This window comes from Molothrus aeneus, chromosome Z (genome assembly GCF_037042795.1).
Source record: "Molothrus aeneus isolate 106 chromosome Z, BPBGC_Maene_1.0, whole genome shotgun sequence".
In the NCBI taxonomy this organism is placed as follows: Eukaryota; Metazoa; Chordata; class Aves; order Passeriformes; family Icteridae; genus Molothrus; species Molothrus aeneus.
The window spans coordinates 27,465,691-27,522,283 of NC_089680.1; the positions used below are offsets into that span (position 1 = coordinate 27,465,691).

At 37.9% G+C, this 56,593-nt stretch overlaps 1 protein-coding gene across 1 annotated transcript; it reads left to right on the forward strand.

The window, feature by feature from the left end:
- The first annotated feature begins 10,739 nt into the window (after positions 1-10,739).
- BRD10 (bromodomain containing 10) lies at positions 10,740-55,657 on the forward strand. The gene is made up of 8 exons (XM_066569682.1): positions 10,740-11,325; positions 13,599-13,799; positions 16,797-18,226; positions 25,234-25,310; positions 30,658-30,747; positions 42,605-42,720; positions 49,110-49,297; positions 51,458-55,657. The coding sequence occupies exons 1-8, from the start codon at positions 10,775-10,777 to the stop codon at positions 55,066-55,068; spliced, it is 6,264 nt and encodes a 2,087-aa protein (XP_066425779.1). The 5' UTR covers positions 10,740-10,774; the 3' UTR covers positions 55,069-55,657.
- Positions 55,658-56,593: the final 936 nt, after the last annotated feature.

Sequence of the window (56,593 nt, forward strand, 5' to 3'; positions counted from 1 at the left end):
CTGAGGCAGTGTGTACACCCAGCATCGCTGCTGCACCTGCACGGCAGGAGCTGCCTGTTGGGAATGACACATAACTACACCTCCAGGGGTCCATCCGTGGGAATGACACTCTCTGCCATCCTTCCCTTCTCCTCCAGGTGAGTTACATTACCTCTTGGAAAGTATCCCCAGGGTGTCCAAACCAGCACCTTTGCATTGCTATGACACATGAATATGTCTCAGATCTTGTGTAAGGTTACACAACTAGGTAAGAACATCACCCACAGGTCTGCCCTAAGGCTGGATAGTTATGAGTGGCAAGGAGTGTGGGATAGGATGAGCAAGTGCCTAGGGCAGTGGGCATCTCACAGTGTTTTAAGACTTCACCTCTAAAAAAGTGAGGAATGCAGAAAAATTTATTAAAATATTTGGGCAAGATGAGCTGTCACCTGATAATTCCAGAGAGACACAAATCACTGCAATGTGCTGGGGCCTGGTCCAGGCTGACTGAGATCTGTTCAGCAGAGCTCAGTGCCTGCTGCAGGAGGGAAGGTCTCTGGAACTAGAAGCAAAGTGACAGAGTCCAAGGCTGAAACAGAAAACCAAACTGTGCCAGTCTTATCTGAGATTGTATGCAAGGAGAAATACTGGAAGAAGAAGTGTGTGGAAGTGGCTGACAGCTGGTCTGTGAGCTAGGAAGAGTGAGCTAGAAGAAGCTGGTAAGAGTTGTGTTTACCCCTGAAAGGAATTCTGCCAAGGTTGTTGACATGGAAACTAAGAAGAAGAAGATAAACAAAAGAAACCTGCAGTTGAATGTTAGTTGGAAACAGTGGTGTAGACTGCTCTGTAACAATGTGTTGATTTATCGTAACCAATGAAGAAGTATAAACTTTGTTGGGAATGTATAAGGGACAGCATGCTGTTATAATAAAGAGAGAAGCCTTTTGAAATTGTATAGTGTTCTTCTGTGTGTTGTGACTGTCCCAACAGCGACAGAAGTGGACACATTTAATAAGGAATAAAGTAGCTGCCTCTAAGAGGGGTCAGGAAGCAGACTGCTCCAAGCAGGGTCATCACAAGGTAGCTGGGAAGATGGGTAGCTCAGTGGGCCTATGACACGTTGACACGTTGGGCCTTCGAAGAAGAGATGCAATGTACAAATGGGTTTTTGAATGGGGATGGACTTATCATGGACATTATCCAATACCATGCACCATCTCTCCAGCTCTGAAAGTCTACTACAAGAGACGAAGCCCGAAGCTATGGACTAATTTTACTCCATTTTAGAGGGATGACCCATAGACTAAGGGAAAGGTATCTCTGTGTATGTATCAAAAGACAGGGAAGGATGCATTGGGAAGAGTGGAACCTGGACATGACATAAATGATACAGAATAAAGGGTGGATATTGCTCTGGTTTTATTTGGGACAGAGTTAATTTTTGCCCTAGTTGGTATAGGATTGAGTGACAGATTGACGATAAGAATAATGTTGATGACACACTGATGTTTTAGATTTTACTAAGCAGTGTTGACACTAACTGAAGGAATTTGCAGGTCTTCCCACTGCCACAGCTGTGAGGGATCTGGGGCACAATAAGCTGGAGGGGAAACAGGGAAGGGTGGTGGTGGAAAGTGGGCCCACAGCTGTTAGGTTACCTTCCAGATTAAACCACAATAAGGAGAAATGCAATGAAAAATTTATTATGTGGCAAAAATATTTTTATTTGTTTTAATACAGTTGTTCAGATGCTATACTGAGTCAAGCTGACCTTCCATCTTGACCTTTACAGTTTCTTTTAAACTTTATTGTTTTATTGGTCCCATCAGCAATAACAGCACCAACAGTAGAAAAACCTAATGATGATTTTGTGCAGATCCTGATGAAAATTATCAAGTTACCATGTTAGAAGTGAAACAGGGGAGGACACTCATCTGGGCAACTCTGCACACTTCTCTTCTAGGTTGGCCACTGAGAAGCATTTTCCATTCTCTGTCTGTTTCCAACATTGCCTGCCCCGCTCCTACTTCCTGGCACCTATGTCTCCCTTTCTCTTGCTCAATCTCACACTTTCTTTCTCTCTTTCTTTCTTTGCTTGCTTGCTTGCCTTTATTCTCCAAGCTCCACCATTAGAGTTAATGATTTTCATTGATCATGGACCCCCCTTAATAACTTTATGCCTACAGTTGCAACATTAGGTTCAGTCCATTACAGGACAGGCTTTCAAAATTCTCTTCTAATTCAAATTAATATGTCATATTAAATTATCTTGAAAGGTAACAACCTCTAGAAAACAGTGAGAGAGAGAAAAACATCAATGAAGTTATTGAAAAAATATTTTATGTGTAACTATTGGCATGGGAGTAGCGAGAAAAACAGCTGCCTACAACTGGTTTGTGTTTTTTGTCTTTAGAAATTCATCTGCAAAAAGTAAATATTTGCAGAAAAGAGAAGAAAGAAAAGTTTCCTGGTACCACATGCCACTGCATGAATAATTTTGAGCATACGGTAAATACTAGCTATTTTATCAGCCATTTAATTTGCCAACAATTTGCAGGAGATCTAATTCAAAACCTCTCGAGCTGGAAAAACACCTGGAACATAGCCAATAGACTGTACTACACAAAATGATCAGATATGTATAATTTGTACTCCAGGGCATAGACAGATTTACACTGGGGAAAAGATCAATTGCAAGTAGTAATAGTGTGAAGAAAGCCTTTTCTAAACATTTTCAGTGGAGGCGATTGAAAACATTAAAATAGATTGTGTGAGATAGGATGGAGATGTCAGCTCAAAAAAACTTGCTCTAGTTCAGAGTACAGGGTTTCTATTCTAAAGTCCAGAATATATATTAACATTTGAATAAGAAGTTCTTGTTTTTCTTCACACTGAGGTCTTTCTCCCCTAAAGGTATAAAAAACCAACCCAAATATAGTTAGCAGTAATATATTTTCTAACTGACCAAAACTGACATGGTAATTTATTAATGCATTTTCTTGGAAATTGTTGGGTTTTTAGAATATTTTAAGAACATTGTAGAATAAGCATTTGACTTCCAACTTAATCTTGCTTCACATCCTGTTAACATGGCATGCTAAAGACATTTATATGACTAAACAGAGCCCACTGTAACCTATCTATTGCTCCCAGTACTTCCAAACTGTCATTAAATAATTCTGTTTTATGTGCAGTGGAGACATCTACTATTGAAAAGAGTGGGGACTTATTTAAACCTTCATGTGTTTCTGTTTACAGCAGAAGGCTTATGACATAGTAAGGTCTATGCTGACCACTGCTGAAAAATCTACACTTTTTTGGAAGTTTGTTCTTAAAAAGATACACACAAAAGGGAAAAGTGATGTGTATAAATGAAAACTATTTCTGCTCAGTGCTAAATTACTATTTTTTAACATTTCTCTAAGTCTAGAGTTCTTATACCAAATGTTACTGTAAATGTTTTTTACTCATTAAGGGTTAACTATTTTTGGTATTTCTTGCAATAAGAGAAGGATGATGCCTCTTGAACTCAAGATGGCAAAAGAATCTGAAGGAGACTGAGGAGAGAACCTCATTGCAGATACAACTTCCTCACAAGGGGAAGATGAGGGACAGGCACTGATCTCTTCACTGTGACAGGACCAGTAACAAGATCCAAGGGAATGGCCTGAAGTTGTGTCAGGAGAGGTTTAGGTTGGATATCAGGAAAAGGTTCTTCACCCAGAGGGTGGTTGGGCATTGGACAAGGCTCCTCAGGAATGTGGTCACAGCATCAGCCTGACAGAACTCAAGAAGCTTTTGGACAATGCTCTCAGGCACATGATGTGACTCTTGGTATGACAGAGCCAGGAGATGGACTGAATGATCCCTGTGGGTCCCTTCCAACTCAGGATGGTCTATAATTCTAACACCCTGAGGTGCTGTAAGCCAGCAAATAGAAGAAAATATAGGGGCTGTCAGAATATCTTCTTGGACTACAGTGGTTTGTCTTTATTGCATGCAAATATTTTGTGGAGCCTCCGTCCTTGAAGGTACTGAAAACCCAACTGAATGAGACCCTGAGAAAACAGTTCTGTTTTCCCCCACTTTGAGCATGGAGGCATGGAGGCAACAGACACACAGAGATCTGTTTCAACCTCCACTATACTGTGATTCTGTGAAATAAAAATTAAGAAAATATTATGGGGTTTATATTGATTAATTAATTACTCTGACTTTTATAAATCTCTTATTTTGAAACAATTATATTTTCTCTTTGAATGTATAATAAAACCAGATATGTAGAAGAGATGTGGCTGAATGAGACAAAAGACTGTTATATTTTAATCAAATTCTGCTGATAGATTCCTGTAACTTTTGCAACAACACTTCAGAACAAGAGTCGGTGTTTGTACAGACAATCCTTTTAATTTATGCTTTTTGAATATTGCCCAGTCTTTCCAATATTCCTCATTGATGGACAATAGCATATAAGAGTTGTCTTGAGGTGTGCTGTATGTGCAAGGTGTGTCTATATGTAAGGTGACTACGCGTTGCCACAGATTCTTTCACACCATCCACCAGGAACAGTGACATACAACACATACTCTAGAATTGTTGATGTCATGAACATATTTGGAGGAGTTCTCTTTTCCCCTGTCAGAAGTGGACGTTCATATCTGTGTGACTACAGTTTAGCCCTTGTCCTGATTTATCTTCTCTGATACTGTATAAGACAGTCTTTACAGTTAATTTTTATAGAAGAACTGAATGGGCAGTGAATGGAACAGATGTTTAAGTCATCCAAACATTGGCTCTCTGTGCATTTTAATCTCTGCACTAATCATTCTCAAAACCTCTCTTAGATATGAAAATTATATCTGTGTATTTTATCTCCACTCTCCAGCATTGGGAAGAGGAAATAATTGCCATTCCTATAATACCACAAAAATTTTTAAAAAGCCTCAGGTACACAATTAGACACAATAAAGTATAATTGCAAAACCTTTCACATAAATAAATATTAGGTCTGTATGAAGCATTTTTTTTGCCTTTCCTGTGTTGCACAATTACAGACAGCAGAGTGAAAATAAACAGTGTTGGAGATTACTAAATTCCTGCTACTAGTTTTCTAAGGGACTAGGCATATTTCTGAGGCATATGTAGTTGTGTTGTCTGTCTGTCCTCTCCAGCCACTTTTTAATCTGCTGGATAATTTTGACTAAGTTTGGCAAGAGTGTGGAAGGAGGAACCTAGATGAAAAAAATACACATTTTTTAAAGTTCTGTGAACATCAGCAGCTGAGCAGCAGGCGACTGACAAACATTGCTAAATGAAATACTGCAGCCTGATCTCATCAGTTATTCTTCCAGCTTGGCTAAGGACCTAGTTATCAGCCTGTACGTACTGGATGTCCAGACGTCAGGTGTAAATGGCAAAAACAAGGGATCTGAACTCTGGAGTTTATTACTGAACCAAGAGATTAGATGTTTTACCCTACTTGATTATCTGTGAGAATCATTCCCTCGTCACATTTCCAGCTCTCAACCTGTGCCCTTTAAAGGACGGTCTCTGCTGGTCATCTGGCATGATTGGGCAGGAAATCATGTTGATTCCTGCTGTGCCACTTCCTGCAGCAGCCATCTGTGTTAGGCATTAGTGGTCAAAGTCCCTGGGCATCCTACAGCATTCATCTCCATACAGTTCTCATGCCATCTAGAATCAAGAAAGAAACCATTTGAATGTGCTCAATTGCTTTCTTCTTTCTCTAATTCTAAAAAGACATCGTGACAGAAATTTGGATCATATCATTTTATGTTAATTTAAAAAATATTTAGTCATGGTCTTTGTTGGAGAATGGATTTTTTATGCTTGTAACACATCATAAAATTTTAATTCTTCTTGAAGTTGCTGAGAATTACTTATTTTAAGGAGAACTGTACTTTTTCAGTACTACATGGTGCAGAAGCTTGAATGCAAAACAGCTTTCAGCTCTGAGGACTCAAAAAAGGAGGAAAGTCTCTAAAGTGCAGAATTCAAAGACAGTTTCATTTTTTTCTGCCTGTTTGTATTCTAATTGTCAATGATGGTATCTCTGGTGCTAGAAAGTAGCACCGTATCCCTAAAAGGGAGAAAGATGCAATTAAAGGTGGTGGAACATGAGAGAGGATGAAAAAGATAGCAGAATAACTCAACTGAAACATTTCAGAGATTGATTATTTTCTTCACACTTCATATCCCCTGTTTCTTTGCCAAGAATTTTGTGCATCTCATAAGAGGAAACTTCAGGTGGCAGACCTGCAAACGGAAAGCACATTGTTAGCGTTTTCTAGAGTTTGGTGTTCATTTTATTTACCATTACTTTATGTCAGCAGAAGGAACATGTAGCTACTTGAGCATGCAGTTTGAATGGCTCTGGTAGCAATGTTAATCCACTCACTTCACAGAAGAGTTCAAGGACCCTTAATGTGGGCTATATTCTATGTCACCATGGAGGTCATCAGGAGCAGAAACCTGCACTTTGGACCCCTGGCTTTAATGTATGAAATAGAAGAAGCAGAATGAAGGAAAATGGGAGCCACTCAGTCACTATTTATGACACTGCTAGAAGAAGAAGTAAATTATACACTGAGTGAATGTGTATTATATAAAAAAAAGATTTTTTTTCCTGACTTGTGAAGTATAACCTAAAGTTGAAGGTGGAAGGTACTTTTTAATCCCCCTTTACTACGCCTGAAGCAGGGAATGTGATTTCAAGGTACAAGAATTCAGGCCTTCACAGTCAATTTTAGTTATCTTCCTAAGCATTCTAGCATTCTGTCCTGCTGCTACAGAAACCATCCTTCTTTTTTTCATTCTACATCCTCTAACAGGCAGCTCTGACCTGTTAGAAAACAACTCTTCAGTGCCCTAACATGAACATTATAATTCTGCCAGTCTAAACAATTCTTTGAGGTAATATCTTTTACAAAAATGCTATAGATCTCTTATCTATAAGATAGAAAACTACTAGAGGGCCTTTGGATTTAAGAACTTTAGACTAAAATATTCTTTTTGTATATATTTTACACATTTTTTGAGAGTTGTATATAAAACTCTGAAAATGCACATATAAAATCTTGGTAAGTGTTAAAAATGGCCACAAGTAACTCAGGGATTTAAACCAGCTGAGGTTTGCTTAGCTATTCATCATCTTAGTCTATACAGTATTTGTAACTTCTTTGTAGTTTGATAACACTGATTTCAGATTGAAAGCAAATGTAAAGACAAAGTATCTGGTTAGGGCATATGATAAAAACTTATACTCAAATCAAAGTTTAGGAAGAGACTAATTATTTACATCATCATTGCGTCTCTGTAGAAGTCATGGATGCTTTCATGGTCAGGCTGTGATACTCTCTTTACTTTACATCCCTTGAATGTGACCTCCATGACATGCCGATGCTCTGTCACTCAAAATTTACATCAGACGTGGTCATCTCTGACAGTTGTCTCTTTTCCTTTGCTAGATCATCCTATCCTTTGCGAACTGTATATGGAAGATTACTCTTTCCCAAGCATATGTCACATTTCTTTCTCATGGTGTATGCTTATCCACTTGACATTTGCACTGTTCTGTACACACCTAAGACACTGTGGGTAATATTATAATGACAAAATTTCTTGCTGTCTTTGTGGTAATATCAAGGCAGAGGTGCTCACTTGGTGTAATATTCTTTGAAATGATCATGCATATCCAAACTTACATGATTAAAATGTATGCAAATCTCTATCACACCATTTTGCAAAAATTGTATATCCAATTCAGATGTATGGACAGAAACTGTAAGAATATTTATCAGCTCTATTTATTCTTTGAAAACTTTTGAGTTATTTTAAAATTGTTGGGGGGGGGTTGGGAGGGGTTTTGGGTTTTTTTTTTGTTTGTTTATTTGTTTTTTGTCTTTTTGGTTTTTTGTTTTTTGGTTTTGGTTTCTTTTTTTTTTTTTTTTTTTAATGATATGTGAGTCATAGCTCCTATTAACACTGAGTATATAAAACGAAACTCCATTATTACAAGTTTTCCAAAATGTTTGCTTCTGCTTCAGCAGTTCTACCCTGGTACATTGGTCACCTCAGATTTAAGGCAGGAATCACACATGGCATTTATTCAACAGTGCACTCGTGTGGCAAGGCTTCGGAAGTACATAGATAATGTATCACAGAACTTCTTGAATAAAATGTATTTTTCTTATTACATAAGAAAATACAAAAAAGTTCTTATAGATTGATACAATGATGTTTCCCACTCTAATCCTTTTTTAAAAATTATTTTTTAGCCTACTTTGATTGCATACCTAGGAAAAATATCCTCTTTCAAATACTTTGGTGATACAAGTCAGAGCTCCCAATAAAGGATATTATCTTGTTTTGTCATATGCGGGCCATTCTTCACTGAAATTTAATTTCAGAGTGTTGACTCAATATCTTAATTTCTTTCATCACCATAAATTTCAATTTTTGACAGGAGATCTGAATATAGCTGAGATGTTATCACACCAAAATCTCTGAACACATTTTGTGGCCACTCAGCCTATGAATTTTATGCAGAATTATGACTACAAGTTCTTATATTCTTAAAGCAAGGCCACATATATAGCAAGAAGCAAAAATGTCTATTAAGTTCCTGGGTATTGTTGCAGAGAGTATAAATGAGCCAGGACATGAGTGCTGCGAGCCAGATATCCAACAAGCACAAAACTTCTAAAAGAGCTGCAGCCTCATCTAGTTTTATTTAATTTACACTAGAAATTCCCACTGTTACTTGAATGGTTGCTTTCCTCAGTTATGTTTTTCGTACAGTTGATTTAACCTCCGCACATGTTGCTGGAATCCTTCCACCACTTGCCCCTCAGATGATGACTCTCCACTTTCAGCTTGGAGTGGGACTTAGACAAGATGAACACTATTCCTGAGATCAGTTATTAAAGAAAACACAACACAGCATTCCCTCTGTTTTGCAGCAGGACATATTGGTCCTTATGGTCCCAGTACAAGAAAGGGATTCAGACTCTGCGAAGTATCATTTCAAACGCAATTTCTTAGAGTTAACATTATAAGGAAAGTGAGAACGGTTATCTTACAGCATTTCAAATTCCACAAACCATAAGCAGCGCAGCACCAAATGGATCTGTAATGAGGGTGCATCATGAAGACTCTGTGGAAAGGCCATCCCATGACGGTCATTCAAGGTATAAGAGGATTTCCTTTAAAAATCCCAACTTTATTAATCCTTTCTACTGTCAGAGAGAATGTTTGCATAAGGATTTCTGGCTGCAGTTTTAGATAGAGGCAAGTTATAGAGATGCCACTACAGTGTGGGAGCTGCCCATGGCTCTCTAACAGAGTACTGCTTGATTTTATCCTGTAGGCATGCAATACACACAGCAGAACACAGACCTGAAGGCCATCCTGTATGTTGCTACACTTGGGTTAGCTATTGCATGGATCACTAGAGTCTTAACGCACAATGATCCTTCCAAGCAGGCCCACCTTCCTGCAGTGTGGAGGCATTTATTCCTATTAAGGGAACACCATTATGAGCAACGTCTGTCTCTGGAGTGATCTCTGAAGAACAAGAATGCCATTACAGAAGTAGAGGCAGAAGTAGAGAAGTAGAGTCCTGCTCCCTTACATTCATTCTCTTCCCCTCTACTCCCCTCAGCAGGGTGCCCTCAGCTTTTCATACAGTTCGGAATGTGAAGAGGACAAAACCAAAGACACGCACAGAGGTGTGTCTCCAAGAGCTTTGCAGTGCTGTGCAGACCATTACAACTGTGGGGCTCCCTGGGGTCCCTTAGGATCTCTTACAGGGGTGCGCAGGACTGGAGGAAACGTGAGGGCACACGTGAGAGCACTACAAGTGCACCCCAGGCTAGGACAGCGTCGTTAGTAGCAGCCTCCCCTCACAACGCACCAGCTCCTAATGCAAGTCGGGCAGAACCGAGTGTAGAACTGAGTGCTTTTGTGAGCTGCTGCTTCGCTTCGGCGGCTGAACACTTGTGGCACACCTCTGACGGGAGACGACAGACCCGTTAGGTGACAGTTTTCTCTCAGCCGCCGCAGCACGGCAGCAGCACTCGGCGGGGCCGGGGCGCGCCACCGGCGCCGCCGGCGCCGCGGGGAGGTGCCAGGAGCAGCCCCGCCCCGCCCCGCCCCGCCCCTGAGGAGTTCGCTGCGAGGCTCCGCCCCCGCCCACCCGAGGGTGTTCGCTGCGAGGCTCCGCGGCCGCCGCGAGGCCCCGCCCAGCCCCGCGCGCACCAGCGGCCGCCCCGAGTCGCGCCGCCGGCTCCGAGGTGGGCGCCCTCTGATGACGTCACATCCCACCCGGCTCCCGCCACCACCGCAGGCGCACCGCCACCGGCCGGGCGCGCGCATGCGCGCTGGGGTGAGACGCTCCGCGTCCTTTCCCCGTCGGGGGGGGGTACCCGCGCCCCCACCCTATCCTCTGCTCGCGCTGCCGCGCGCGCCGCCCGTTACCCGACGGACGCCGCGCGGGGCCGGCACGCGCCGCCTGCCCGTCGGGAACGCGCGCGCGGCGCGGAGGGAGGTCCCGGCCAGCCCGGCGGGAACGGCGCACGCGGGGTGCGGGATGCGCCGGTGCTGCCGGCGGCGGGGGGGGGAGAAGGGGGCGGGCCCCGAGGGCGAGGGCGCTGTCCCCGGGCGGGCGGGGCCGCGCGCTAGCCCAGTCGGTGCCTCTCCCCCGGCGGCCGCGTCCCGCCCCCCGGGCCGGCGGGGCACTGAGCGGTGTCTGTGTGCGCAGGTGAGCCCGGTGCGGATGCGGCGGCCGAGCGAGGCGCAGCGCCGCGGTCCCCGGCAGGTGCCGGAAAACGAGCCTGGGGCGGGAGACATGGAATCCGACGGAGACCTCCCGGCGGAACGGCCCTCGGCCCCTCAGAGTGGGATGGAGGAGCCTGAGAACGAGGCAGATGATGAGGGAGGGAACACTGCCTTGCAGCAGAGCCTGAATCCCGAGCTGCAGCAGGGGTACCGCATCCTGCGCGAGTTCCTGCTGGAGAAGTACCGGCCTCTGACGGCGCCGTTCCTGAAGCCCCTCGCGGATCAGGCATTTTTCGGGGAAGAAGGCTCTGGCTCCCTCTTGGGCCGTAAGAGCAGCCAGTCCTTGCAGCAGATGCCCGCTGGAATATGGCTATTGAAAATGGAAGAGAAATTTTCCAGTGGGCAGTACACAGGGATAGCAGATTTCGTGTGTGACTTCCGGCTCATGCTGGAGACTTGCTATCGGCTGCACGGTGTGGATCACTGGCTCTCCAAACAGGCCCAGAAGCTGGAGATGATGCTGGAACAGAAGTTGGCGCTGCTATCCCGGTAGGTGTAGGAAACTATAGGGGCCGCGCAGCGTGTTCTTTACACAAAGTAGAACAGGAGGGTGTGTTTCTTTAAATTCCGTTAAAGGAAAACAAGCGTCGAACAAAACCGCCCAACAGAAAGAACCCTGAAACTTTGAGTACTTTGATGAAGATTAACGTTTCCTGCTGGGAACTATTCAAATCTTAATTCAAAATGCTTTGGAATTCCAAACCTCAAAATGCCAAATAGAGCACAGCATTTCCTGACTAAGATTTTCCTTCTGAAAGAAGCCTTTTGTGAGCATGGAGGAACACTTGTCCAGATGTCAAATGCTTCTTTCTTTATTTTATTTTGTCGCAAAACTGCGTAAACTCTGTATGAATATTTAGCAATATTTAGCAATAATTTGAAATTGTTATTTTTACAATCTGTGAAATTTTTACCGCCCTTAATATACATAGGAATAAAATACTAAGCCGAAGTTACCTGCTTTGAAATGGTAATTATAATCATAAAATGAGAGACAATGCTTGCCATAGTATAGTCTTAAATGGCAAAATGGAAATCGCGGTAAGTTGAAATGTAAGTCCCGGGCAGGGACTTCTTTCTTATCAGCCAAAGCAGCTGAAACACAGAAAGCTCTCGAGATACATGGTAGAAAGCGCAATTTTAATCACAACTGAAGTACATGCTTTCTCTTGAACTGGTCATAGTTTAGTCATTATCAGAAAACCATGGTGGCCTCTTACAGTGAAAAGCCCACTGGTCTTCTGAATAACATAGTATTCTGGATGTAAAAAAAACAAGAGGTGTTTTTGGTGAAGGATGAAGGTAAAGAAGGAACAGTGTTGGGAAATACGTAAAGCTCTGTGTGTCCATCAGCATTATGTTTGCTAGTGACATTGTGAACTGCGAGCTGGTAAGAACGTTGTTCGTGTAGGAAGGACACTTCAGGAAAGTGGTGCAGAAGTCACCTGAAAGCAGAGTGAATGTATTCAGTGCTGCTGTAGCAACAGTATATTTGAAACTGTTTCTGTGTAACGGCAGTTTTGGGACAGTCTGATGGTAGAAAGGAAGGAGCTGAACGTAGTGGGGCGTGAATGTTCCTAGTTTGCTAAAGTAAAACCTGATTTTAAAAAAGAATAAATTCCTGGCTTAATAGAGTTACAGCTGGCAGATAAATAACCAAATACAACTTGGAAGATTTTGTGTTGTCAAATAGCAATATAGGTATTTACTAAAAAATAAATTCAATTGCTTTTGTCTTTCTTCCATTTAATGGACAGTCTTTTTCAGATAAATATTAGGAAATATTGAACTCTCTAAAGATAATCTTGCCTCAGTATATAGTGAGCTTGTCTTGTATTAACTCTTCAGAGATTTGTAAAGATTTTTTCATTATGTCTATGTGCACTAGCTTAATAAAAGTTTCTAGGACCTGTAAGTATGAAGGATTACAGAACCTAGAAGTCTCAAAGTTCTTTTACAATTTTTAATTAGAAAAATTTGTTTGAAGTGTTTAACATAATTTTATTTGTAAAATGAAATTGAAGAGCTACTTCTTGCAACAGTCGTTCTTATGTTATTACAGAGTAGTGTTTAGGTCAATGATCCCCTTCAAGTGATTCAATGGAATCAATTAATAGTGGTTGTATAATTCCTGAATACTACAAGCCACAGAAAATTACCTTAGAATGGAGGTTCCTGTTGAATGGAGGTTGGATTTTTCTCCTCTGTCCCTCAAATGTTTTCACAGGTTGTGAAAAACTCATACAAGTTTTAATGGAGTCTTTTGAAAAACGTAAGAAAAAATGTAACTTTGCAGACAAATTTGTAGTGTTTTGTCTTTCAATTTTTGGAGTTTAAAATAGGAAGAAACTGATGTTTAACATATGCTTCCCCAACCTAAACCAACTAATAGATCCCCAAACCCTTCCCCTAATAGACCCACCACCCTGCCCCCTATTTTTAGGTATCTGCTAAAAAGGATACTTTCTTATCATAGGTCTTGTGGAAGTCTTTTCTTTCCAAGTACTTGTGGACTAAGATAGAGAATTCCATCTCTAAATAATATTTGGTAACTTGTGGTAAATATGCAGTTTTAACTGGTGTGAAAACATAGGTCATATTAATGTGTTTGGTTTAAAATTTCATAAAGGAATTTTCAAAATGGAAAAAATAACTGCTTTTATCTGAGTAAGCATGCTTGATCCATGGTTGGTAGGCTAGGTATTGAGGTGCCACTGGTACAGAAGTTCATAGTTGTGAATTGGCTTGCTTTTTTCTCCTAGGCATTTAAGAGAGAAAACATCATTAGCTGTAACATCTAGAGGATGCTATGGGCAGGAGGATGAAAAAACAACAGCATGCATTTCTACAAGACGTCGTTCCACGCCTCGCAATTTAGTAGGTTTGTCAACAGGCATGTTTGAGTCTGTGATGGTTCAGGTTCTAAGACAAGAGGAGCAACTGAGAGCAAAAGAGGAAAAGAGGTAATAAGAAAGATTATTTACTTTTAGTTTTAAATAATTGTCTTCCTAGTTTTCTAAAGAGGCTAGCTCCTTATGGCTTTTTCAGGTAAATAAATGTGGCGCTCTTGTGGTCTCAAGTTCATGGCTTCAATACAGTGCATCCACAAAGCAAAAAATTAGTACCACTTCCTTGAAAAATTGCTGAGGTCATTTAAGTTTTGAATTAAATTACAGCTGCTCTTATTTTAGTGTAGCAAAACTTCTAATATTAACTGAAAGCATCCACAGTAATTTCCTGCTAGTGCATTATGGTTTATGATATGTATCCTTGGACAGTTTTTCATGCAATAATTAGATAAAAAACTACCAGAATGCTTAACTACGAACTAATTCCATGATTTTGTCGCTGCTTCTCTCACTGATAGCCAGAAGCAAATCATGTCTGTCAGTTCCTCTGCTGTTACCTCACTGATGTAGCATTTCAGCTTGTCAGTTAGGTAATAATTTTAGATTGTTCATGTAAATAACTCTGAGATTTTGTGGTCTTCTTAAATTTAAGAGCTAAATAATTCCAGCCAGTCTTTAATGTTAATATGTTTTACTTTGGGGAAAATGAAGCTTTGAAGTTTATTTTAACAGTAATTTGTGTGACTGGGTCTAAACATGGCTCACAATGGTAAGACAGTATTTGCTTCAGGAAGCAAAATATTTCTAGCTTTTTTTCAAAGTTTACAGCTTTGTAGACTTTTCCCCATATGTGACCAGCTCACTTTTAATTTTGCAGGTCGTCTTCATTTTCAGCAGATTTGAAGCTATGTGGCTGACTTAGCTGTTAGACAGTACTTTTCTCTGTAGAACTTTCTTCTAATCCACCAATCTTCTGATCACACTTTGCCAAAAAAAATCAAAGATCACTAGGGTAAAATTGTTTCTTTGGTAAAATTCTCTTAATTTTTGCTCAACTCTGTGTTCTAGAACTTGATAACAATGTTTTGAAAAAGGGTATTTTGATTGGATTTTAATTTATTGCTAGAGTCTGTAGAACAGTTTACCAAACAAGATAAAAATTATGCTTTCATACACCTGTTTTAAGTACATTGCTGCAAAACCGTACTAATTAACTGTTAAGTCCATGTATCTGGATATACTCAAAAGTCCCAGATCCTGGACAAAAGATGGTTGATTCTACAGAATGTTCCACGATAACAGAAAAAACCCACAACTGGCTGGCCTCTTTACACCCTAAAATTTTGAACTGTACCACTTATTAAGTAAAAAAAAATCTGTCAGTAGATAGCTGGTTTAATATTTCTTTGAATCTATTGACCTCTCCAAGTAATTTTGCTTCAAATTTCTTATCTCAGTTTTGTTTCTTAATCGCGCCATGTTTTTAAAGTAATTTGGACCTCTCTGTACCAATTGTTTCTCAGCTCACCAAAAATGTTCTGGAAGTACCTTTTCTGAGCGCTTTCATGAAAAGGGCTTGGCAATTGGAAGGCCTATAGAGTTAGTTGCATATTTCCAGTGAGGATCACATTTTACAGTATGTACAAATTTTCAAAGTGGTGCACATATAAATGCACATACTTTCAACACTATTTTTATTTGAAAATGTATTGCAAGTTTCTAAACTTTTGGCTTATCACTAAAGTATATATTAATGTTATTAAGACGAGACAATGGTTATTCTGCTACTTTTTTTGTTTTCTTTAGAAATCTAATACACTGAAGTTGGCACAGAAGAGGTACTTTCTGAACAGTATGGAAGACTGCAACTTTGGGTGTTTTAGTTGGAGAGCACAGTGCTGGTGAATGAGTTGTATTTGGATAGGCAGCATCTGCTCTTCACCCAACTTTAAAATGAGTTATCAGGAACATAAAAAAAGGGCTCAGTTTCTGGCTACCTAGTGGGCGACTCAAAGTACTTGTAGCTGTGATTTATGCTTGTAGCCATAATTCATCTTAGTTTAGAATGTCTAAGAGTTGCATACTTTCAGTCCCAGAAAAGTAAGACTGCAAATGCAAGGGCCTTTCTATAAAACTTAGCCTCATATCTAAAGAAATTGCCTGTTGAAGTCCAAGTTTATACATAATTCTTTGCTTTAGATATTTAGATACTTTCATAAGACACAGACATTTTATGGTAAGACTTAAATAAAAATAAAATTAAATTTAAAATACTCAAACATATGAATAAATATCTTCATGTATATTGTATAGAAATAAAAATAAAATTAAAATTAAATTATGTAGGCAGTTCTGTGTCTTTCATCTCTGAAAACATGATCCTCAGATAGGTTTCAGACATGTTCATTAAAACATTTAAATAACTGAATTCTGGCTACAAGTTAGTAATTTAATTAAGGAACTTGTGGAATAAAGTTTGCTTATATAGTCAATTTTGCTTTGTATGAGGGTGTTAGCATGGAATTAACTGGATCCAATGAAAAATATGGAGTATCTTGGCTTATTTTAAAATAAGGTGTAATATTGTTAATCTGTATGTAACTTCCTATTTTATTTTTGAAAGTAAGTTTGTAAAAACAAGTTATTGTTAACTAAAACAGTTCTCTGTGTCTTGTCATTAAGAGTTCCAGTGTCTGACCTTTTACCTGTGAATCAACACCTAAGTAGGTTAGATGTGGTAATTGGGAAAACAAAATAAAATCTAGTCATTGTCTCCTCTCCCCACCAAGAAATCTGTTGCAAGTAAGAAGGAATTTGCTGGTAATATGTGTTGGCTGCCTTAAATAACAGAGGAAATTATCAGAAGAGTAGAGAGTTATGTTGGGACTTTGTTTAAAACTAGTGGTAATAGAAAAAAATGACAGTAATTTCCCATTTTGGTTGATGCATTCTGCACTGCAAAGTAAGACAAACTAAGTAAAACTTAATATTACTGTGCTCTTTTTAACTTCGAGATAAGTATGTTTGACATACTGTAGTTCTGGTTTTTTTCCTCTCTCATTTTCTTTTGTTCACCTACTATCTGAATTTTCATGAAATTTCTTTTAATAGGCAGAGAGATCAAGAAAGAAAAGAAGCAGAAGAAGCTAGTCAGAAAGAAATAGAAGAATGGGAAGAATCACTTTTAGCTCAAGCAGCACCTACAAGGATGGAGACAATGTGGGAGATTCCAGCTATTGGTCATTTTCTTTGCTTGGCCCAACAGATTTTAAATTTACCTGAAATAGTATTCTATGAATTGGAACGTTGTCTTCTGATGCCTCAGTGTAATGTTTTTTTATCTAAAATAATGACTTCTTTGTTAAGTCCTCCTCATCGCAGACCTACATTACATCGCAGGCCTACATTTTCCTACAGGACTTGGGAGGCAGCACTCAGAAAGAAAGTGCAACACTGGTATACTGTTGTGGGGCAGACTGACAATCCTAATGCTGCTGCAGAAAAACTTGGATTGTGTCCCCAGTTTTTCAAAGTTCTCGGAGAAGTTAATCCCTTGGAGGAAAAACCATTTCATGAGCTACCATTCTATCAAAAAGTATGGCTGCTAAAAGGTCTTTGTGACTTCGTATATGAAACACAAAAGGATGTTCAGGATGCAGTGCTAGGTCAGCCTATCCATGAATGCAGAGAAGTAATTCTTGGTTATGACTGCTTGGAAAATGCATATGTTCACTTTCCACAGTTCTGTGGTGCAGATGTTCGAATTTACAAACAAAAACCTTTTCAGGCTCCTGAATTCCCATCTCTTCCCATCAAAGTTAAAAAAGTGCCACGTATTAAATTGGAAAGAGTAAAACATGAATATGTAAGCAAAAGCAATGGGGAGGTCAGTTCTGCTGGGAGAGAGTTGCTGTGTCATTCCAAGACAGAAGGAGAGAAAAGTATGGACATTGTTATCTGTCCAGAAAAAAAACCACGTTTAGGTGGCTTCAGAGTCACTACAGAGGAAATGAGGGTTGACTGTGAAATAAAAGCCTCAAGAGTTTGTGACATCAAAAAATCTGGTTGTTATAAAGAGAACTTCAGGAATTTGATTAGTTCAGGAGAGATTGTGGATATGGGTGGTCATCCTAGCTCAGAAGAAATAACAGATGTGGAGAATGGACAAGGTTGCGCTGAAATGTCCAGAATAAGACCTGAGCTGAGTCCATTCCAGGGGAACACACTGAAAGCTTGCCAAATGCATGTCAACGGCACTTATAATGAAAACCAAGGCAGAAATTACCATGAATCTGCTGAAGAAACGGTGCTAGAGACCTTACTGCAAAATAAGAAGAAACTAAATAAGATGCTAGCAAAAAAGAAGAAAAAGAAAAAAAAGAAGTTGAAAGATATTCTAAATGAAAATCTACAGAGAAGACTTGATGACTTGCAAAGAAAGCGTGAGATTCATCTTCATCCATTCAAATCTTATAAGTCTGAGATCCAGAACAAATTGTTTTTAATTAAAAAGAAAGCAAAACATAAGAAGCACAAGTCTGGTAAGTTGGCATTTTTACTTATAGTAAAAATTAGGAGGATACAGATGTTTTTTAAAGTTGTTTTCTAGTTGATAAGTCTTTATTTTGTGAAAAAGGAGAGTCTTATTGCATTAGACAATTCGGATATTAACTTTAGAGTCAAAGTTACCTACCTGATAACACAAGCATATAAAACATTGTTTGATCAAACTGTGATTCATTTGCAGAATGTATCTTTAGAGAACAAAATTCATTGCAAGAGTTAATTTGTTGAAAAAATATTCAGGACAATAAATGTAGCCGACTGGTTAGCGTCAGAGAGTGTCACTTGAAGGCATTTTATGGTATCTTACATTATAGCAATTGTGGAAATGTTTCTCCATTTTCTGGTGTATATTATCTTATCCAAATTATGAAGAATCACAGAGTATTTACATGAGATGATGAATCTAAAGTCATTCATAGTGAAACTGTGCACCAGACAGTACTGCTTTGACTGTGGGCCTGGGTCCAACAATCAGAATGCATCAGCATCAGAATTTATGCTGATAACATTTTTATTACAGAATTGGGCAGCATCTGGTTAAGTGTTTCAGGTAAGTGATACACAATCCAGATTTCAGTTAACTCACTGGAAAAGAGTTTCAAAGGTATTTGCAAACTGTAAAGGTACAAAAACCTTAAGTTCAAATTGTTCAGGTAGCTGTAGTATTTTTGATATCACGTAAAGCAACGTAAAAGCTTAATCCTTTTGAGTCCTGAGCTAAGCTATCTGTGCTAGATTTTAGCAGATTCTTTCCAACATTATATTTTTTGAAGTGACAGGGTGCTTTTTAGAGCAGTGTAGACTGACAGATAAATATTGGATTTCATCTGAAAAGCAGAAAGTCAAAACCAAGAATCTGAATGACAAAAAAATGTCTTGTAAAGATTAAGAAACTAGCCAAGATCTGATGGCAGTGCATGTAGCTAGAAGTCAAAAGTTAAAGCTAAGAAATTTAAAGCTAAGTAATATTTAGATCCTAAATATTTGCACATAACAGCCAAAGAACTGTCTTACTTTTTAAATCACAAATTCCTCCTTCCAAAATACTCCTCTGCCACATCTAAACAGAAGTTTCAAGAGTTGCAGTTGAAGTTCATATATGTAGTATTCAGGGAAACTAACGTATTTTACATTTGCATTTGTAAATTAGCTCTCCTAATGTGTCACTGTTTTCAGTCTTCTTAAAACCAAGCAAACTGAATAACAACCCAAATGGCAAACAAAGACTTTAGTTTGGAGAAGTGTGTCCTTTATCTCCTGATATGTTGATGCATTTCCCATCTTATTCTGACTACTTCTTCATTTGACCTTGCTGGAGAAAATTTTGCAATAACGTTACAGCATTGCAAGAAAGCGCTTTTCTTCCTATGGTTGTTAAATCTCCATTGGTCCTATGCTGCTAGGCTGAAATGGATAGGATTGGATCCAATTCGTTACAATAACTTGTTTTATAATGTTTCCTAATGTTAAGGGCTAAGTAGTATTTCTTAAAGACTGTCTGAAATTAAATCTTCTGTTTAAAGGTTCCCTTACAATATAGAGCAGAAAAAGTGGTTTAGTAAAGCTTGTTCTGAGTCCCCAAAGACACCTGACTTAAATCTGATCTAGTCATAATAACTCTTCACAATGTTCTTTAAAAGAAAGTAGAAGAGAACATCAGGAATGTAAGAGTGAGTACTTTTCAACAAAATTATTTTTTCCTGCTATTGGTTCTCTTAGGCAGCTAAATGTAACTGAGCCACAGTTTGTGTTTCTATTGAGATGATTTGCATATTCCTGACTTGCTGTGGCAGTGGTACCCATAGTGAATATAGACTGGTCATGCAGTTTTTCCATCTGAAAACTTCACAGAAATATTGTGAGCAGAACTTAGTGGAGAATACAGCTATGTTAAGACCTTTACCATAGTGACAGAGTTTTCTTACAATTTATGAAAAGGTGTGACCACTGTACTGAATCTATGTTTTTGAAACAAGGTGATGGTTATTATTGTGGCAGTGTTCTGTGACAGAATTATTGACAGAGTAGTACTGAATGTTATGGAAAGATAGTCAGACCAGTTCTGTAAACAAGTGCATGCTATGCATTAATTCTTAAATGTTATTTTCTTACTGGAGTTCGATAAGTTTCAGTGCAAGGCACGCTGCAAGAGCATGAGAATCCTACAGTTGCATGTTTGAAACAGGGATTGGATGAAATTCAAAACAACTGTAGGGCTGAGAAAATAGAAGGGACCAGAGGCTGCTTGAAATAACTGTCATGTGCCTGATGCAGAGATTGTAGTAAATGTAAATTGAGTCTCTTTTTATTCCAGTTGATCTAGAAAACACCAATACAGCACACAATTTTAGAAGAACCTTGGATGTAAATTCTGTACCATATACTCATGCTCTGGAAAATTCATGGCTGTCTACCTGCTTGAAGTCCATTTTACTATATATTTTATTTCTTTAGAGTACCATTACGTTTTGTGTATGAAGTCAAGCATTGCTTGGATGAATTCAAGAAAATTAATTCAACAGCCTGGCAGCAATGTTGTAGTGCCTGGTTTACTGTCCTTGAGAGTTTTTATTCAGAAGTCTTCTGGAGACTTTTTACTGTTGTAAAAACTTTGGCATGTTGTCTAACCTGTAGATAAAGGAGCAGCCTGTTGATCATGTTGAAGACATTAAGTGAGGTGTTCCAGCAAGTAACAATGTACTCCATGCTTAAGCTTCAGTGCCATGTCTTCAGAAACATGTACCACTCAGATTTTATAGGGTTTCGGACATTGTTCTGTAAATCAGCAATATTAATGCACTTGTTCAGACCGACTTAGCTCATTTGACTGTATAAAAGTTTATGCTGTGTCAATATGGAAGCTTCAAAACTCGATAATAATGCTTCATTTTCCAGATTGTATCATGTTATATTTTGTAAAGAAGAGCTGTTGGGAGCGAGATAGAAGAATAGAAGATTAAAAGGAAACAGGATACATATAGTAGTTGCCAAATCTCTGAAAGACATAAAGTGTGTCTTACAAATTTGTTAATGGAAAGATAACAGGGCCTGTTGTTTAATTTGAGAACACTGCAGTTACTGCTAGAATTTAGTGAAAAAAACAGAAATTCTTGCAATTGGACAGGGCTAACTTAACTGTATTCTACCATGACAAATACTACTGAGTTAGTGTTTGATATTAAAAACATCTGTTCCCTCATCTGGGATAACAAGACCCTCCTCCATATCCAAGAAAAAAGTTGCAGTCTTATAAAAAAATTATTAAAATAAGTTTTTATTCAAAATTCCACTGTGTTGTCACATTATAATTTGAAGCATGGATTGACATTGCTTTTGTTCTTCAAGGAGAGGCCACAAGAACTCATATACCACAGTTCATAATAAAAAGTTTTACTAGATCTGTAAAAACGTTTCTGTTTTCAAATCACATTGATACCAATGCCGAAGAAGTTATAGATGATATTGTTCTTGCTGAAGTAATTTACAAGCATCAAGAACATTTGTGGGGCTTCATGTTTTATTTGTCTCATTTTTATGCCAAAAATAATACTAGAACAGATCTGAATTATCTCTTTGTTTCCCCTTCTTCACCTTTAGATGGCAAGACCAACTTGAGATGGCTTATGTTTTAGTTGCATCTAATCTCCCTAGTGTGGTTTTTGGATGGTCTTAATTAGTGTTCAGATCCTAGTTATGTTACTTTTTTAATTGCTATTCACTGACAGTGTCTGTAGAATTTGTTTCAGCCTGAAAGAAAAACCTGTGGCAGTCAGATTTCTCCTGGACCTACTGAACTTTAGTTTAATGTCTAAGAATTTTCACAGAGCTGGCTAAGGGGTTCTTGGTTAATAAAATGTTGATTTGCTATGAACTCCTCTTGGGAGTGAGATGCCTCATAGTCTCTTCCACTCTAAACTGAAACCAAACTGAGATATGGAGCCTTTTGGAAAAGGCTGTGTGGAGACATAATTAATGATTGTGGCCCAGTAAATTGTTAGTGAATGTAAAGTTACACTGGAATATCTTTAAATGTGGACAGGAAGTAGGCTGTGTTGAATTGAGTAGGTGAACTAAGCAAATTATGTATATGAGATTCTTAATTTATAAATATTTAACTAAGGTTAGTAAGGTTATGCTAAAGTTCTAAGGTTTTTCTTATTGATTGCTTTTAGTCAATAATTAAGTTTATTTGTATGTTGAGTATGCTCTGAAAGACACAGTGCGCCATGTTTCAAAATGCACTGTGATCTAACTACTGTCAGAAACATTACTTCATCTGCTCAGGAATTAATATAAGTCTTTGAGATAATTTCTTCATCCAGTATTTTGGACAAAAGATCTCTAGCAGACCTCAGTGACTGATTTGAGAAGTTCCCTCTCACCAGTGATTTTGTTATCCCAAGACGGCATTAGTACCTGGGTGTTTATAACCAATTACATAGAAAAGATACTTAGGTTTATTACACAGTTGCAAGTCTGGGTGCTGAGGGGGATAGCCACAGAACATAACACCTCCGGATCACAAAACTGGATTTTTATGTACTTACTAAAAATGTATTTCACCTATGTAATATATATGAATTACAGATAACTGCCAATTGGGAAGCATTTGGTTTCTGTTACCATTGTTTAAAGCTGAGAAATAATTTTTGGAAAACCAGATACAAGCTTTTCTAAAAGGGAGAAATTATCAGTACTACCACTAAAACTTCTTTTTAATATCAATTTTGTATTTTAAAAAGGTGTTACTGAGGTAGAAGATGAATTTGCCGTAAGTAGTTTGCTGTTTATATGAATTCCTTCCCATAATATAAGTATGTGTAAGGGTTTTTTTTACATTTTTAATACATGATATCAAAAAACACCTACACCATAGGACATTTGGTGTCAAAAACATGGAAGAAGACTGTGATGTTGCTCTATACAGATACATGCTTAGCTCACAGCAGTTACCAGCAGTTCTGTAGGTCTTTTGGTACATGTATTCCAACAGCTATGCTTTATGATATGTCAGACTCTATTTATAATTTAATGAGTAAGGCTCATTTTCTTATGCTTCTAGATGGTTTCTTTTAATTCTTGGTCTGTCTATAACTCTGAATCTTTCCTACTTCATGCTTTTCAGATGCTGATGTGAAGAAAGAAATGTTTATTTTATTTGGGTTTCTAATAATTTATAACTCTTTCTAAAAATTTTCCTCCTTTTCATAAGAATATGTTAGGGAAAAAAGAGAATATTTCTGTTTAACTATTACTTCTTAAATTACACTACATCATACATCATATAGAACTGTATGCTGAAAATAGTCAAGTAAATATTTGTTGAAAAATATGTTGAAAGTATTCAAGTTAAATGAAAGTTCTATTTTAAACATTAAAATTTTCCTTTTCGTAAAGAAACAAGAAAATCTAGCTGCCTTTTTTTTTGTCATTTCATTTTCTTTCCAGATAACATTTTTTAAAAGGGCTGTAGCAAGGAGCCACCATATGACCAGACTTCTTTTTGAGTCATTTTGTCAAAAATGCTTCTAAGCGTCTACTTTAGTTCTTGCAATGAACAGCATTGGTTTCAGTAGTAGAATGCAGCTGTGTTCATAGAGCGTATAACAAAAATGTGGACATTTTTGCCCATTGTCAGAATGTTTGGGTTATTGTTCTAGTAAATAAGCTTCTCTGTTTTATCACTTGTTCTCTAATGTGAAATATGTAAGTATTTATTTTTAGTAGTTGAGGGCTCTTTAAATTTTTAAATATATTTAGTATGGGTAGTTTCTAGGTTGCTTTATTCATTTTAATATAGTTTGATTTTATGTGGAGCTTCAGATCTAGATTCTTCAAGCCCTGCGCCTTGTCCCATAAGTGTGTTTATTTCAGTCAGGTAAGAAGTACAGGAAACTCACAGTGTAAGAAACTGGAACAATAGATGCATGGGCATCTATGAATATTTGTATGCATGTGTACATACACATTTGCACACACTTAAAGCATCTGTTAGGAAGAAGATTCAGTGCAATATTTTCATTAATTTAAATATTGAATCTGCCTGTGCTTGTATTCTTACCAAGTGCCTGCAGTCATGCTAGTTGACAACAAATTCCACATTAAATAATTATTTTCTTCTCTTTATGTTTAAGCTTTTAAATTACTGTTTGGGACTCCTGAATGTGAACAAGTGATAATGATAGAATGATGGTTTTGGCCTGAGTGAACAGGTTAAAGGTGATCTTGTTTGAATTTACCATATGAATGTAGAAATAATCATATAAGAAACTTCGCTGTCTTGCTTAGTGACATAACTACTTGATTTGAGAAATATATATGATTTGTGAACTCTTTTACTGTAGGCAGTAAAGCACTTCGTTACCTTCACAGAGATTTTTTTGTTACATCCATTTATATATAGCACAGCTATGTGTGAAGTGCATTATAGGAAGTTGTTTGCCTTCTAAAAATTTTAGGTATTGCCACAGGCAGGAAAAACAAATCAATCTAATTTCCTTGGGTAAATTCAATATGTTCAATCAGGGATTTCTAGGGTTTCTAGTGTTTTCCGGGTATCTTTTTACCATTAGATACAGATATCCTAGATCCTAAAGTGTAATTCTTTAGAGTGTCAAAGAAACAAATCTTGCAGGTAAGATGCTACATTTCTTATGTTTGTGTCTTAAGTTTTGGATTTCACTTCTTTCAGAAGAGTGGTGTCAATGTTACTTTTGTGACTTAGATTTTTAGGTCCTGTATTATTGAAACTGTAGTAGGCTTTTTTCTTCTTTTTTTTCCTTCTACTCCACACAAAAGATTGCAGTACACAGATACTTGTTCAATGCTTACTTCTGCTGAGTCTAGTTCTGATTCATCAAGTTTACATGACTGAAAACCATCTGTTAGTTGCAGTTTAACTTACAAGCCTGTATGTAATTTAGTTTTATTAATAAAGTACAATGAACAGCATTATGAAGCTTTTCTCTTTTAATCTTACAAGGAAAAAAATCGTTATCTAAAAAAGCAATCACAAAGAAGAGGAAAGGTATCAGAAAGTCTACCATACCAGAATTTCAGGTAAATTATTTTATTTTTTGTTTCAAGCACTTGAAATCTGAATATCTATGAAATAAGTCCTTTAGTTTCCGATAGAGACCTTGGAAATACTAACTGAAGCTTCTTCTAGTTTTTAAGGCTTAAACGGATATTTTTGGAAGTACATTTCACCTTCTTGTGGTAGAAAATATTTTACCATTTTTATGAAGTGCAGCTGAAACATTATTTTTAGTATTGTTTATGATCTCAGATATATCTGTTACAGTAAAAAGCCTGTAAAAACTAGGACTTGTTAAAGACATTTTTATGATAAATATAACTGTTTGGGTTAAAATTACTTGGTTTTTCATGAGGTGTGACAATGTGATTCTTGAATTGAAATCTGGCTTGGTTAAGTGAAGGGACTTGCAAAAACTTTATAGGCAACTGTGCTTACCCTGCTTGCAGCTGTTATTCCTTATCAGCATGTGATTTCTAGGCCTCTAGGACCTCTTAGGCGATAGAAAGTAACAAGAGTATTAATTATGCTAATATCATTTTATTGTACTGTAGTAGAAGTGTTACATTACTTCAGTTCTAAGTTGCTCTTTATGTATTCAAGGCTGCTTGGATTGAAGTTTTCCTTTGGCTATCTTTTTTTTTTTCCCTTCAGAAAGCAATCTGTGCAAGTTTGGCCAGTAGGCATTGAATCATGGCTATTTTGTAATACCCTCATCCTGAATCAGTTGGTTCCATCATGATCATGTGTTTCAGATGGAGCTAGTAGAATTTCTTGTGTTAAAATTGGGTAGTAACAGACAATGTTGAGAGATAACTGATATTTAAGTGTACACTGACTTTATCTATATTGTAATGGTGGTGACTAAAATGTTTTCTAATAGCTCCAGAAAACAGGTGGGTGTCTAATTTTTTTTTCCCATGCACTTTGTCTGCAGGCCATGGATATATACAGTTAGTTCAGAAGTAATTTCTTGCATGATTAAACAACTGCATTTAAGTAGTCTATCTAAAATGTAGTCCAACCTTTTAGCTTTAGTAGATAAAACGTATGTATATCTATCTAAATGTATACTTATCTTCTGTAAAACCTTTAATTAAAATGTGGCAAAAGACTTCTGACTCTTTTGATCAAAGCTAGGACTCATATATCTGTTTTAGGTGAGGCTCAAACTGATTAGTATTGAGCGTTTTAATCTTACTAGGGAGCTTTTTAACAACCTGACTAATTCAAGAGGTATGACTGTTAGAAGAATTTGCAAGTATTAAACCTTTTATATTTGGAATAATACTAAGATTTTTGGCAGTCTAGTAATTTATGCTTCAATATATTTTTCCTCACATACACAAATGGCCAAACTTTATGAAATTATGTAAGTAGTTGAAGGCACAAGTATATTTTTTAAATATTTGGTAAAACAGCTTAGAGCTTTCAGGCCCTGTGAGATATGATGGGAGGACATAGCCACAAGAATTTTGCTATTCATGTCTATATATTAGTTCTTTTGGAGTGAAAGTTAATAAATTAAGAAGTATAATATGTTTCATGTGCCTGCAGCCTACAAATGTAAAAAACCCGCATACCCAACCAGAAGGCACTTCAGTTTCTAAGATTAAGTTCTTATACTTGAGTATAGATCTTCTGAAAATCATGACTTGGCTTTAAAGCTGAGTAAAAGAGTACTAATAAGTGTTTGATTATGTGCAGTGATACAAATCAAAATCAATTATTAGTGAAAATTCAGAAGGTAATAGTGCTACTTAATCTAACATTTAGAATACCATTTTTATAATATATAGCTCAAGACTGCTTGAAAAAAATCCCCAAAGCTCTGCAAACAACAAAACAAACTCAAATCAAAAGGAGATGCAAATTAAATTCTTTTTACCAAATAAAATGCACAAAACCAAGTCTTGGTTTTAATATTTCGAGAATTATTGGAGAAGTGGGTTTACAGCTTCATAGATTGTTATTGAGTTGTCTCTTGCTTATTGTTCTGAGTTGCTCATTAACATTTTAAAGAAATTAATGGTAGTTATGGTGCTGTACAGAAGAGATACTAAAGTGTTTTGCAGCTTTTTCCCAGTTACAGAGTACATTTAGGTTTGGTACCCAGTGTTTCATTTAGTCTTTTCTCCTTTCAGCTCATGTACATTCACACATAGCTGTATAGACCTACATGTATGATAATTAAGGAGAAAAGGAGCATGCATGCTCTGTTTCAGTGTGTCTTTAACAATTTCAGTTTTATCATCTATGGTCTATATTAAATGCAGATCCCAAGAGGGGGCTATCTGGACCTTTTCCACATATAGATGTCAGTGATAAAAGGGCAGCTTCATAGGAAATACAATTATAATTAACAGTCATTACACAACTAACTTGAAATAAAGCGTGAGACCCTGTTGAAGTGAGTTAAAATTCCGCAAAAAGTTTGTCTGAAGTTAAGGGGGCAAGGAAGGAGCATCAATGATCTGGGCAATACACTGGGTTCTATGATGCTAAAGAGTTCATTTGTAAGTTGATTACAGGAGAGTCCCAAGTTAGAATGGAGCTTGAGCCCCCTGTCTTCCCTTAGAAAGTTCAGGGCAGATTTTTTTTGTCTTTCTTCCTTGAAGTCCTAGGAGTCAATGAAGGTCTTTGAGAGATTACTGAGATCTGAGGTTGCATCATAACATGAAAGTTGAACGCTGAATTTGAAATTGTACTGAATATCTGAATCTTCCACTTCAATTGGAGTATAATTGGTATACAATTGAAAACCAGGATGCTTATTGCCTATGAAAAATAAGTCTATGTAGTAAGTACTGTGCCACATGTGGTGGTTTTTTTGTCGCAGTTAACATGTACACAACTAATGAGATTACATTAATATAAATATTTACAGGCTAAATCTTTAAGCCACCATGTAGTGTTCTACAGAATAGGAACTAATCTTTCATTCTCTCTGATAATTCAAAATGGAACCACTTTTTCACTTCACTTAACTTTCACTTATTTTCTTCAGGTGATTAGAAGGCATGTTCTTCAAGAGCCATATGTGAAACTACCAGTAAGCTATCAAAATGTGACAAAATTATTAGACTGTAACATTAGTATCTTTTTTTTTTGCCTTTATGTTAACTTATCCATTAAAACATACAAAACATATTAGAAGGAAATGTTGTTTGCAGAAAATTGAATTGCTAAATTCCACCAATTACCAGCCATTAGCAAGGAACACTGAAATATAAATAAGAATCTTATTGGGAGAAATAGCATCTAGAGTCCATATCAAAATGTATAAAGTACACTACACTTTGTTATTTTCATCACTGTTCTTTTCATCCTTCCTTCAAAACACTAGCTTCATTCTCTAAGATAGATGATGTGAGAGAAGTTTCAGAATTAGCTTTTTCCCAGTCAGTGTGCATCTTTATTTCCTCATCTCAAATTGTACTGGAATGAAAAAATTGAAGTTTTTTCTTGAACCTTTTTATAGTGCTTTTCAGTTCAGTATTGGAGTATTTAAAATGCTAAACTCATTTTTACTGTAAATCCTCCAAGTTCAGCTGCTGTTACCTTCCTTATTTTATCAATAGGTAATTGACACACAGTTATGATCCTCATATGTACTTCTCATCTAACGAAAATTGTCACTTAGAGATTTGATTATTCTTGCCTGTCACTCCCAACCCCAAGGCAATTAAACTTTATTTATTGGCATTGTTTTTTGCATTGATGTGGTTTGGATTGGTCTCGTAGGAGAAAATAAAAAGCAAATAGACTTTAGTAACTGAATTGTCAGGTGTATAGTCAAAAAATTGATTATAGTTGTGTAGGGAAAACCTTTATCCATGCCTTCATTGACTTCTGTCAAGGACTTTGTGATGTACTTTTTTGCTTAATAATATAGTGTCATGGATTTCCTCACAGGCCAGACACAGCCAGTATTTGGCTTCAGTTTATAATTTAGGTAACTGGGACTCCTTCAAGTCCTTCAAGTGCAGGACATGCATTTTGAACCTAATTATCCATAGAGTTACCCATAGTCATTCTGTTTTCTGGGTCAAGAGAGATGCCTTTCACAAGTAAATTTTGTATACACAGTCTGTGGCAAGACACTGCCAATTTCCTTATTAATTTGTTATTCTAAACTTGATAAATGTAAAAATGGTAAACTTTGATTTAAGTCACTCAATTTCCTCAATGCTTCAAATGTACACAATGTTATGGAAATAATGGCACGTGTGCACTTGAGGTTTCTGAAATTTACTTTGCTAAAAGTGTTAATTCAGTTTTTTAATAGTGACTAGCAAAAGTGCTGCTTCTAACATGAATTTGCTGAAAATCTAAAACCGCACTTGAATTTTAAGTAAAAATATGTTGTTATAAACTACTGATTTGGGACAAATACTTAGCAGTTATTTGATAAAAACATTTTTGTGAGGGTGAGTTTTGTATTGTTTTTTTAATTTCATTTTCTTAAATTATTGCTACATGTTTTCAGTAGAAAGGAAAATGTGTCCACCTAAGGGTGTTCTGAAGAAACAAGTCTTATTATAACATAATTCAACAGAACCTAACATCTTAATAATTTCTAGTTTTTTTAGTCTTAACTTGCCCTAGATGATGGTAAGACAAAATATACAGATCACCTTTGTTTGACAATTTTTTCAAGGAAATAGCATCCATTTTCTGAAAGGAAAAAATATAATAAGCTGATTTCTAAAGAAAAGAATAAGAATAATATAATACTTTTTCCAAATATACATTAAGTAGGTAGATTTGGTAGATGACTAGGTTGCCTTAGAATCATCAAGGTAGGAAGAGACTTTCAAGATTATCCAGTCTGACTTCCCACCCAGCACTACCACTGTCCACTGAAACCGCTAAACCACATTGCCAGATCCAGATGCCTCTTGAACATATCCAGGGATGGAATACTTTGTGTAAGCATATAAAGTTATGGTCAGGAAAAGTTGTACCAAGTGTAATATGTTATAAACACAGCATACTACAAAGCTAGTATACTTATTTTGCCAGGGAATTTTTTGGTACTTAAAGCTGTTCTAAGTCATCACTGTACTTGAAAGAAATTTGGTAGTTGTCATTCACAGAAGTTTTAAGAAAATACCTACATTTTGAAATGGAAGCTTACAGGTAGAGATATGGTTTATGTCTGAAGAATAAGAGAATTTTCTACTTAGATTTTCCTTTTCTCAACAAGTCCTGATTTTTGTTTGGGTTTTTTTATGTTTAAAAATACTATAAGAAAATACAAATGAAATGGTGGCACTAAGTAATAATGTGCTTTTAAATTTTATTTAATTTCAATGTACATTTTCCAAGTCCCACATCACCAAGTGTTTGTGTTCATTTGTTTTTTAGCTTATTTGCACTAATCTTGATGAACTCAGGGAATTAATCACAAAGATTGAGAATGAACTCAAAGATCTGGAGGACATTAAAAAGAAATCGGTATGTGACATTAAAAGCTTTCTCTTGTATTGATATGAAACAGTGTCAGTTACCTGCTGAGGCCTGTCAACTCAATTTTTTATGCTCTTCAGTAACTGCATGAAAACCTCCTAAGGTTGATACCTGGGGACTGTAATCTTAATCTTTCCTGTGTGTGATGCTCTGTTCTCAATGTTTTTATTATATTTTTATGAATTCAGTACCTGTGTTAGCACTTATCCATGCCAAAACAAAATATAGATAGTGGTAATACCTTAAAATGAGTAGTTCATCTCCATTAAACATGTGACTCTTTTGCCGTGAAGATAAGTTCTTACCAACAAATAATTACAGGATAGAATTCTCATATCTGCCTATGTAGTCTTGATCAGAATTTCTACTGAGCTAGAATTCTTAATTCTTTTTTTTTTTTGCATGTGTTATTAAAATTTACTTTGTTTAATATTTATTGAAGGAGTTTGTAGCAGAAAACATGCCATCTGGCTTTTGATATCAGATTGAGATACAAATTTTACCAATATACTCCGGATCACTGAGTCTGTGCAACTGAAAACCTCAAAGGAATAACAGACAAGAGAATCCAGCATGCCTTTTGTAGAAGGCAGTGATTCTTATTAGAATGGTAGTTGGGTTTAAATACGTGAATAGTTGAAACAGCCTTCAACAGAACTCTTACTACTTTTTTCATTGTAGTTCTGTTTATTGAACCTTTGGTAGGGACTTCTATGGTGGCAATTTCTATGAAAAAGTAGTAGTTAGAAGTGTTGATTTTTCTATGTTAGAAATCAGGCTGCTTCTAATTCAAGTGAAAGTTTATAGTCTCATGAAGAATCAATATATTCTGAAGTTATTTCAGTAGGGGAGAGAGCTGTGGTAGAAGAGAGACAAATAAGTTAGGATTCTAAAAGAGAAGTATCAGTGCAATTAGCATAATTGTTAATGTAGACAAAGGAATAATACCAGCCTAATCTTGAAATTATTTTGTAGTTGCTAAATTGTAAACTGGTTTTATCATAAGAATCCCAAGAGGTTATCAGAAGAGCTACATCAGCAATAGGATAAAAAGCCCAAAGTTAGAGTATATATATGCTAAAATAGCATATAGATTGTATTGATATGCTACAGCATATCAATAATCTTAGTGTAGGTGAGACTTTCAGTCTGCTAGTAAAACTGTAGGAACATGACTTCTTCAAGGGTAGACAAATGCTAAATATGTCATAATTGCACTTTAAACTGAAATTTGATAATGTCATTATCTAAGTAAGTTGCATGACTTCAGCAGGAATACTATGTTTAGTTCTAATTGCACCGTCTTAAAAAACTCAAACAGTTAAGTACAGGGGAATTAAGATACAATTCATTCAGCATTCAGTAGTTGTGAGGTAAGGACAATCTTTTGTTGTGTCTTTATAGACCTATCACATAATGATTCTGTGTCTCTAAACACTTGTGTTGTTAGAAATGTAGAGAGTGGTTATGAGGAAACAGTAAAGTGAGATACTGGTTTTGAAAAAAATATTTATCTGGGAAGTATTATATTTACCTTTTAAACATTCAAATAGAAAAATGTTAAATTAGGTGAATAGTCATAAATTTGAACTTGTTAAAATGAACTTTTGCTTTGTAAGGAAAATCTTTAGGATTTCATTTTTGAAGTCTAACACCATGTGTCATTATGTTTGATGTCTGAAAAACTGGAGAAAATGCAGACTTTCATTCTTCAGCTCTAACCAAATGACACTGGCAGTATCAGAAGCATCCAGAATTGAGTTTGTCCTGGTTTTTTTAAGTGCATATTCTGTTAAATAAAACAATTTTCTAATTTGATAATGGAAATTTGACCTAATGTGAAAATCTATTTTAATGATGGCACTTACATGCTGTTCATTGACTTCTTTCTTGTTTTAAGTGAAAGATGGTGATGTTCTTACTACTTCGTGGTAATTTAATATTGATTTTTGTTTGCAATAATGACCTGGGTGAAGCCATAGGAATCTTTCTTCTTCACAAGTAACCTCCTTGGTAATTTCAGTTGTAGAAGTTGCTAGCACAGGCTGCTGAGAAAAACTTTCAAGGCAAGCTTTACTGTTATGTTAAATAATAACATATTTTAGAAGTACAGCTTATTTAACTTTAAATTAAGACTTTCAGGTGTAACCTTTTCTTAGTTGTAACCTCCCTTTTGTTACCTTGAAGACCATTCTAGAGTACGTAAAAGGAATTCCTTCTCCAGAACTTGGAAGTAATGGAGACTGTAATGAAAGAGCTGAGCTACAGGGCCTTTTTAGTATGAATAAACTTACACTGTTTTCCCTCATTTTTTGTAGGTAGTTGGACTGGTTGTATCTGATACTTTTCACAACATCAACTTGAGACAACAAATGACATGACAGATTTTTGTTTGGCAAGTTAAAATAAAATTAGAATAGGGTTATGTAATAGAAAGTAATGGATAATTTTAAGTTTTGGCATTTCTACAAGTTCCTTTCACAACAATGTTGGAAAGTATTGGAAATGTTGGAAAGTATTTTTATTGTTTGGTTGATTAAAACAGTTTGATTCTTTACTTTTCTATACCTGTATTGTCTTTGGATTAGCTATGAGTAGTATTTTTCCTTTTAAAAAGCTTTGCGCTTTTTCTTGAATCCTGGTGAGTTTGTTATACCCATGATGAGATTTGCTTTGTGCTAGTTTGCTGTGTCTGTTTAGAGTAGAAAATTAAATTTTACCTAAGTTTTTTAATTTTGAAGAGTTCAACTCTGTACTTGAACTCTAGACACAGTTCTGAAGCAATTCTGCAATTTCACATATGCTTTCAACTGATATAAGCCAAAACTACTGCCGAATAAATAGCTCCTACTCCCTGTGTCTCTGGAAGCTTCTGTTTTCTGTGCTATCCCATGTGAGAGGCTAGCAAAATTTTTTTTTCTATTGCATGGTGAGAGTTAGATTATGGTAAACCTACCTACTTATTTGGGCTGGTGAATTGTTTGTAAGCCAGACCAGTTTTCTAATGCAATTTATCATGGAGTTGCACAAATACCTGTGCTTGTATTCTGCTACAGGTTAAGTGGTTGTTGTAAGAACAGAAATGTCCATCTTCAGGCAAAAGAAAATGGGACTGATTTTGCAGTTGTATGTGATGTTATTATCAGGCTGCTCTAAAAAGTCTGTTCCTTCAGCTACTTACTAATTCCTCTCCTTACCGCGTATTACATATCCAGAGGGAGAGGAGAAATCAGATTTGGTATTGTACCTGACTTAAACATTTGGAAATAAGTGAAGGAAATATAAATATAAGGAAGAATATTAAAAGTGCAGAAAGGGGACTTAAAGGACTTAAAGTTTAATGATCTGCGCTTAGTGAAAGGCTGATACCCTAAGGAATGTCTAAGCTAGAATGTCTTCTAGCTCTTATATATTGCTTAGGACATGTGAAACTGCATCCTTTAATTTTAAAAACTGGACTAAAGGTTGAATCAATAGAAAAAGCCCAGAATTTACAGCAATGAAAATTAGATACTAGTAGAAATTAGGTCTTTTTTGTTGCTAATACTTGCATAGATAAGGTGTGGGTAAAATTACATGCAGTCAGTAAAGTAGGAGTAGAAGAACATACTGGCTAAAAATTCTATTGATATTTTGTTGAGTTTTTAGCTCTTGTAAGTTTTTTGAGTATTTAGTCTGTATATATAATATTCATGGTCATTTGTTGAATGTGAGCTCCTAGAAATTTTCTATAACTAGCAAATTGACCAAGATTTGTAAAGTAGCTTAATTCCACACTTGAAGTGGTATTGTTGGAAAAATAATTTTGACAAACACACATGGTAGGGAGGCATTTTGCTAGTATATTTAGGATCACATAAAGACTTCAATCTAATATAGAAAGTTTCTTGTAAGAGAAGAGGCAGTAAAACTATCAGTCTCTGGCATTTTGGATCCCACTTTTCCCTAGGTCTTCTCTGTCTGGTCAAATCAGTGGGACTTGCAGTGTGAATGAAAATCTTCTTACTGCCTTTCAGATAATCTGCCTCTGATGTGATGTGAAGGATTTTTTTGTGTGTGTATGAAACTGTTAATTAAGCTGCTTGGTTGATCAGTTTTATGTACTTAACTGTTGCATATCATAGCAGATTTTTTTTATTATTATTTTTTCAAACCCTACTTGACATTGTGTAGTATGAAAGTGACAGGACTGCTGGCGCTTGCATATAATAGTGAACTTAGGGCTTTTTTGCAGATGCTAGCTGAATTTGCAGTAAAATGAATGGAGTTTTTAACATGAACCTGGAAAGATGTCTTGTTTACTAAGTGCAAGACTTTATTTTGGTAGCACTATTGGATTTGATTCATGCCCTCTAAGTCTGATGGTTAAATGCATAGCTGTGTAGAGGGTGAACAGGGAGGCTGGAGCCCAGGATTTCCACAGATAAGCTGAGAAGGTTAAAACGAATAATGGGCAGTACCTTCCTAAAGTAAAGGAGACTGCATCGTCCCTAGAGAGAGAGAAAAGTCAGACAAAGGTTGCTTAGTCTAAGGACACCAGCCAAGGTAACAACTAATTGTGGTTTGGAGAAAAGGCGTTATTGTTTGCAGAGGTCTGTAACACCCTGATGTCCTTGACTAAGTAGCTAAAAAAGTAAAATCCTCCCTTTTAAAGGTTTTGTGTTCTGCTATTGTTCCTGGAGCTTATAATGAAATGGTCCCAGGGGGTTGAATGCCTTTGTCTATCTTTGGAAATGGATATTTGTTTTAGCAGGTGAGTCAAAAGGCCTGAAAGGAAACTGTGGTTTTCTGCAGCATTAAGTTACCTGCAAAAACACCCTCTCATATATATTTCAGACTACACCTGAAAATTTAAAGTGAAAAACCCACTGGTTTAGGTCAGAAATAGTTAGAACTTCAGACAAATTAACTTGTGGGGCTATTAAAAGGAATATATTGATGCAGCCTGGAACATACTTTCCTTGTCCGTTTTTTATGAGATTCTGAATAAGCTGCTGTTAAATTTGTTCATGAGGTGTAAGTATCTAAACTCAGAGACCGCTTTCTGAGGTTTTTCATTGATTAGCTACATTTTATTTTTAAAAATATGTTAATACATGGAAAAAAAATGCAAAATGGTTCATTTTAAAAGTTTATAAAATATTCTCTCTCTGTTCTGTGAGGAAATAGGAAATATTGTTATGTGTTTGAAAATGTTTGGCAGGGAAACTGTTTAGACAAAAATCTAAAGGGACTTCTGAAGAATTTCCCTTCAGCAGAAACTCATGTAACCATCAAAAATAGTTTAGGGCTCTTACTAATAGTCATTCAGACCTCAACTTTGCAAACAATGAAGTGGAAAAACCTACTGTGTCTTCTCATTTGCAGCCTAGGAAAACATTTTTATTATTGGGTTAAATCTTATTCAGTTTTTATTCAGAGGTTGATTTCCTCTCCCCATCCCTGCCCCCTCTTGTCCTGACCACTTCCTCCCTCCCTGGTGAAATATGTGCCATGCTTGGGACTTTTGCATGTAAAGCGTTTTCAGTTATAGCTGTTTTCATCAGCATTACTGTATTTACATAGATATGCACACAGACAGTAAATATTATAATCTGAGAAATCTGTGTATGCACACCTATTTGCAGGTTTAAACTGCAGGTAAAATGAGCTACAATAAAAGAGAAACCCAATAAATGCTTGGGTTCAAGGGTATTAATAGATAGACTTCAAGTCTTGCAGCTGAAACATTTTCTTTTAATTTAAGCTTAGTTTCTCTGTTAGTATGTATCTTCATCTGTTATGTATCTTACATGCTCTCTTTTTGCATCCTTATCCTGAAAACTTGATTTGTATTTTAATCACTTCAAAATTCTGTTATTGCTTCTCTATGTCTTGCCTGCATCTCTTGGAAACACTAATATGAGCCCAAAATACTGAATTTTGAGACAGATTTACACATTTACATCCATGCAGCTTCTTCTATCTCTGAGAACAGATTGAAGATGTGGATCATTTGTAATATTTAGTTGTATAATATAAATGAATAAGGCCAATTTTAGGCTTTGGTTTTTGAAATCTTCTCCACAATACTTGATCATCTTCTCTGATATTTTTAACTTGGGCTCATCTCACTAACATTCAATATTTTTTTTCATGGTCTTCAGTTTTTCTAAGCTTTTCCAGTTTTCTGTCTTTATTGTCTACTTTTTGCACAGTTATTTTCTCTTGAACTTTCATGCCTTTCCATGTGTGACTGACTAAACCTCCAATAAATATATTTATTGGAGAAGCTTTCTTTAAACCACTTTTGCCACATACCTTTCTACAGTTCCAAATGTGGAAGTGTGGGTTCTGCATGAGACATCAATGTGTACTCATACATTTTTGTTACAGAAATACTACTATGTATTCAGAACATTTCACAATGCTTTAGATATTGGTCAATCAGTATATTCTTTGAAGAAATAATTCAAGACATTCCTGTCAGCGCATAGTACTAGCAAAACAGCTGCTTTTAAGACACTCATCTGAAGAATACAGAAACACTCCTATATCCAGAGTTAAGAAGAGAAAAATACTCAGATATATGAGAGGGACTTAAGTACAACTTAAAAAACATAGATGTTTTGTAAACAGTTTAAGATGCTACATACATCCATTTTCTTTGTAAGTTCCAGAGGTGTAAGTTAGTTGATAACTTTGAAGTTCTAATGGAGGAGTAAAACGTGACAATTCAGTGGTGGATAATTTCACTGCTCTGGGTTCAACAGTAAGCTCATGCTGATAATAAACTTTCTCTTGTGGTTTTGTGGTTTATATATTTTATATATATTTATGTTTTTTCTAAAAAAAGTGGTATATTGATCAACACTGTGATGATTGTGTAGTAATTGTGCCTAAAGAAAATTGGAATGTGGCTAAACATTTGAATGAAAATCATTTCATAGTAATGAACTGAATCAGGAGACAAAGACAGTCTTGGTAGCAAGAAATTTATTGCACTTTGTTTTGATGTTGTTTTTTGTTTGTTTTACTTTATTTGGCTATAGTAGAAAGAAGAGAGTATGAGATCATTTTAGGATATAACTTTGTGTGATCAGAAATATAGGTCATGGAAGTGCATGCTGGAGTCAGGACTTCTCATTAGTTGCTGGTAAATGCTAAAAGATAAAATTGATTAAGAGATGTCATAAGTGAATTTGTTTTATAATTTACTACAAGCCATTCTTCCTGACTCTACTTAATCCCAGTCTTCAAACAATGTCAGAGGTTGGTTAGCTGTTGCTATATATTTATACTGTTTGGAATGATGTTGCTGAAAGTAAAATGCAAGATACTGACTCTCAGGAACTTCTACTGTAGAAGATAACTCTAAGCATTTTCAAAATTAAAACACTTTCAATAACAGGTGAGTTTGCATAGTATGAAAACATGATCTTGTAATGCATTCTTATTCAGTCAAAATTGGAAGTGACTGAAATTGTAGTATTTGGCCCATAAATAAGTTATTAAGAACATTCAACATTTATCCATATATGATTTGAAAAAGTTACTGATGTCTTTTCTTTAGGTATCTGTTGTCCAAAGCAGCTGGTGATCACCAACTCCCTCTCTGTGTGACATCACTAGAAAACGCTAGACTGGTGATGTCACACATACCACAGAACCCCGCAGCAGAATGGAGCAGGCCTATTAAGGGTAAGTTTCCTCCCTCCACCACCACCCCTTTTCAACAATATTGCATGGTTTTATAAGATTACTAATTTTCTTTACTTTATGTCCCTGGGATATAATGTAAAGATTACAGACAATCTTATAAAACTGCTTAATATTGTGGTGTTGTGTGTGTGTGTTTATTTAAAAGCAAAACAAAAACTCATATAAAAAGTTCAGTCCTTACCCCATGTATCAATATCCTGGCTCCAGTCTGCTTTGGGGTTCCATGATAAGTATACCAGAATAATGTATGTTGGTGCATCGATCACAGAGAGTGGAGTCAGCATTTCCTGGCTGCTCTGGATGTCAGAAACCTTATTTTAAAAGGTGAGTTTTCAGTTGAATGTGTTGAATGTCTCTCTGCATTTAAATGGAAACATTCAGCCCATTTGTAAAATGTATTTTTATTGTGTTCTTATTTTTGAAATTTACTTGTAAGCTGACATAGCCTAAAGTCACATTGTATACTTCTCTATATAGTCCTTTTTTTCCTCTGTTATTTTCCTGTGTTAATACCTTATATTGTGTTTCCAGAAAAAAAATAGTGTCTTGTTTGTCACTAATTGGAACAACATGGTATGTAAATTTGGTTTAATATCATTCTCAGTGATCTGGACAAGGGGATCAAGGGCACCCTCAGTCAGTTCACAGATAACACCAAGCTGGGTGGGAGTGCTGATCTGCTGGAGGGCAGGAAGGCTCTGCAGAGGGGTCTGGGCAGGCTGGACCATGGGCCCAGGCCAGTGGTGTGAGGCTCAACAAGGCCCAGTGCTGGGTCCTACCCTTGGGTCACAGCAAGCCCAGGCAGTGCCACAGGCTGGGGCAGAGTGGCTGCAAAGCTGCCACAGGAAAAGGCCCTGGGGGTGCTGGTGACAGCAGCTGAACATGAGCCAGCAGTGCCCAGGTGGCCAAGAAGGCCAATGGCACACTTCAAATCCTGTGTTCAGTTCTGGGTCCCTCACTACAAGAACGACATTTCGGTACTGAAGTGGGACCAGAGAAGGGCAATGGAGCTGGTGAAGTGTCTGAAACATAAATCTTGTAAGAAGCAGCTGAGGGTGTTGAGCCTGAAGAAAAGGAGGCGTAGGAGAGACCACAGCTGCCTGGAAGGAGTATGTAGCCAGGTGGGGGTTGGCATCTTTTCCCAGGGAACAAGTGCTGTATGTTTCTGATGAACATACCTTTGGAGATCCAGCCTGAACCTCCTAAGCCTCAGTTTGTAGCTGATTTCTTACAATGTATCATTGGTATTTTTGAGACTTTACAATGCAGATATTTGTGAAAACAAGTGTATTATCTATAGAAATTAGTGGGCAGCTATGTAATAGGGAGTTAAGTCATAGCTTTATCAATTATTGATTTGCCTTTCCCCCCTCTGAATAAAAGACTAGCACCGGACTGTGTTAGAGAATCAAATTGCACATGAAAAGAAATGTTAAATTTTGTTGTGATGGATCTTAAGATTATATAAATGTTTTTAATGTCTCTTTTTACTGTGTAATATTTAAGGAATAATAACATCTAGCATTTATATGTTTGCACAGAAAATCAACTAAACCACAATAATTTAAAAGAGAAGGATTTTTTTATACCCTTTTTTGGCCTATACTCTTCAGTCCTGACTACTTATGAGGAAAAAAGATTCTTCTCATGGCTAAAATTTGTTCATTCTTCTATTAACAGGTTTTTGGTCAATTCTAAAACCCCACTAAGAAAAATAAGTAATTGTAACAAAGAAAAATAATTAATCTATGCTTTTTAAAATGATATTGCTATAAAATTTTCATTGAAATTACTTGGAAGAATGGTTCCTCTTTGCCTGTTTCTCCACCCTGTTGAGGTCATTCTGAAGGGTTGCACAGCTCTCTGGGGTATTGGCCGCTGCTTCCAGCTTTGTGTCATTGGTGAACTCACTGAGGAGGCATCTGCCACTTCATCCAAGTCACTGGTGAACAAGTTAAACAATACTGGACCAGTACTGAACCCTTGGGGACAGCCCTAGAGACAGGCCTCCTACTAGAGCTGCTAATCCTTTAGAATTAGGGGGCAGGAATTGGCTAGCTTTTTATGTTTGTTTTTGTAAGCAGAGAGAAAAGTTATTTGTTTTTCTGTGAAGTATTAATGAAGTCAGTAAAGTCTTGAAGTCTGTTTTTGACTAAACATTGCACATGTGCTGGCTGCCTAACAGTTGCTGCTTCAAATTTATTCAGTGGTTAGCTGATACTTATTTTTCTCTTAAATACTCTTTTTTTCCTAAAGCCAAGACCTTAGCCTTATTTAAAGATAAATAAGGCTCAGAAATTAATAATTTCTTGGAGTTTTTACTTTGCAGTGATTTTTCATGTATTTTTAATATTGCATTTTCACACTTTTTTTGCTATGTTAACTGCATGTAGAGTATTTCTATTTCACAATAGTAGTAGCATTGTTTAGTTTTGCTATTTGATTTTTTTTTTGAGACAATGCACTAATGCTCTGCAGTACATAAATATGTTATTTTAAACAGTCTGCAAAATGTTTTGTTTACCTTACAAGAAAAAGATGTCTGTGCATGTAATATTCTTTTGTATGTTAACAATTAATTCTGTTGATTGCTGACTTTAAGAGATGATGCCAAATGCTCTGGTAGACTACAGTATGCACAAGGTCTGTTTTTTGGTGTAGTGATTAGTGACAGGTTTTATGCATGAGACTGGCCACAAGTGAAGGAAATTATAATACAGTTTACTGGCTTGTCTGTGTGTTCAGCATTGGTCGTTATGTGATAATGTGGCATAATGATCCTACTTGAAATCTTTGCTTTTGTAATTTTAATTGAAGAATGAAGGTAACTGTTTGTTTTGTAATGTAACATGTAAATGATTATCCATAAAAAAAATAGATACCTGGTCTTCAAACAAGCATTCAAGCTGAGTGATCTTGTACATTGAAAAGATCTGCTGAAGTGTGTAGAGAGAAATTGTCCAAAGTCCTTGGGAAGGTTTTCTTGTAGACTGCTGAAAGGGAGCTGTGACAAGCTTTATCCAGATTTTCTTGTCTTAGCTTTCTTGGTGTACTAGACCACAGGAAGCTGTGAAGGATATGTGCACTATGAAAAGCTAAATATGTATATGAAATAAGTAAGTTCTCAAGTCCTGCTTCTTTTTCTTACAGAACCATAGTCTCTTTAGTGTTTTACATCTTCTTTGACAAGTCGAGAGCTAAAATCTTCATTTACATAAAATGCACAGAGTTGGTTGAACTATACTACATCTCTTTTATAACAGTTACATATATATGCATTGTTCAGTCTTTTGTGCAATGAACTACAGTATAAAGTTTTGGGAAAAAATATGTACAAGGGGTATGTGTGAGTGTTAAGGGGTGTGTTCTGCAGCAGTGTGGCCAGCATGGTTGTAATTTCCCAATGTCTTCTCTCCTTATTCAGACTTTCTAGATTTATGAAAACATGAATATAAGATTACATATATCAGTTTTGAAAATAAAACTTTTAATTTTATGTTTGAATTAAGAGCTTAAGGGATATATGTTGGAAAACTGGGCTTTGGGGCATAGTCTGTTGCTTCATAAAAGACAAATTTGCTAAACTTCTCTTTTAAAAAAAGCTTTTTTTCTAGAACTTTAAATAAAATGTAACAGAAAAACATTGTGATTTTTATCCTTGAAAATTGTGGTAAGGTTTCTTTTGCAAATAATAATGTTATACTTTATACTACTTCTCTTAAATGAGATTAAGGTGCAATTTTCTGTAAAAATTTTAACTTGGAAAAGTGTACAAACGTGGTTGATTTCCCTGAACTGAATAGATTACTACCCATGTTGGTTACTCATTTAAGTGATTTTAAGCACATGGAGTATTTGTAGAATCCTGTTTCAATTTTAATTTTGACCTGTGAAAAGTGAGCATCCTTGCAGTATTACTTTTCCAACTATGACATTATCCTTCTGTAGTATTAAAATAAAAGTTATAATGTCCTAGATAGATATAACTTGGAAGGGTGGATGTAACTCTGGAAGTTCCTAATCTTTTCTTCCAGTTGTCTTCCTCATATGCTATATCCATGTACCAGGATTATTGTAGTACTAGTAAACTCTAACAAGATTTAAGTCTAATGCAATGATAAATAAATGGAATTTATGTTTTCAGGGAAGATGGTTCCACCGGAAGCAAGCAGTAAAGGAATTGCATGGTACATTGTTACGACTGCTTAATGAACTGTTACCATGGGAACCAAAGCTAATTAAAGCATTTCAGAGAAACAGGTAATTACCTGCTTTTTTTTTTTTTCAACAGTGGTGCATGGGATGAAAAACAGAGCCAAATTCACCTTTTAAATACTGATCTATAAGTTGGCTTCTTAAATAAATAAAAGTAAAATAGTTTGAGGAGAGGAGTGAGGCACTGGCAATACTTTAGTAGGAAGAAGTATCTTATATACCAGATTTACTGTCTCCAAAAAAATTTGAGCTTAACCCGGTAGTGGTACTGTTTTTTTCCTCTAAAACACTCTAGAATCCTTAAGCATGCTGATCAATAGTATACTGCAAGACCGCTAGGATTTGTATTTCTGCTTATTTGGTTAAGAGGTGCTGAAAACCTTTCTCTAGAGGAATATATCAGGGCTTCTTAGAATACTTTAACTACCTACTATGTAAAGCTACCTATATTAACTATTAATGAATTCTCCACAGAGCAATTCTTGAAGCATTGTTTTGAGGTCTTTGTAACACAGTAAATTAGAAATGCATCTGGAAAGAAGTATGTCAGAGGAATATGAGTGAAATAGTGACAGGTTTAAATCTAGTAAAGTGCAAGTATTAGTAACAGTGAAACTACTACTCTGATTACTCTGATTATAAATCATGGAGAGATTAGATACTATCTTTCAGCTCTGCCATTTTTTCCTGTTAACCGTACAGCTGTTGCTATAATTGTACCTTAGTTTTGCCATGTAGACAATTAAAAAGCAAGGAATGATTAGAGGTTTGAACTCTGTAACAAAGGATAGGAAGAGAGGCTTCTTAAATGTTGGGTGTGAAGGAAGCAAGTTACACTGTTTTGTGGTGCAGAGCTAATGCTGGAAAGTGTAAAAGGTGTTATGTTTAAAAAAACAAAAACATAATACAAAAGATATTACATTGGTTCCTCAGTAGCTCATTTTGTGAATATCATCCATGAATTAAAATTCTTATTTGAAAATTTGGGATATTGTTGAATATTTTGCTTTCAATAATGGACCCAAATACAAGTTTTGGGTTTTTCCTATTCCTTTCTCTTCTCATTCCTGTTAATTTTCCTTAGCTGTTAATTTCTTCCTGTCTTTCACAATTTAGAATCCTTCTGGACACCTGGCAGATAGTATTACTGTCAGGAAGAATTTAGTTTTCCAGTATGTGAAGTCTATAGTTATACCCTTTTAGTAAATTCTGTTGTGGAATGGTTTGGTGCTCAGTATTCTTGTCTGTCAAATCAAAGAATCATAGAATGGTTTGGATTAGAAGAGACCTTAAAGATCATCCAATTCCAATCCCCCTGGGCAGGGGCACCTTTTGTAAATGAGGCTCCATGAAACCCCAACTAATCTGGCCTTCCAGGGATGGGGCTTCAGCAACTTTTCTGGACAGCCTGTTCTAGTGCCTCACCATGGTTGCACTTCAGAATTTCTTCCCAATTTCTAATCCAAACCTACTCTCTTTCAATTTGAAGCCATTGCCCCTTGTATTCTCACTACCAGCTCTTGAACAAGTCTCTCTCCCTTCCTTTTTTGAAGGCTCCCTTCACATACTAGAAGGCTGCAATTAGGTCTCACCGGAGCTGCCTCTTTTCCAGACTGACCAATCTCTCTCAGTCTTTCTGCACAGGAGGTGTTCCATCCCTCTGATCGTCTTGGTGGCCTCCTCTGGAGTCACTCCAACAGTTCCATGTCCTTCCTGTGCTGGGAGCCCAGAGCTGATGCAGCCCTGCAGGTGGGGTCTCAGCAGGGCAGGGCAGAGGGGCAGAATCCCCTCCCTGGCCCTGCTGCCCACACTGCTCTGGATGCAGCCCAGGACACGTGTGGCTCTCTGGGCTGGGAGTGCCCATGGCTGGGTCATGTCCAGCCTCAGCCACCAGCACCCCAAGCCCTTCTGGGCAGGGCTGCTGGGATCTGTTCATCCCCAGCCTGTGCTGAGACTGGGGGTTTCCCCAACCCAGGTGCAGCACCTTGCACTTTGCCTTGTTAAAATAAATGAGATTTTCCCATGGATCCATTTTTTCAAGCTTGCCTAGGTCCCTCTGGATGGCATTCCATCCTCTAGGTGTGTCAGCTACACTGTTCAGCTTGGTGGCATCTGCAAACTTTCTGAGAGGGCCCTCAATCCCTCTGTCTCTGTAACTAGTGATGATATTAAATAACTTTGGTCTGAGTATGGACCCCTGAGGGACACCACTTGTCACTGATGTCCATCACTGTGCCATTGACCAGTACCCTCTGGATGCCACCATCCAACTAATTTCTTATCCATCTAATGGTCTGCTTGTCAAATCCCAATCTCTCTGATTTAGGAGACAAGGATCTTGCAGGGGACCATGTCAAAGGCTCTTCAGAAATCCAGATAAACGACAACTTTAGCCATTCCCTTGTCCACTGATGTAGTCAGTCCATCCTAGAAGAACACTGAATTTGTCACTCAGGACTTGCCATTGGAGCAGCTGTGCTGGCTGTCTCAAATCACCTCCCTGTGCCTTAGCATAGGTTCTAGGAGTCTGTTCTGTGATCTTCCTCACCAGAGGAAAGGCTGACAGGTCTGAGGGTGCTCCTTTCTACCTTTTTTTAAGATGTGTACAATGTCTTGCCACCTGGGACTTCACCTGACTGCTAAGATTTTTTCAAATATCATGGAGAGTGGCTTGGAGAATACATCAGCCAATTCCCTCTCTTCGGTACATTCACATTCTTCAGGTGATCATGAACCTGATATTTACTTAGAGTGGGAGGGACTTTATTCTCCCAATCCCTATCCTGCTGTCCATCCTCTCAAGAAGTTTGGGAAGAAATGTTGCCCTTGGAGACTGAAGCAAAATGATGTTGAGTACCTCAGCCTTCTCCTTATTCATTGTTACCAGTTTCCACCCTTATTTATCAGAGGGGGTCACCTTCTTTGGCCTTCCTTTTGTGGTTAACGTGCCTGTAGAAGCCCTCCCTGTTATTCTTTGTGTCCTTTGCCAAGATCAATTCCAGGTCTCTTCAAGCTCTTCCTGGGCCACCCATCCTAACTTCAACTGCTTGTCCATTTGCTTCTTTCCCTTCAGTCTGACCAGCAGTTCCCTACTCAGCCCTGCTGTTCCCTTGTCTTCCTTGCCCAGTTTCTTGCTCCTGGGGATTGCCAGCTCTTGCACTTGGTGGAAGACTTCCTTAAAGATCTGCCAGCTCTGTTCCACTCCCTCGTCCCTGAGGGAAGTCTCCCAGTGGATCTCACTGGCTATCTCCTTGAAGAGCTGGAAGTCTGCCTTCCTAAAGTTCAGGTTCCTCACCTGGCCCATACCCCTCAGGACTGCAGACTCCAGCAATGTGTGGTCACTGCAGCCCAGACTCCTTCCAACCCTGATGTTCAACATTAGCTCACTTCCACTGGTGCCCTTCAGATCCAGGATTGTATCCCCTCTGGTAGGGCTGCTGTCTATTCCTTTGCTCCAGAAAGTATCCCTCATGCTTTCCAAGAGTCTCCTGGCTTGCCTGCAGCTTGCTATGCTGCTTTCCCAGCAGAGTTTGGGATGGTTGAAGTGCCCCTGCAGGACAAGAGCCTGTGAGCATGATGATGGCTTCTGTAGCTGGAGCAAGAAGGCTTCATCAATAGAGTCCCTTTGATCAGGGGTCTGCACTTAAACCATCCACAAGGTTCCCTTTGTTGCTTTGGTCCCTGATTCTTAGCCACAGGCATTTGCCCTGCTCATGGCTGCTCTTCAGAGACAGCTCTTCACACTCAGTCTACCTCCTGATGTAGAGGGCCACCCCTCTGCCTCTCTCTTTCCTCACCTGTCTCTTCTGGAGAGCCTGTAGCCATCAATAGTCACACTCCAGTCACATCCCACCAGGTTTCAGTAATGGCAAGAAGATCATAACTTTCTTGGAGTACAGTGGCTTCCAGCTTCTGTTTGTTGCCAGTGTTGCATCAATATGGTCATAGAACACAGAACTGTCATCCAAAGTGTGTTAAATGCTATATATTAGCTGTGATTGATAGGAGTAAATTTTAGTCTGGAACAGTGTAGTTGAGATCTTATGTATGTGTGTGCTGGTAGCTTGAGAAGCGTGCACTTGGAGTGCAAGATAACTTGCCAAATTAACTGAATTCAACTTGTGTCTTTAGTATGTGTGTTTTATGCTGTAACCCTAGTTTATTCAATGAGGAAATCCTCAGTATTTCCATGACATAACTTTTTGGACATACACATAGCATACTAGGGACCAGGTCGATCTCAAGAGCGATGTTTACAAATCATGGGGAGAAAAGAAAGATGTATGGAGGATTCTAGGTCACTGTCTTGGTCTGATTCATTATGCAGCTGCTAAGCAGTTGTGTAGCACCAGTGACAGTGGTGAAGAAAGGTGTCATGTAAAAGGGAAAAAGCAATTGAGGAAAATTTGCTACAGTGGTGTAAACATCAGTTCCCCCATAAGTCTCACTGCAGCTGCTGTGTCTCACTGCAGCTGTCTACAGGGTGTCTCAGCGAGGTACTAACATCTCCTAGTTAAATAACGGTGTTTAACTTCCAAGGTGTGAAGGGCTGGGCAACACTTCTTCCTCCAGATGCCACATCTGGACCGACCCTCCCTCCCTCCCTCCCTCCCTCCCTCCGTCCCCCTATTATTGTCTTTAACTAGGAGGAGCAGACTTTATGATCAAAATCCTTTTCTTTCCCTTCTGAAAGATCCTCTGTCTTTTCAAGATTATGACAGAGTATAATGTTGAATTGTATTTGAATAGCAGCAAGGTTTAAAAGAGAAAGTGACTTGTGCCCACTGATTTCAATTGTTCGCTGGCCTCACAGCAGAGGTTCCTCAAAAGAAAAAAGGAAATTACATCCGCAAACTTTAGTACAGTAGTAGTTCCCAATGTGCTCCTATAGTTGTTCCACACCTAGACTTCAAGCTCAAAATCCTGATGGCAGAGTTGAAGTATTGTCCACACGACATCTTCATACAGGCTTCAGTGTCTGCTCTCAGTGAGAGTGTCAAAGCTGGGAGTAAATTACTAGATCTCACTGACCCTTAGAAGCCCCACCAGGCTCTCCATCTATGCCGCCTGTCTATGATCCCATTTCAGGTCATTCTGCAGTCTTCAGTCTCTGCTGGGGGTGTGCCAGTCTCCAGCTCAATTGCAGCAGTTACTGTGCCTGGCTGCGGATCCCACTCATGTGGACTGACCTGCAGACTGACCTTCTACCTGCATCATCACTGTGGAGCTGCCCAGAAATCACTCAACTGGGTCCTGGCCCTGGCAGCCATCACTGCAGGATCCTGGTCCTGATCTTAAACTTTGAATTGACTTTCCAGTTTGATCTCAGACCTGCCTCAGCATCAGAAACTTGCTTGTTAATCTGGGCTCTTGGTTGAAGCCAGTTACCATCCCTAGACCTGCCCTGCAGCCACATTCAGTGGGAGTGGAATAGCTTGCTGACTGGTGAGGCTCATGCCCTACCAGCTGTGACATCATTCATGGCTCCTCCCTCTACAACTCATAGAAAGCAGTTGGCCATTGCTGCATTCAATGCAAACAACTGTTATACTAATGCAGAACAATGAGTAAATTTAAGATCTTACTGTTACTGTCATAAGGGTTAGGTCGAGAATAGTCTAGATTCTATTCCACACAAGGTGTTAATTGCTATAATCTATTTATCCATTTCCTAAATAATCCTTCTGGGCATTGTGTTGGTTAGCACCAGCTGAATCCTGAAGTTCAATGTATTGGTACACTAAAATAGCCACTACATCCCATGTAAACAGGAGATGTAAAAATGGTTTAGAAGAAGGGACAATGAAAACACGTACAGGTTAGCAGGATCAAGGTAAGTAGATGTGCTTATGAATGGTGTTCAAATGAGTGAAGTACCTGTGTATTTCTGTCATATGCACATTCTTTAGTGGAGTGTGAACCTATGGAAATCATAGCAGCAGCTGTTCTAATGGGCCAGAGATAAGAAAGTGTTCTTAAGGAGAAAGTTACGATACAGTCTCATAACTGAGCCAGAGGCATGATGTGTTTAAGAAAAACTATATTTACTGAATTCTCTTCTTGGGGTTGCCTTCAAAGTAAGAAACTATAACTTTTACAGTTAATACTCAAGTCTGTACAGGTATATTTGTCACAGGAAAGATGAAGGAGGGAAAGGAATATGGATACAGTAAAACAGTAATGGTCATTTGACTCAGTCTTTTTGCTGTTGTTAGAGGACTTAATGAAATAGAATTCAGTTTTGGTAAAGTAAGGGACGTTGCTCTCATTTCACATTTTCTGGTTTTAGAGACTTGCAGACAGGGCTACACTGTAATTATTTGAAGGGTACAGGCAATTAAATCTAGACCAACTTTTTGTTTGGCAACAAATAGAAATAAAATTAATGTTTAAAAGTATGTTTTTTTAGTAAAGTTAGTTTTGTTATTTTTAAGGTCTAGATTGAAGAAGGACTATGATGACTTTAAAAGACATCCAGACCATGATAAATTTACCAGAGAATTGTGGAGTAATGATGAAAGTGAAGTTGATTCTGGCAAAGAATCTTTTGCAGTAGTATGCGGTAAATCATCAGAGTCTGCAGAACATATAGACGTTCCCAAAAAAGATCACGCAGACAATGGTAAGCATTTACTGGAATTCAGTAGCTTGAACTTGATTCAGGAGCTGAATTGAGTTCGTTTGGGAACCTAATTTTTCCATGTGAGTTTGAGTCCTACTTTTTACCTTAACTCTACCACTGATAATATGAAAATGGCTTGTGGTGCATATCTGTCAGATGTAGATTTGAAGAAGGCAAACATGACCAAGATGAAAATTCTACTTTATTGAAATTTTTGCCATTTTTTGTGCTTAACTATCTCTGTGAAAACATAGTTAGATCTGTGTGGAATTTTATGGTGGGTTGACCTTGGCCAGCTGCCAGATGCCTGTCCTATCACTGTCACCCCTACCTTCCTTAAGAGGCTAGGGAGAAAAAACAATGTGGAAAAGCTTAATGGTCAAGATACAGACAAGAGAGATCATTCACTGGTTACTGTCACAGTCAAAATAGACTCACTTCAGGAGAATTAAATTGAATTTGTTATCAATTAAGAATAGAGTAGAATGGTGAGAAACAAATACAAAACCTAAACCCCTCCCTTTCACATATCCACCTTCTTCTAAGACTTATCTTCATTCCCAATTCTTCCACCTCCTCCCTTGTCAAATATCGTAGGAAGGATTGAATCTGGGGATTGAGGTCAGTTCTTAACAGTTAGTCCCTTCTGCTCCTTCCTCATCCCTGTTCCATTGTGAGGTCCCCACTATGGAATTCAGTGCTTCACAAACTGCATCATTGTGGGTCCTCTCCGTAGGCTAGAGTTTTTCAGCATAAGACTATGTGGATCTCCCATTTGCCACAGTTCCTGTCAGGAACCTGCTTCAGAGTGGGCTCTTCATGGGCTGCAACTTCCTTCAAGGCATTCTCCTCACCTGCAGTAGAGTGGGGTTCTCAAGTATCTTCAATATACATACCTGTTCCAGCAGGTTCCTCCATAGGAGCAGGTAAACCTGCTTGATCAGGGGTCTTACTGGGTTGCAGGGGAATCCATTCCATTCCAGTGCCTGGAGCACCTATTACCCCTCCTTCTTTGTTTACCTTGGTGCCTACAGAATTGTGTTTCTACACTTTTTCCTCGGTCCATTCTATCACATGCTTCTACAAAGCATTATCCGTGAGACATCACCAGCTTGGTTGACAGGCTCAGCCATGTCCTGCAGTGGATTTGTTTTGGAGTCAGCTGTGTCTGGCACAAGGCAATTCCTGGCCTCTCTCCTTGGAGAGGACCCCCTGCAGCCCCGTGCAATCAAAACCTCAATGCATGGCCCTTCTGTCCACCTGGCCCTCCTGCATGCATCTTCAGCCCTCTTACCGCTTCATGCATCCCCTGCTCACTGGCTAGTCCAGCTTGATGCTCACTTTGAAACATGGCATTCACATCACCGCACAGGCATCCCCCACTCACAAGTCCAACTGTTAGGCCAGCCTAGACCCCCAGGACCTCCTGCTCACCAGCTAGTCTAGCTTGAAGTTTATCAGTGAATACACACTCACTGGATTTGGGGAGGATACAGACACTCACCCCCCAGCAGCTGTCACTAGGCCCACAGGCTGTAACCTCTTGCAGCTGTCCTTGCAGCTCCCCTTATCTCTACAGATTGCTTCATGGGTTGTATAGCTGTACCAATTCCCTTACCCCTCCTGCCTCTGTCTCCAGGATCTCCCCTGGTTTATAATCATATTAAGTTCAGAAAGTTATCTTCCTGCAAGAGGTCTCTGCAGTTTCCTGATAGCCCATTAATTGGGGTGATTGGTGAAGTTGTTTCTTGACATTGTCTCATTTTTTGTTTGGTTAGATCTATGTCTCTGTATATTTTTTCCTGGCTTTTCCCTTTTCTCCCCTCAAGATAACCTTGCTGGAATATACATTTTTGTGCTTTCACATACTGTTGTCAATTAACCTAACTGACAAGGTTTGGTTTTCCTAACTGTCTCCCATTGCTGGTCAGGTTTCAGTCCATGTATGTTCTTGTTTATTACTTCCTCCTTTTCTTATTACCCCCTTTTTGTATAGCAAAGATCCTTGAACAGATGCCTTAAAAAATTAGACATTTCCTTCCACATAACTTTAGTCTTGTAAACTAGTGTATTGCCTTTAGCAAGACACTGTAAAACTGTTTTATAGGGGTATCAGTTGCAAGCATGTAAAACACAGTTTCTGTTTTAATATCCTTGCAGATGAAATGAAACTATTAGAGATGAATTTACCTGCAGGAAAAAACAGAATTCTGAAAAAAGAATCAGCTTCTAAAGAGATACAGAAGACACTGCCTAAATGCATTAAACGACAGTTCAAGCAAAATAGTTGTCTGGATCAAAGCACTACTGAACTTTCACCAAGGAAGAAAGCTAAACTGAGCATTGATGATGCTGTGGTCCAGAGTTCAGAAAATAGCCTGCAGTTGGATAGTTGCTTGACTGAGCTGAAACAATTTGAAGGGTCAACTCTAGAGCTGCTTTCCTTGACAGATCCTGCAACATCGGTATCAAACTTTCTGAAAGGGACCAAACCCATCCAGGCCTTGCTTGCCAAGAATACTGGGAACAAAGTGACCTTAACAAATCGACTGTTGCCTCCTGCAAGCATGAATGTATCTACTTCTGAAAAATCAGTTTTACCAGCTTTGGAATCATCACTGATCAAACCAGCATTGCCCTGCCAGGCCAGTTCAAAGACTCCTTTACAAATGGTATACAAAATGCCAAATGGCCACTGCGTACCAATAGATGTTCCCAACAACTCAGTGAAAATTCAAATGCAAGCTATGATTGACCCTAAAAATGGAGAAAAAGTCATGCAACAAGTTCTTATTTTACCTAAGAATTTTCTTCTTCAGCAGAAGGAAGAAAAAATTGTGTCCAAGGATATTCAGTCACTACAACAAAAGTCATTTGAGATCCACTGTACATCCTCACCAAAAATGCCAAACGTCAGTGTTTCTTTAACACCTGTTCTGGTAACAAGCCCTGCAAATAGCACTCAGTCACCCACTACAGTTTTTAGCAAGAATACTACCCCCTCATCACAAGTGGCTGGTCCCATGAACACTACACAACCATTGTCTAGTGTAACTTCAGCAGATAACTTATCAATAATTAAGGTAAGCCAAAGTGACAGTGGCAAATTCAAGACTACAGTTTTGGCTGCTACATTGCCTGTGTCTTTGGCTTCACCTACTCTTTCCACAGCTAGCCAATCCTTGACACCAGCAACAGCATTAAGTGCATCTACAAACACTGGTTCTGCCTCTCACAGTGTAGCATCACAGCAGCAAACTGACTCCCTTGAAACTAAGCAAGAGCTAAAGACAGTGTGTGTAAGAGAATCACAATCTATCCTGGTCACAACACGAGGTGGGAACACTGGAATTGTTAAAGTGCAAACAAACCCTGACCAGATTTCACCTAGTAGTTTATGTCCTAGTTCAGTTTTCACTTACACGTCTCAACTTCAGGCCTTTCTTGTGCCAAAAACCACAGCAGTATCATGCTCTAGTCTTCCATTCGTAGCAACAGCCACATCTGGTCTCCCACATAGTGGACAATCATCTCCTTCTGGATTTGCCCCCTCAACAACTTCTTTTGTTAACATTCCAGCTTCTCCTGCTGATTTTACCCAGGCAATGGAGAAAAATACCAAATTCACACTACAGCAGCCAGCTGTTTGGGATTCTTTGTGTCGAGTAAGAGAGGACTCCTGCCATGTGTCTTCTTCTTTATCCTCCATTCCATTAGCTAGCAATTTGGTGTCAGCAGCTCCAAACAGCCTTGTTAGTGTGACTAGCACTGGACAATGTAATATTGTCAAAACTCCAAATTCTTCTGTGCAGCATCAAGGGGATACTAAAGTGAAAACAAAATCTGTTACACAATCTGAGTCAAACTCTACAACAAATGGAGAGTTAATCAGTGGTACTCCAGTCCAGAAATTTACATTAATCACAAATCCACCAATTTTATCTCCCTCTGGGGCATCAGGGGTCAATATTATACCTTGTCCAGCATCCACTGCTGTTAATGCTCAGAAGCTGGTTTTCATTAACACACAAATTGCCAATGGCCCATCAACCACCAATCTCGTTGCAGAGTCATTGAAACAGAAACTTCCTTCTTCCCTGACCAAAACCTTTATTAATGCCACAGAGCGCCCACAGTTGGTTTTGATCCCATCTACAGTAGGAGCACCAATAAGAATAAATTCATCACCAACTATTGCTCAAGTAAAAGATGTGAAAATTGGACTAAATATAGGTCAGACCATTGTAAATACTAAAGGCAGTGCACAGGAGGCTGTACCAGTTAATATATTGCACTCTGGCATTTCTAAAGGAGAAGACAAGAAGAGGACAGCCTCGGCCCTATCCTTGACAAGTAGTACTGTGGTTCCTGTTCCAAGTTTTGCTGTGTCAGCTAATGAATCTGTATGTGTTGCAACAAAAGCTGAAAATGCCTTTACAATGACAACAGCAAATGCACAAGTAGAATCTGTTTCAGTTACATCAAGTGGAACTTCCTCTGGGGCACAGCCTACTGTCTTGATTGGTGGCAATGATCCCTCAAGAATAAGGCCAGTTCTGAGTAATCGACTTTGTACATCACATATTGGAAATACTGTGGGTATATCAACTGTGAAGACAGGACATCTTGCTTCGTCTGTGCTGATTTCAACACAGCCAACAGTATCTCCACAAAACTTAGCATCTGCTCTGCAATTTCCAGTCATTAGCTTGCCTGGACCTGCAGCCACCCCCCACAAGGTGTTACATACAGTTCCTCAATTGGCAGCAGTTCCAGCTCCTCTTCCAGTACCAAAAAGACAGTTACCCACACTGGTTCAGTTTCAGTCATCAGGAATTTCGGCTGCTGTGTCAAGTCATGCAGGTATTCACAAACCTCAGAGTGTGTTGCCCCCTCCATCGCCAAATACAGGTGAAATAATTAGTTTTCCCAGTCTTTCCACCCTACAATGCCAGCAGGTGCCTCCCAGTACAGAGAAACAAAGTCATGATTATGCTTGTGCTTCTGCTGTTCAGATGTCTGAAGCTTCGCCCCCTGTAACAAGCAAAACAGGAGGAATTCCGTTGAATGAACCTTCCGCTCAACAGAAAATAGTCATTAACACTTGCATGCCTTTGGCACCTGGAACTCAGATAATGATTAATGGTACTCGCTTTGTTGTTCCACTACAAGGCCTTGGAGCTGGCAGCCATGTTCTTCTTCTCTCCTGTAATACAAAACAGACTCCTTTAACAATTAACCATGGTCAAGAGCCTCAAGGTGTACCAACTGTTAATCCAATAACCTCAAAAATCATCCTAGCACCAAGTCATTCATTAAGTTGGCAAATACCAAAACATCCTTTGAAAAGCTCTACAAAAATTGTGAACTCTTTTGGAGCTGCAGATGCTTTACCCATCGTACATGCAACACCTCAGATATTTGATACTCCAGCTAGCTCATGCACTCCACTGTCTGCAGTAACTCTGTCTGTATCTTCAGTGACAAAGTCTCCCATTAATGTAGCTGCATCTTCTGTTTCTGCTGTTCATCCTCTGAACTCTCATTTACCAAGCAACACATCAATGTTTCAGCTAGATGGTTCTATCAAAAAACTGTTGGTCAGTCCAGAGGGAGCCATACTGAATGCTCTAAATACTTCAGCACCGAAAGTTCCTTCCCTGTGTTCATCACTGCTTCCTGTTGTTAGTTCCACAAACAGAAATGCTACTGTGGTCTTCCCTGCATCTCAGTCATCTTGCCTTGATAAACCTGACAAAGCTGCACCCTGAATTTACTACAAATGAGCCACTTTGAAATTCTGGGGCATTCTTCAAACTTTGGAAGTTGTTAACTATTGAAAAATTTATTATAATGTTTTAAGCAATTGGTTTACTCAATAATAACAAGGTTACAGTTCTTACCTATTTACCTGAGGGGATGTGGAGAAAGAAAAATTTTAGTTTGTGAGAAGTTTTCAGAAAGTTCTCTAGTAAAAGGCTCAGAGATGACCAATTAATTCATTTAACAGTTTGAAGAAATCTCACAATTTGCACATGTTCTATCTTACACTATGGACTGTTAGCCAGTGTGTTAATGACAGTACATATCTCCTTTTTATTTGTCAAATTTATTTTTGACTTGTTTCTTTAAAAAAAATTATGCATTGTAAAAATGCAATCTACAGTATAGAATTGTACATATTCCTGAACTCCTAAAAACCTGTACTAAATAATATGTACAAAGAACTATGCTGTCTTATTTATGTTTTGTTTACATAATGTATAGTTTTTTAAGTATTTTAGTAACTTTGGACCAGTGTACTGTTTAGCAACAATGCAGAATAATCTGCATGTAATAAATCAAGTTGCTGTACTGCTTTGTGTTGGCAGTAGTTAAAAATATGTGTATCTGTTACACCATGGGAGAATACATACATACATACATACATACATACATACATACATACATAACTTTCCTTTGGTGTATGGTAGAATGAAATTATTTAATCTCTTCTGTTCTTCTCTGATTTTACATTTCATGTGATTTGACAGGATTTGGAAGGAAGGCCTCCTTATTGTTCCTCATGATATAGGGCAGGATAACCCATACTTCATCCATTCTTAATGGTTTGGTTATGTTGCCTAAATAACTGGAGTGAAGTGGTAAGGCTACAAATGGCTTCCTATACACCAGTCTAAGTCACACTGATTGCTCTTAAGGACTGCCATGCTTTGTCTTAAAGCTCAAAGATCTGTTGAACAATTCATTGTTCTCTGTTTTACAGCCTTGTATGTATTTCCACATTATCTGGGAACTGTAAGAAGGTCACTCACTAATCTTCCGTCTAGCCATAACAACTACCCATTTGTTTTTTCCACTGGTCATGCTTTCTAGCTCTGTATGTTTTCTTTAGCTTATAAGTGGTCTATCTGGAAGGACAGTGCTAAAACATCATACAAGATTAAAAGAAGCTTTATTAGTACTTTGAATGGGGATAATTTACATATTGCATAAACCTTCCCTTTTTATACAGTGTATTCAGTATTTATTGGCTTAGTTTCAGCATTTGATCTGATAAAACCTTTGGGTTATTTTTTGCAGATCTGCTGAGTTAACAGCTGCCTGCTCATGGAGATAAGTTTTTTATATCTTTTGTGATTTTGCATATAGAGAAAGGGTGCCCATTTTATCTTATGGAAGATGGTAATTTTAGAATTGTTGTCTTCGTATGTGTTGGATTTTTTGTGGAGTTTGTTGGTTTGGGTTTTTTTAGAAACTAGAACGGAGGATTTCAGAAGAGCTTATGAATAAGAG

Excerpts from the sequence above, each read along its gene's own strand:
- BRD10 (XM_066569682.1), top strand. The coding sequence starts at position 10,775 with ATGCGGCGGCCGAGCGAGGCGCAGCGCCGCGGTCCCCGGCAGGTGCCG. Across the intron at positions 30,748-42,604 it reads AGGACATTAAAAAGAAATCG|GGAAGATGGTTCCACCGGAA; the intron begins GTATGTGACATT and ends TTATGTTTTCAG. Across the intron at positions 42,721-49,109 it reads AAAGCATTTCAGAGAAACAG|GTCTAGATTGAAGAAGGACT; the intron begins GTAATTACCTGC and ends GTTATTTTTAAG.